The following is a 72089-nucleotide window of genomic DNA, read 5'->3' as shown; positions in this document are numbered from 1 at the left end:
TACTAGGTGCCACCTCCTATTCTATCTAGGCTCAGGTTTATGTCAATGAAATCAATAAAATAGCACTTATGTTCTAGTGGAGAGATATAGGCACACAGCATAAATTAGTAACATATATATTATGTTAGACTGTCATAAGTGCTAAGGATGAAAATAAAATTGGGCCAGGACCGAGCCTGCTGTGGATGGGGTTTGCAATTTGCTTGCTTATTGCCCGAACTCCACTAGAATATAAGTCTCTGAGGGCAGGAACCTTCTCTGTCTTTGTTACCTCGGTTTCCCCAGTGCCTAGAGAGGTGTAGGGAACACGTCACAAATAAATGCTGTGTAGGCTTCCCTGGTGGCGCAGTGGTTGAGAGTCCGCCTGCCGATTCAGGGGACACGGGTTCATACCCTGGTCTGGGAAGATCCCACATGCCGCGGAGCGGCTGGGCCCGTGAGCCATGGCCGCTGAGCCTGCGCGTCCGGAGCCTGTGCTCCGCAGCGGGAGAGGCCACAGCAGTGAGAGGCCCGCGTACCTCAAAAAAAAAAAAAAAAGTGCTGTGTAGACCAATGATGGTCCAATTCTCACAAGGGGCTTGCAGCAGGAGTGTAGGATAGGGAGATTGTTTATAGAGTGATGTCAACTTGCCCACTCATCCAGGAAACTTGTGTCTACAGAGACCCAAGAGATCTTTTTTTTTTAGCTGTGGCAAAATACACAAAATTTAGCCATTTTTAAGTGTACAGTTCAGTGGCATTAAGTACATCCACAATGTTTTGCAAATATCACCTCTATTCATCTCCAGAACTGTTCATCATCCCATGTCAAAACTCTGTGCCTGTTAAATGCTAACTCCCTATCCCCCTGAGAGCCACTATTCTATTCTCTGAATGTGACTACTCTGGGTACCTCATACAAGTGGAATCATGCAACATTTGTCCTTTTGTATCTGGCTTATTTCACTTAGCATAACGTCTTCAAGGTCCATCTGTGTTGTAGCATGTGTCAATTTCCTTCCTTTTAAGTAAAGGAATTTACTTTTTTTTTTTTGCGGTACGTGGGCCCCTCACCGCTGTGGCCTCTCCCGTCGCGGAGCACAGGCTCCGGACGTGCAGGCCCAGCGGCCATGGCTCACGGGCCCAGCCGCTCAGCGGCACGTGGGATCCTCCCGGACCGGGGCACGAACCCATGTCCCCTACACTGGCAGGCGGACTCTCAACCACTATGCCACCAGGGAAGCCCAAAGGAATTTACTTTTTAGGCCAATCATTCTAATAGGTATGTAGTGGCATGTCGTGATTTTAATTTGCATTTCTCAAATGACTTTTTTTTTTTTTTTTTTTTTTTTTTTTGCGGTACGCGGGCCTCTCACCGTTGTGGCCTCTCCCGTTGTGGAGCACAGGCTCCGGACGCGCATGCTCAGCGGCCATGGCTCACGGGCCCAGCCGTTCCGCGGCATGTAGGATCCTCCCGGACCGGGGCACGAACCCCTGTCCCCTGCATCGGCAGGCGGACTCTCAACCACTGCGCCACCAGGGAAGCCCTCAAATGACTTCATAAAGCTGAATAATATTCATCGCATGTATATATCCAAGGAGGCTTCTTGACTGTGTCAATATCCTTGGTCAGGTCTGTGATTAGTAAAGTGAGAACCACTAGATGACCATAAAGTCCTGGAGGATGGAGATCACGCTTACCTTGTCCTCTGCACGACTCCAGTTCCCAGCATCGGAAGAGAGGAGATGGCCAACACATTAAGAGAGAGACATTGTAAAACTCCCTGACCTTCTTTGGACTTCTTAGACATTGTCCACTTCAATAATGGTACGTTTTTCCATGTTTCCTGTTGTGGAGGCCACAGAAGGGGAGGGTCCCCAGGATGGAGGGTCCCTGATGGCATATGACTTTCATATAGAGAGCCATCCTGGTGGATCCTGATTTATTTTTATTCACTCACCGCTCCAAACAGGCTGTAACTGGGACAGATGAATCAGTCTGTTCTCATCATAAAGACAAAAGAAACACTGGGATAGGATGAGAAAGAAATCTGGACCACTGGACTATTGGTATGTGTCTATGAATGCACATCGCCACTGAAGTTTGGAGAACTTTTCCTCGTCTTCATCTTTATTAGAGATAGCTCTTTTCTCTCCTCATCTCCTTCTATTTCCAGCGTTTGCTCTGCATTTCAATTTGCTTCTTTCCAGAGATTCAGGTGAGGAATTATAACCATGGTTGCCCTATTGTGGAACCAAAGAGAATCAGATCAGCAAGCACATCGGAGACATTATTTCAGACCTGGGAAAGCACAGACTCCAAGGCAGGGCCCCGTTCCTCACAGCCAGGAGTGTTGGGTATGGAATCAGCTCGGAGCAACTTCCCCATGTCATGTTTACACTGTCATGCTGTGCAAATTGGAGAGTTTGTTTCCAGGAACATCTGGGAGGACCAGCTGGACACGTGTTTCCCTTCTCATTAATTTAGCCTCCTAATTAATCGTGCAAAACCCAAACCAAATAAGCAGGAACCTGGACTGAAAATAATCATTAAGCTCCCGCCTGCAACCCACAATGCACACATTTTAATGAAAACTTGGCCCAGGTGATTGGGCCTCTCTTGGCTCAGTACCGTGGCTCTGACCAAGGAGTTCATCAGGCAGAAATGCTTGGGGAAGCAGACAGATCTCTACCCTGCATTGGGCAGCACAGAACCTAATGGACCAGGGGGATCTGGGACCCAATTCCTAATCGTTCGTAAGAAATTGATTTCTCCTGAGTCAAGCGTGCTGTGGAGATTAGAGTCAAATGGCCAGCACTAGCTGCTGTTCACCTCTCTGGGCCTCAGTTTTCTCATCTGTAAAATAAGTATAATAATATCCGTCTCACAAGCTTATTGTGGGAACTAAATGAAATCGCTTATTTCAGGTGCTTAGCTCTGGACCTGGTGCGTTGTAAACACAGTGAACTGCAGTCATGACTGTCAATGCTGCTACTGATCATGAGTCTTATTAATAATTTCCTCTGATGATGATGATGATGATTAGTCACATAAAAAAAGAAAATAGGAGAAATGTCAGGGAGGGCAACTCATGGCAATAAAAACTCATTTCTCACCTTTCTTTGTCATCTGTCTTGGTCCATAAGAGCCCAGCTGAGGTCATAATTTTGGTCATCAGTCTCAAGACACATCTTTCTTTGTTGAATCTGATAGCATCCTGGGTTAATGTCCCTCTTAAGCTTTAGAGTATCAGAAAAAGAGTTTATGGGTGCATCTCGGTCAAGGTGGGGCAGGGCACTTGGTGGGATTGGGAGCTCATCATGTCCAATGAGCAGAGTCTGGAAAATGCTGGTTGTGCCACCCGATCACATGCTAATGACAAGGCTTCCTACTTCAAAGGAAAACAGAGTTTAAAAGATTTATTGAAAGTATTCCAAGGGCACCTTGAACGTAAAAAAGTTGTGGAAAAGGGGGCTCCTGATGCAAGTGCCTCTGAAACCCACAGTTTGCTCTTCACTTCTGCACAGGGGTTTTAGAAGAAAATCTGTTCTGGGTTTTATTGACATTGTCCCCCTGCCCTTTATGCCCCCTCTAGAAAGACCTTTGAAAAGTAGTTTAGAGACGTATTTGGAATAAAATGTGAGCAATGGTCCATTAAAAGGCAAATCTGATCATGTCATTCTGTCTGTGAAAAACTGCCCTTGAGCTAAAATGTAGACTTCTTGCCTGGCTGATATGGCCGTGAGACGTTGTCCTGGGATGTGGCCCCTGCTAGCCTCTGCCTCTATACTGCCCATCATGCTCGCCCTCCTGCTCCTCTCCAACTTCACCAGGCCACTTTCTGTTCCTAGAAGCCTGTGTACCCCCTCCTGCCTCCTGACAAATGTTCTTGACCTCTGCTCAAAGCATCTCCCCTCCTGCTCGACCATGGACTAAGGCTTCTCATTCCTCAGGCTTCATTTCCTGCAGGAAGTTGTCCCTGAACTTGAGTTTAGTTGGTTTCTTTCCTTGTATCCTCCCACCACACCTCATACCTTTTCTAGACTGGCAACTTTCATGTTTCATTGCAATTGCTTGTTTAACTGTCTGCTTCACTTGATAGTCCCAAGAAAGATGAGGGCAAGGGCCGTGTGGGGTGCATATGTGTGTCACTCAATGTCTGTGATGGCGGCTGGCCCTCTACACCTTGACATGCAGTGAGCATTTGTGGGATGAGTTGATGTCCAGCCTGATATGGCTGCTCCAAGCCTTGACTCTGAGACAGATAACAGGCCCCTTGTTCAGGGTGACCCAGTGCATGTTCTTCATCTGGGGGTATGGGACCACCCCACACACCTGGTTCTGTCTCTCTGTTCCAAGACCCCTCCCCACTCCTTCTGCCATATGCCTTTCCTTTGCCATCTAGGTTTAAGTCAGTTGTCTTCCTAGCAGCGTCCTTGGATCTTCTCCATCCCGGCCTGTAAACCTTGAGTAACCTCAAGGAACAGTCCACCTGGCTGGCCTCAGGGTCCTCCTACCAGGTTTCTCTAGGGGAAGCAGAGCAGAACTGTGGAGACCGTGTCTCCCCTGAGCCCCCACACACGGTGAAGGATGCTTTCTCTGCTTCTCATTTCCGAGGGCTAGGGCTGCCTCCCATCAGTAGATGCTGGAATGCCATCTCTGTCAGCAGGAAAAGCAATAAATGTGTAAGCTTTAGAAATGATGTATTAGGCAACCTATGGAATGGGAGAAAATATTTGTAAGTCATACACCTGTTAAGGAGTTCATATCCAAAATATATAAAGAGCTCATACAACTCAATAACACACACAGACAAAGCCAAATAATCTGATTAAAAAATGGGCAGAAACTGAATAGATATTTTTCCTAGGGAGACATTCAAATGGCCAACAGATACATTAAAAGGTGCTCAACACCACTAATCATCAAGTAATAATCAACATCACAAATCAAAACCACAATGAGATATCACCCTACCCCGTTAGGATGACTATCAAAAAGACAAGAAATAGCAAGTGCTGGAGAGGATGTGGAGAAAAGGGAACCCTCGTGCACTGTTGCTGGGAATGTAAATTGGTGCAGCCACTGTGAAAAATAGTATGGAGTTTTCTCAAAAAATTAGAAAGAGAACTACCATATGATCCAGCAATTCCACTTTTGGGCATATATCAAAAGCAAATGAAATCACTAGCTCGAAAAGATATCTGCACCTCCAAGTCAATTGCAGCATTATTTACAATAGCCAAGATGTGGAAACAACCTAAGTGTCCACTGACACGTGAATGGATAAAGAAGATGATACATATATATATATATATATATATATATATATATATATATATATACACACACACACACACATACCATGGCATATTATTCAGCAATTAAAAAGGAATTTCTCCCATTTGTGACTACATGGGTTGACCTTGAAGGTATTATGCTATGTAAAATAAGTCAGATAGAGAAAGACAAATACTGTGTGATTTCACATATGTGTAAAAAAACTGAACTCATAGAAACAGAGAGCAGATTGGCGGTTGCCAGAGGTGAGGTGGGTGAAATGGGTGAAGGTTATCAAAAGGTACAAACTTCCAATTATAAGATAAATAAGTTCTGGGAATGTAATGTACAGCCTGGTAACTATAGTTAACAATGTAGTATTGTATATTTGAAAGTTGCTAAGATCTTAAAAGTTCTCATCATGCACACAGAAATTTGTAACTATGTAAGGTGATGAATGTTAACTAAACTGATTGTGGTAACATTTTGCAATATATACATATTTCAAATCATCATGTTGTATACCGAAAATTAATACAATGTTATGTCAATTATACCTCAATAAAACTATTGGGGGGGGTAGGGAAGAAGTGATGTATCAGAACATGAAGGCTGCTCATGTCCAGATAGCGGGGCACAAAAAATCTATAAGGAATTTTCTGTGATAAACCAGGAAGATAAGTTGTGACAACTTTATAAGTTATTATGCTTCTCATCATAATGACAGAAACCCCAATGCTAGGTGACATAAACAATAAAGGGAGTTTACCCCCTCATGTAATTGGAAAATATCAATTTAGGTTTCAGGTAAAGCTTGATCTTGTGGCTCCATGATGTCACTAATGACCCAGTTTCTTCCTTATGGTTGCAAGATGGCTTTTAGTGGCTCATGAGGCTTCAGACTTCATCATTCAGGTTTAAGAGGGATGCTTCTGGTATCTCCAGAAAATGTTCTGTTCTAAGATTGGCTTTAATGGCTTGAGGCATATGTCCAACCCTAAGCCAATCCCTGAGGGAAGATGCTGACTGAAAAGGTTGTAGGTTTCACTCCTGGAAGCAGGGATGAAGTTGGCTTCTTTAGAACAACATGGATTTCCAAGAGGAAGTCATGAAGGGGAAAGTAGGAAAATGAATGTGCAACAGTAGTCCGGTCACAGGGATCAGAAGATGTTGATCTAGACTGCTCCGCTTGGGGTGATAAAGGGTGAAAAACACTTAATTATAGCACTGGTGGCAAACTGGACACACCAGAGTACTATAAGTTGGCTTCTATCTAGAGTGACGTTTTGTTCCTGGGAGAGGTGTATTTGGTTGATAGTTTGCACTCTCTCTCTGCCATTACTTGGGCAGGTACATGTTTGGGCTGAGAATAGATGCTGGCACGTGACTCTGGAATGCCCTAGGTTGGAACAGAGTAGGACTTGGGAGCCAAGAGCTGGCGCCTTATTCAGTCACTCCTATCGCCAGTTCCCCATTGTCCCCATGGCAGGCATGGCAGCATGATCATCTCTCCCATTACATTTCCTTATAATCTGGATGTTAATCCAAGCTCAACAAGTGTAATGCGAACCCACACAATGGACCTATAACAAATCTCAAACCTTCTTGTCGTCACAGGTTACAGGGCATAATCCCATGTAAGAGCTTGTTTACTTATATGCAATACACAGGTTTTCCTTGATTCAGTGGACTGTGTTACAACAACCTAGCAATTTTCATGTTCTTCCTGATTATCTGGTAATTAAACCCAGTAAGTACAAACATACTTTAATTATCGTGTAACCGACCATCTGGACAGAGAGATGGAAATAACTATGTATTTACGCTATAGCTGTATGATAATTATGACGTAATGGAATGATCAGCCATGAACGAGAGGAAAGATTTGCAAGAGACACGATCATGTTTTCACATGGTTCTAGCAGTAATTCTAGCATTAATTTTCTAGAAATAGCGGGAGATGTAAGGCAACTTGGCTGATGAATCCCATTCGGATGGAGGCACTGAAGACATAAAGACCAACCAATAAGAATCGGATGCCTGAGCAGGAAGTAAATGTGCCCACTCATTTATTCGGATCTTGTTTGCACTTCATTGGATAACACTAAGTATTTGTTTGTTTGAATTGCCCTCCATTTGCATTGGAATCATCAGTGCCTGTCAGTAAATGGTAATGTGTTTGAATATGGTTACTATGTTTTACAAATCTTACATTCATGGAGGAAGTCAGGTGTTCAACCACAGGAAAAGTTTGAATATAATAGCATTTGTGCTATTGTAAAATTGCAAAAAGCACTGACTCTTTCGGATAGAACCACGAATAGTATCTTTTCCAGGGAATGAGCTAAACGTGAAGCCTTACTATACTTTGGCTGTGATGCATGCATATGAGAGGAAGAAAAGAAAATAGTGTATGGAATATAGCAGAGTGGCCACTGGCAGCAAAAACAAACTATACTCACAACAATAATGCAGTGGGGTTGCATCATGGGAGCTTTTAGGTTATGAGACTGTCATAGTTCTGTCGAATCCAGGATGCTGTCAAGGTACAGTGATCATTTCACAAACCACTAAGAAGGAAAACAATGCCATCAAATAAATATCAGGCAATGTTTTCTTATCATTACGATTTTGAAATTAAATAAGTTGGAAGAAACTTGTATATGTATTTAGACATGATTTTAGTCACATATTCCTTTTGGGCAAACATAAAGGATGGATAAGTCACTTATCCATGGAGTGTCATGGATAAGGCACTCCTAAAATGCCTTCAACCGGAAAAGTCCAACATTTTTATTGCTCTTTGACTTCCAGAGTTCAGCATCTGTTTTCTTCATACAACATTGTTCTCTGCTGTAGGGGCACATTGGTGATTCAGCATTTTCTAGAAGGGTGGGTGGCTATTGTCTCTGGCATTTTTTCCCAAAGCAGCTACACCCATCCTGCAAATTATGCAGCATCGTCGATGGATTAAGTGTTTGTGATGGTTCTGAAATTTTATTCGCTCTTCTCACTGAGCAAGATTTTGAAAGTTTTCCTCTCTGCAAGTATTTATATGCATACTATGCGAATATGAGAAATCTGGTAAAACAAAATAGTCTTTAAAAAAAAATCACAGTGACTGAAGCTAAGACTCCTTCACTACAAGTCAGGCAACAAAATCTTGATTGAAATGGATTATTATAAGTTAATGAAATATTATGAATTATGTAGGATTTGCATTTTTAATATTGTGAATTAATTCTCATTATTTTACTTAGTATTATTCTTTCAGATCCTGTTCATATCTTATTATTCGTCACAATAAGTCTATTTCTGTTAAATTTTTGTAGAGCTTGACCAAGTTCGACGAAACTTCTATCTCCCTGATGAGTGAGATTTGGCTTCCCCTTGCCTACTTAAACTGGGCAAGGGTATCCCAGGCGCTTCCCAGAAATGACTGAGATAAATGAAAGTAAAAGGTGAAGATTACATGTACCTATTTAGATAGGAATTTTTTGTTGAAAGTTAAAAATTAACTCAAGAAAGAGTAAACAAAAAAGACTCATTTATTAAACATTTAGGATGTCGTTGGTATGTGTTGGTTGTTTTCCTAGCATCTATCCTTTGTCTCCCATCTCCACCAAAAATACCCAGTTGTCCTTTAGGGAATTCTTTCTTCCATATCAATCACATGGTGTGGGAGGGATAGACCCCACCTTTTTCCCCAAGGGACAGTCCTGATTGGTTCAATCCAAAGAGCACATCTTATCTCCTTGTCCATTGGTTCAGAGATAGGCATGTGGCCTCGTCTGGGCCAATGAGCGTGAATCTTAGGATTTGTACAGGGCCAACTGCAAGGGATTCTCTCTTCCTTAGGATAGCATGGTTTATGGTGTGAGGTCCAGAACTACTGCAGCCATTTTGCTACCAACGAAGAAAAGCCTAGAGCTGCAAAGGACCCTAGGGTTCCTGAGAATGAATTCTACATCACAAAAGGCAGAAAAGAGAGAGAGAGAAAAACTGGGCCCTTGGTCATATTATTTCAGCAACCAAACCAGTCCAGAACTACCTCTGGACTTTTTAGCTACATGAGTGACATTCAGTAATACCTTTATCATATAAGGTCACTTGATATAAGTTTTCTTTTATTTACAGCAAAAAACAAAAACTTTTACTCTCTACAGTGCTCTATCATGGAATCCAAGCTCAGGAATGGAGTAGGGGCCCAAGAAGTAACTGGAAACAGGAACTTTTGCCCTTGTCTCTGATGCTTTCTGTGTGCAGGCTTCATCACTCTCCCTCCTCACTCGTGCACCCCACTGGTACCCTCTGGTCAACACATTTAGTCGCTGCCTCTTACTAGCAGTTCTCCATTCCCAGGAGGGAGATGTTAATTGGACCACCTTAGGTCAGAGCTCGGCCTTTGATCCAACAGCTCTGGTCAGAATGTCAGGGTCACAAGGCATGAAGATGACGTACACTCAGCTTCTGAAGGTGCGAAGGCAGTTCTGAGAGGAAGGGGCGGGGGGTCGTGTCGGCGGGTGGCCGTTGGCAGACGCTCAGACATACCAGAAAGTATCCACTCTAGGTGGTCTCTAGGAAATCTCATCAAATCTGAGAGCTACCATTTTCTCCTGTAAAATGGAGATGCTAAACCAAAGTTGTTTTTTTTTTACATCTTTATTGGAGTATAATTGCTGTACAATGGTGTGTTAGTTTCTGCTTTATAACAAAGTGAATCAGTTATACATACAAAGGGGTTTTTAAAAAAATATTTTTATTCTTGAATTATAGTTGATTTAAAGATTATCATACTAAATGACGTAAGCCAGAGAAAGACAAATATCATATGATATTGCTTATATATGGAATGTAAAAAAAAATGATAGAAATGAACTTACATACAAAACAGAAACAGACATAGAAAACAAATTTATGGTTACCAAAGGGGAAAGGGGGATAGGGACAGATTAGGAGTTTGGGATTAACATAGGACAAAGGGCTTTCTTGAGTGTAAAAGGAGCAAGGTAATGGGACGGGCAGCTGCTGGGGGGTGGTAGGGACCATTTCCGCAGTCCCTGCGCTCTCAGCCGTGCTGAGCACAACACAGGGGTTCAATAATGATGTTACTTATGGGCTTCCCTGGTGGCGCAGTGGTTGGGAGTCCGCCTGCCGATGCAGGGGATGCGGGTTCGTGCCCCGGTCCGGGAAGATCCCACATGCCACGGAGCGGCTGGACCCGTGAGCCATGGCCGCTGAGCCTGCGCGTCCGGAGCCTGTGCTCCACAACGGGAGAGGCCACAACAGTGAGAGGCCCGCGTACAGCAAAAAAAAAAAAAAAAAGATGTTACGATTGTGTACCTGTACACTAGCTTCACTCTGGGGACACTTGTAAGCAGTATGATGAACAACTCAGATATAGATGGTGCCATTTAATACACAGCACTTTTACGTCCACGAAGGTAATTGACCCTCAGGACCATCTTGGTGGTGCGTACCTGCTCTCATTTTACAGATGAAGTGACTCATCCTAAGCCAGTGGTTCTCAAAGTGTGAGTGTCCTCTGGGAATTTGCTAGAATGTAAATTCTCAGGCCTCTTCCCAGACCTTTTGAATCAGCTACTCTGAGGTGGGGCCCTGCAATCTGCATTTTAACAGGCTCTCCAGGTGATGGCCACCATTGGCCTCATGGCTAATAAATGAACCCAGTTCTCCCAAGCTTCACCAGGGTGAGTACCCCGCAGCGGTGTTGCCATCTCAAAGGGAAGGATGATGACTAGTAACCGTGGCCTGTGTGGCTCCCAGGCTGGGACCATGACTCCACTGGTTACTGCAAGATGGAGCTTTGAGCTAAAGATATCAGGCTGCTTGATTTTTATTTACCAACAGTATCTCAAAACCTCTTGAAACTGGCTTTGGTTTCTTCTCTGGTGGGCTTTCTTTGGACAGGGCTATACTTGCCAGGTTTTTCTGTGCCCTTATGGTTCCTTGGATTTGACTCTAGCACAGCAAGCATACAGCTCCATGAGCTTCTCTGCTCATGTGGAGCGAGGGGACTTGAAGAGCTATGCGGGGACCCAAGAGTGACCCTCTGAAAAGTAATGGTAATAAAGGCAAGAATAGATAATATTCATGGACTACTTATACTTACGACAACTGAGTTAAAGTCTTTACACTGAATCATCCCCTTTGTCCTGTGAAATAGGACACAACTATTCTCCCCATTTTACAGATGAGGAAACTGAAGCTCAGAGAGGTTAAGGAATTTGACAAATGTGTGATCCATAGAAGACAGAGTTTGAACACTTACCCTTAAAGGCTGATGACTGTTGGTCAAACAAAGCAGGCGTGCACCCTCCAGTTGGCAGACTCTGATTTCACCTGAGTCCCTGTATATGATGCTATTAGAAGGGAGAACTTCTGCCCTGCCCCTACTCACGCCATGGAAAAAGACCTACTTGTTAATGACCACAGACGCCCCTAATCTACCAATCTGCATTTTCCTACTGCACCTAAGCATGGCCTCAGATTCCTTCTTAACACAAGTGTTTTTAGCAGCCACTTCCAACGGACAAGAATTGGCATGGGGGATCCCTGGTCTAAAGGGTTTGTGTGGGTTCCAATTGATATGAGCCAGAGGTGCCTTTCTAGGGAATCAAGGAAGGCTGAGCTGGCAGTAGGGGTGTGAATGTTGGAGACATTTCAAGTCAAATCACTGGGCAGAACAGGAGGAATCGGGGAGGCGAGGATTGGCAGCAACAGACCTATAAGGGGGGAGGATGTAGTGAACTGACAGCCAGCTCTGTTCCTGGGGAAACCTGCAGACGTGATAACGTAAGCTTCCCTACATAAGGCAAACATTTAATAATGTATGTTATCACAATGCTTTTTTTTCCTGAACACCTATAATCCATGGTTATAAAAGAGTATGATCACAGTAGCTATTCTCTCATAGTCTAGTTTACTTAGAATTTATTCCTCACGTATCATAATTTGAGGTTGCTTATAATAAAAAGCACATGGTCTTTAACTGGACGTTTAGAAATCACATTAAACTATGAGAACTGGGAGAAGGAAGGAGAGGACTTTGCCAAGAATTTTATGCAGTACAGTTATAATGCTTTAAAGTTAAACGTATCCTTGAGCCTCCTGGCAGCCAGATAATAAAGGAAGGGTAAGAAGATCTATTGTGCAAGTTCTCCTTGCCTGAAAGAGATTCAGGAAAGAGTCTAAACTGGTGGTTTGTTGGGCTTCAACTTTAACATCAGGAGTGTTCATTTGAAAATGCAGCCTTGCTTTAAGATGACAAGATATGGCTACTCTATGTTCATATCTTTCAAGTCCAGCCAGCAGCACGAGCTGAGTAGTAGTTGCCCCTTTACACCAGCAGGCAGCCTCCTGTTTGCCACTCTTCCCACCATTCCCTATAATTCATTCCCTTTATGACCTGCTTGGCCCCTGTAGGTGCCTGAAATAAGCAGTCTAGGTGAGCATCTTAAGTATACACACGGTCTTTGGTCTATTCTACCCATCGAAGTCACTGTGGTCCTATTGACTTAACCATTAAATCATGTTACTCTGTTCACAGCCCTTCAATGGCCCCCATCACCCTCCAGGTAGACAACAATGCCCTTACAAGGACCTTGTCTTGGACTTTGTCCCTGTTTTCTCACTCCTCCAGCTTAGTTCTTTCTGTGCCTCAAACCCACCAAGTACACTCCTGCCTCCGGGCCTTTGCATGTGCTTTGCCCTCTGCCTGGAACACCCTTCATCCTACATGGCTGCCAGATCAGGAGTTTGCTCAACTGGCACCTTATCAGTGAAGCCATCCCCCTACCCCCAGATATGCTTCATTTTTCTCCATAGCGCTAATTATTACGTGACCTATTTCTATTACATATTCATTTTCTGTTTTCACAGACAGCCATGGAAATTCTGTAGGGCATGAGAGTGGGGGAGATTTCTTGTTTGTTTACTACTGTAAGCCCACCACCAGAGCAGTGCCTGGCACACAGGAGACACTGAATATGGTGTGTGTGTATGGAGAAAAGTCTACGATGGTTCCACATTTATATGTGAGGCACACATACATAATCTTCCAGAATAAAGATATCTTTATATACATATAAAGCTCAGAGATGCAAAGATCCATTGTTTTATCTTTGCCTGTAAAGATACAATGCTATAAAGATAGCGATATTTATATCTATAGCGTTTCCAGATTAAAGGCCAAACAATGACCAGTAGTCACAGGGGCAAGAACAATAGGAGAGCTGTTTACAGTTTCTTTGCCAGGCGCACTGTTTCTGGAAGCTCCATTTTTTTTTTTTTTTTTAAATAAGTGCTATTAACCCTTGTGTGATTGTTTGACTTTTTCTAGAAATAGCCACCATTGGCTAACTTTTCTATGTCTGACAAGTTAGAATCTAAACGTGGGATACTCAGATTTACAAATGGCCCTTAGAAAGGGAGAGGTGGCCGGGACTCAGACCCAAACAACCCTGCTTCTCTCTGCAGCTGTACCTCTGCCCGGGCCGACGGGGTAAGGACCATCTGGGCAGCACAGACCCTGCTTATTCCATCAAGAGTCCACATAGACATGCTGTGCGGCTACCCTGTGAGTCTCTAGGGCCCTAAGCCCATGCCATCCATTCCCCGCTCCCCTGCCAGGCTGATAGAAGCCCTCCTGGGCCCAGAGAAGTCGTATCTAAACTCCCATCAATCCAGACATGCATCCTTCCCCCAGACAGGTCTGACACTTGCACTGTTCTGGGGAAAAAGCCATTGCCGTCAGGACTTGAGCCCACTTTCCTGATCTGGAGAAGGTTTTTCATGACATGCATTCCCACACGGGCTTATCTCAAATGCTTCAGTTCCCCATTGTAGACGAAATGGGTGAGAGGCGGTCTGCAGAGCCAGACGGAGCCAGCTGTGGAGCCTAGTGGGGGCTCCTTTGCTGGTCTTGCTGCTCCCAGAAGCTCATCTTCCTTCTCCCAAGCGCCTCATCCCTTCCCAACCCACTGCCAGAGATCTCCGGGCAGCCTGCTCACTTCTCACTTCCCAGCCCTCAGTCCCTCCAGGTAAAGGATCGAGGGGGTGTTTCTAGCTTCGAGGCCGCCCTCCACTGCGGAGAAATTTGAGGTGTACTTGTGGGTTGGGGGGTCATTTCATTCCCCAACCCCACAAGAACCTTTTGTGGGGGGTGGGGGTGGTGGGAAAGTTTCTTTTCCTCCCTTAAAAAAACCACTTCCGGAGGCAAGCTTCGGGAGAAAAGGAAAAGCAGATGTCAGCCCGTGACATAGAATAATCGCTTCGCTCAGTGCTTGTATTTTCCTACCAATTTTGTATTTTTCAAAAAGGACAATAAAAGAATTGTACTCTCGGCTAATTAATGACAAGCTGGTAAAAGCATCCCCTCATTGTCCCATTTATTTCTCCATTTCTCCCAGTTAGCAGTCCTGTCTCTGAAATGAATCAATGTCGTTTACACAATGCTGTCACCCCATTGTTCCTTTATCATCCTCCATTTTCATAAATCGGGGTGTTAATCCCTTAATGGCTTTTCTCAGTGCTTTAAAAAAAAAAAAAAGAAAAAAAAAAGGAAAGAAAAAAAAAAGCCCAGCCCTGTTCTTCTTAATCCTCCAGTAGACAATGCGTGTTTACACAGGCGGCCCTGTGTTTACTCAAAAAAAGCAGGTCCAGTTGCATGTTTAGCCCCTTCTGTTTGTTGGCTAAACCGGGAGGTCCCTCATCCTTAGGGATCTGCCTTTTCCCCTCGTAGAGTCTGCCTCTGCTCTAGCCCCAGGTTCTCTGCTGGATCTTGGATGAGACCTCTGACCTTTGCCCTGGTGGCCCAGGAAGGCCTTGCCATGTGGGGCACAGGATGGGAGAAATGGGGTAGGGATGTCTGGTCCTTCCTGGGCTTCCCAATTCAGAATCACAGTGACTTCTTACTCTCCTTCTGCTGGGGCAGCAGTTCTTAAAATGGGGTCCCTGGACCAGCAGGGTCAGCATCACCAGGAAACTTGTTAAAAATTCAAATTATCAGACCCACACCAACCTGCTGAATCTGAAACTCTGGGTGAAGGTTCAGCAATCTGTGTTTTAACAAGCTCTCGGGGGATTTCTGATGCACCCATGAAATTTGAGAACTACAACTAGGGAATTTAATTTGAAGGTTAAAAAGTAAATAAGTGAAAATAAAGATCATTGAACAAATATTGGCTGACTTCTGGCTCCTATTTGGTAAGACTCTGGGGTCCAAGCATTGATTGAATCAGAGCTGGTACAAGCCTTCAAGAAGTTCCCAGTCTACTGAGTGAGCTCCCCCTAAGTTAAAGCCCTGTCCAGACCTCCTCCTCAGTTTTCAGGCCCCTGCCCAAAGACTGGCATAAAGTGCTAGATATCATCACCAGCATCACCACCACCAGCATCAACATCATCATCATCATCATCATCATCATCATCATGGGGGTTGGGAGTGAATCAAGAACGTTTTCTCAGCTTTCTCAGCAGGAATTGGGGTTTCATCAGAATCTCATGTTCCATCATTTAGTGAAGGTATCCTGTCTGAGCTCTTGCTCTGATCAAGGCCATGTGCAGGCTGCTGGGGGCTCAGTGTTAAATCAGAGTCTCTGCCCTCAAGGAGCATTCTGTTCAGTGAGGACACAAATAACTTGCACAAAAAACTTGCAAAGCCACCGGCACATGCTGTGAAAGCCCTTCTGAAGTGGCACAAAGGCTGCATGGTCAGCCCGGTGCGGGGGGTCGTGGTGGTGGAGGTGATGATGGTGTTGGAGATGGTGGTGGTGGTGACAATGGTTGTGGAAGTGGTGATGGAGATCGTGGTGGTGGACGTGGTGATGATGGTGATGGAGGTGATGGTGGTGGTGGTGAAGGTGGTGGTGACGGTGGTGAAGGTGGTGGTGGTGACGGTGGTGGTGGTGAAGGTGGTCATGGTGATTAAGATGGCAGTGGTTAGGTGGCAGACTTCACAGAGGATATCCTTAATTTGAACCTTCCAGACTGAGGCAAAATCCTTCAGTTAGACTTGTGGGAATGAACATTCAAATCAGAATGAGCAGTTTATGCAAAATAGAAAGGTTTGAACAGTATAAACTGCTGCTAAAGCAGTTTTCTATGGGTGGCCATGATGGAAGTGTGAGTTACTGAGGATTCCAGGGCTGTATCTCAACTCTCCAGCCTTAGGTATGAGGTCCAAGAGCTTAGAACAACTGGAAACAGCCTGTGGATTTTAGGTTTATGGGCTAGACTCTGACTCATACTAGCTTAAACCATGAAAGGAATTTATTGGCTTCTCTGTCTGCATTGTTCAAAAGAGTTCAAGAAGCTTCAGGCATAGCTAGATCCAGAGGCTCAGGCAACTTATCAGATACTGTATGTTGGCCCTGCTTTCTTCTTTCTGGGCTTCATTTTCAGCCAGATTCTCCCTGACTGATGGTCACTGGCAACTTTAAGCTTATTGAATCTTTATGCTTAAAATTCTGGAGAAAAGTGGACATATTCCCACAGTGGTCTCAGAAAAAGTTCCAGGAAGACTTTCCTTGACCCGACTTCCAAGCATGACTCTCCCAGAATCAATTGCTTTGATTCATGTCCAAGCCAATTGGCCAGACCTGGGTAATTAAAATAAGAAGAAGGTGGGGTGGGATAGTGAACTCCATTTGAATGGCATGGCTGAGAGTGGAAGAGGGAGGGGTGATTTCCAAAAGAACTTGGCAATGTTTTTTTTTCCCCCCACAAAAGCAGCAGTGGATTTGGGCCAGCAAGAAAGAAAAATGTGACTTGAGTAAAGAGCTGGAGACAGTTGAGTAAAAATAATTGAACTATGACGAAAATCATGTATGTTCGTATATGCACAGAAAAAAGACTGAAAGGATGATCACCAAAAGGTTGGAATTGGTTATCGGTGATGGGATCAAGAAATTCCTTTCTTTTGGCTGGGTGGCAACAGAACACGGTCAGAGGCAGACAGATTTACATGTGAATCCTGGTTCTCCTGCTTCAACCTAGAGAACTCGGGCTGAGCATCTTTGCCCCTCTGAACTTGAGTCAAACCTCTGTAAAACTGAACTACCCATCTCCTCCCTAACACTCACTGATTGGCATAGAGTGGTGGATATCATCATCATCATCATCATCATCATCATCATCATTGCTTCTCTTGGCTGTCTTATAACGAACAGGTGTTACTTTTTTTTTTTTTTTTTTTTTTTTTTTTTTTGCGGTATGCGGGCCTCTCACTGTTGTGGCCTCTCCCGTCGCGGAGCACAGGCTCCGGACGCGCAGGCCCAGCGGCCATGGCTCACGGGCCCAGCCGCTCCGCGGCATATGGGATCCTCCCAGACCGGGGCACGAACCCGTATCCCCTGCATCGGCAGGCGGACTCTCAACCACTGCGCCACCAGGGAGGCCCCAGGTGTTACTTTATGAGAACCAAAACCATCTATCCCACATGGCTTAGTGTCTAATAGTAACATGTCTTTACTCTTCGATTGTCTTCATTAGCATAACTTTACCATTCCATGAATACTTTTGCCCAGTCAATTAACTTTGCTGTTCATTACAGGAATAGCCCATCAACTCTTCAATAGCAAGCCTCTAACAACATTTTATCCCCCAAGACTCTTTGAAACCCTCGCGTCAAAATCATCACCTTGCTGTTTCCATCAATCCTCGGCTATCTTAACAGGGTCCTTACTGAATGCTAAGCAACTGCCCCTCCCGCTCTGAAAACCCTCCTTAAATCAGAGTACAGAATCTCAGTAAAAATGACCCTGCCTTTCCCTCTTTAAGATGCTACCCAAGCTCTGTTAAAGTGGCACTTTCCACCGCAGTGACCAATAGACTCAGCTTTGCCCTATCAACAGGTTGTTGGTGATAACTGGGGAGCCAGCATTGGACATCTGTAATAAAAAGCTATAGAGCTATATAACTACTTTTGCATCACCTTATTTAGAGGGCATGTGGAAGTGTCTACCACTGTAGGAAACTTTGCCCTCCTTCCTTTAAGAAATGGAAGCAGCTAGGTTTATTGGGAAACACATTGCCTAAGGCTCTTGAGACCATTTTATAGTTTTTATTATTACAGTTTGAAATGATCTGTTTCTTTGTGATCATTAGTTTAATGTCTTTCTTCCTGCCAAAACTATAACTCCATGAAGGCAAGGGTTGTGTCTTATTCATCATTTGTCTCTAGCATCTAGAAAAGTACTTGGCGTGTGGTAAGTATAGTATTTGTTGAATGAATGGATGAAGGAGTGGATGAGAGGGAAACAGGATCTAGGTTACAGGCTAGATCTGCTACTGATTTGCTGTGTGCCTTTGGGCAAGCCCATTCTCTTTCTGGGCCTCAGTTTCCCCACATGAGCAATACGGGGTAGGTTGACACCTGGAATCCACATCTACTTTTACTGGCAGTTATGGTTCTAAAGGCAGCAGGAGCATCTCAGGCTGGGTAAGAACATTGATGATTGATGACTGTCCTTCAGGAGGCCTGAGGTCGGCCGCCCTGGGATGCATGGTAAATAATTCCAAATTCTCAGGTCTGGTTCTCTTTCCAATCCCTGAGACCAGGCAGGATGAACGGAGGTTGAGATATATCCTATTTATCAGCCACTGTATTCAGTTCAAGTGTGGTTGTCTCCTGGGATGTGTGTAGGTGGGTGCAAACTCTGTAAGTGGGCCTTAGCAATATGGTGTAGAGGGAAACCTTGGTCCCTTTTTCTTGTTTTTCTTCTGGTCATGTCAGCTGTCCCCGATCCCCAGCATAGCCTGTTTCTTGAAGGGAAAAAGCTATCAGCTTTTTATACCTCCCTGGAGATTTAAATGTCTCATCTCCCTGCCAGAAACATTTACAATTATGATCTCTCATTATGAAATACAAGGCTGGACCCAGTTCTAACCTCACAAGTGATTCTTGTACTTACCTACTGTGTGACCTTGGGCAAGCTATGTCACCTCTCTATTGCTTGATTTTCTTGTCTGCAAAATAGACATAATGCTAGTAGCTGCCCCATCGGGTTGTTGAGAGATTAAATGAGTTAATATAATAAAATACGAGGATGGATGTGCTAGGTTTCGTAGCTGCCAGCATTACTGTCATCTCAGAAATGATGGTATAATGATGGTATAACCAGAAATGCCTGATATACCCTGACTCGATGTCCAGTCTGCAGTTGAATATGACTCAGCAAAACAAACAAAAAAAAGACTGTACTAGATACAGGCAACCTCTTGGATGGAACTCAAAGACATTATGCTGTGTGAAAGAAGCCAGTTTCCAAAGGTGGAGTACTATATCATTTCATTTATATGACATTCCCAGAAGACAGAAAAAAAGTGATGGAGAGCAGATCAGTGGTTGATGGGGATTAGGGGTTAGGGGTTGGGAGAAGATTTGACTTTTTAAAAGACCAGCAGGAGGGAGATTTAGGGGTAGTAATTCTGTTCTGTATCCTGATTGTGTTGGTGGCTACAGGACTCTGTATATGTAATAAAATTCTTAAAACTGTGAACCTCCCAAAGTTAATTTTTGTATAATATTTTTTTTGTTGTTTTGGGGTTTTGTTTGTTTGTTTGTTTTGGCCACTCCAAGCAGCATGCAGGATATTAGTTCCCTGACCAGGGATTGAACCCGTGCCCCCTGCAATGGAAGCACGGAGTCTTAACCACTGGGCCGCCAAGGAAGTCCCTGTATGATAATTTTTTTAAATGTTGGGGTTCGATAAATGTTGTTGCCTTTCTGCTACGTCCTTTTTCCTGGTACGATTTAAAAAAAAAAAAAAAGGTAACATGTCTTTAGATGCTTTGGAAAGGAGAAAGCATCGTACACAGTGCCTCACAGTAGAGAAACAAGCTGAGATGTTTGAAACCTGCTCCCACCTGCTCCTGGTCTCTTGCAAGAAGACCCAAGCAAGTGACAGCTCAAGATCAGAACCTGGGCGTAGGCGAGAGCTATTTAGAATGCCTGTAAGCTATTTAAAGAGATCTAAACGTGCCATTTCCTAGTTATTCTGAGGTGCGGCTATAATTGCTGTTCTTTCCAAATAAATCCTTCAGATTAAATGGATATCGAGTGCGTAAGTTCAGCGCTTGTTCGTGGCACGTGAACCTTGTCAAAGTTTGGAGTGAGTCAGTCTAGATGAACAGGAGGAAGTTGGCAAATGTTGTTTTACTTTTAACACTATCATTGGGGGCTGGTGTCCAATGCTTACATTTCTGGGAGAGAAAACTCAGGCCAGATAAGGCAGCTGGGGGCACCACTTGGGAGTCAGAACTCTTGACTTGGCAACAAAGTTGTATAATTTAGAGGGAGTTCCTTCCCTTCTCAGGCTCACTTTTGCCACCTGCTCTCTGGCAGCGGTATGGGTTGAATTTGATCATCGCTAAGGCTTATGGCTGAGACCCCGTCCCTTCTTTCTGCTTCTCGGGGCAGAAACGCCTCCCCTTATCCCGTTAGCACTTGCCTATATGTGGAGTGTTTGGAGGACACTCCATAACTCCACCAAGGCAATTCTAATCAAGTCTGTCCTGTATTGGATGAGCATCCTTTACCCATCTGCCTGTCCAAAAGGGAATCTTTGAGCAAACTGGTGTACAAATGCCAACGGGCTCCGCAGAGCAGCGGAGAAACGTGCCCAGAGGTGCCGTTAGGATGTGGGAATTATGAGGTGAGCAGGAAGAAGCCAAAAAACCAGGGAGCCACTTGAGCAGAGAGTATAAACATAAATATCCCCGAGCAGGCCCCGGCACTGGGTTTTTTATGTTGATGTGCTAATCTGTTATCCGCTAAGGGTTTATTTACGCCGCCGTTTCGGTATTCCCTGCGATTCATTTATCTGCATAAGAAGAGGCACTAACAGGACAGTTCCTCATGAACAAGCGTCCCTGTGTGATCCTCACTGCTGTTTATAATCCTTCATGCCCAGATCTATAATTCATGAGCTGATGGCCTGGTGGCAGTTTCCATAAAGGCCATGCCGGGCACCCAGTCGTTAAGGCTCGCGCTGTCATGCACGGAATCAAAATCAGCCCACTCCCCTTCTATTCATCACGACGCCACCGACGTGTGGGCAATGATATTATCCAAATATTATTAAAACTTTGAACCCTGTCCCCATAAATTATGGCCAAATGGCTCTGTGGCCATTAGGAGAGGGGGATAGATGGGCTTCAGTTGCCGCTGAGTAATTATGTGCTTAAAAGGAAGCGTGGCTGAGCATTCTGCTAGTAAAAAAGAGAGAAGCTGGGATGGTTTGTTACTGCTGGGGTTTTCGAAGCCGGATCGCTCAGGCAGGTCAAGTCAACCTTACAGCAGGACAATTATCTGCCAAGAGAGACCAAACATCTGTTATTAAGTATGTACAGGCATCAAGGCAACATGCTAGAAATCTTGTCCACTTCAAACACTTGGCATATTCCACGCAATACCCCCCTTGCTTTTTGTTACTGCAGCCGTCAGCTTTGAAATATGCCCTATCTTCCCTCCCCCGGCCCCTCGCTTTAATGTACCCTGCAGCTGCTAAAGATGGTGTTGTAACTTTAGAAGGACCTTGCTATCTTTCTCTGACTCTTTAAGTAATAATAATAATTTTCGTTGCATTTTTTTTTCTCCCAAACTTTCTTTTGCATTGATTAGTTATTCAAGGAGTATTGCCAGGGTGGAGATAACATATGGTTTGAAAGTGCAAGGTCAGTCCATGTTTAGATGAGAAGCCCAATTCTCTCTTTGATTCCAGGATCTGCAGCAACTGGCAGGCTGGTACAGGGCATGGGAGAGAGACGTTTCTGTGCTGGGTTTATGAAATGGGAAAGAAGGTTTTTAGGCTATCACGGTTTCCTGGACCATCTGTGTGTCTTGGAATCCTGGGGAAGGAGGGAGAGGCACCCAAAAATCACATAAGTGGGGAGCAGGCTAGAAAACCAGGCTTCAGACCCAGAAAGTGGGCAGAGTTGGGGGTGGGCAAGGTGGCAGGATGAGGGCAATGGCGGTACCCGGGGAGATAACACTGTAATCACTCCAGCTGAGCATTTCCAGACAAGAATAACTGGAGTTGCAATTTTCCTCTCATAAAGAGGCAAAGGATGATATTAAATAAGGAGAGTTGGGCCACGTTTGCGGAGGAGGAAGGGCACTATCTCCTTGGCTAAATGACGTAGTAATAACAGGCCGGTTTCCTTTCTTCTCAAGGAGAATGGAATCTCCAGATCTTCTGGGGCACTTACAGTATGAACATCTTAAGGATATATGAAGTCTGGATTAGCTTCAAAGTAATCCAGGGTGGAAAGGGGATGGGTGGGGCTATAGATGAAACAAAATAGCCCTGAGTTAATAACTGTTGAAACCCAGTCATGAGTACAGGGGGGTTTATTAGATTATTCTCTACATTTTTTATTATATCTGAAATTTTTCCATAATTAAAAAAATGTCAAGTGGCAGAACTCCTTTCTTTTTTTTTTTTTTTTTTTTTTGGTGGTACGTGGGCCTCTCATTGTTGTGGCCTCTCCCGTTGCGGAGCACAGACTCCGGACGCGCAGGCCCAGCAGCCATGGCTCATGGGCCCAGCCGCTCCGCGGCATGTGGGATCCTCCCGGACCTGGGCACAAACCCGTGTCCCCTGCATCGGCAGGCAGACTCTCAACCACTGCGCCACCAGGGAAGCCCAGAACTCCTTTCTGATGTGAGCCAGCGAAGAACTTATCTCCCCAGGATTGAGGTCTATGGGAAGAAACCCAGAGAATGAAGACTAGTTTGGTTGGTTGATTGACTACTTTGTGGGACTCTCTGCTCTAATCCAGCCTGTGAAAACTTCTCCCAGAAAAACCTGCTTAAAACAATGTTTTATCATGCTCCCTCTCAGAGGCCCACAGGGCTTCCTGGCCCACCTGCACCAGCTGAAATTCCTTCAAGATCTGCGATAACAGGGTCTCGCCCTACTTCTCAGGCCCAATGTCTCATTCCTCCACCTCTTCCCACCAGGAGTCTGGCAGGAGAGTCATGTGGCAGTGGTGGAGGAGGACAGGTGGACACAGGAATGGTAGAACCAAGGGTATTCCAGGACTTCCCTTCCCTATGATTTTCCCCCTCCGGTAAATGTATCAGTTGCAGTGGCATGGCCTTTGACCCCTAGCCTCTCTTCCCTAGGTAGGTACTGGAAGAAGGCAGCTCCAGGATAGCTACTTGATGTCACCACAGAGGAAAGGAGGAAAGACACACAGATGACCAGGATCCAGACCCCTTCAGAAGCACAAGCAACTTTTTCCTTCTCATAAAGGACTACACTGACCTTTAAAATGGTTCTGCTAGGAACAGGCCACACAAGGGAATAGAATAAGAGAGAGACCTGAGAACTAAATATATCATTGAATGAGGACAAGTATTTGATATACGGGAGTCACGGTAGATATATGATGTCTTTGTGTCAGAATCCATTCCCACTTCTTCTGAAAAAAATCACCCCAAGTTTCCTTTGGAGAACCAGCCCTTTTCCCCTCCAGGTTCATAGAATGTTAGTGGAATTGACCTCACTCCCAACTCCCCATTCATTTCAGAGGCAGTCATGTAACCCAGGCACAGCCCACTGGGGCATCCCTTGGCCAGAGTGGTTGGTTTAGGGGTGGTCATGTGATGGGTCGATGTAGCCAATGAGATTCAATTCTGAGACTTTTGCTGAAACTCTAGATAAAGAACACGGTTAGCAAACTGGTAACTGATGGGGAGAACCTATGTGAGAATGAGTTACTACAGAAGAAAGCAGAGAGATGGAGAGGGTGAGAAATCTGCTCCGAAATGATTCAGGGATGTGAACTAGTTCTTTCTTCTTTTTTGTTTGCTCATACAGAGCTGGATTTCTGTTACAACCAGCAGAGTTCTTGAAACTGAGGGCTAACCTGATTAGGCTCTCCAGACCTAAACTGCCTCGCTTGCTTTTGAGTTGATTTTAAACTAAACTCCCACTAGCTTCCTTAAAGGCAGCACCTCTGATGGATGGATCACTATAGTAACTGCTGCTTACATTGTTTTTCAGAAACTTGGAGCTAGTTCTTGCCCAGTTTAGACCAACTGAGACCACCAACTGGGCCTGTGTGAGTGTCCAGTGGATGACCTTTTGGCATCAGAGGGCCAAAAACTCCACCTTCAGAACATGCCAGTGCTGCCACTTTCTGAACATGTGTCCTAGAAAGAGCCATGAAGCTCACCTATGCTTGTGTAGAAGCCTGATTACCTCACTTTTCTTACCTCCAATCACTTTTCCCCACGCCTCAGACCACCCTTCCCCTTTATCTGATAAATATTCCTAAACCCTATCTTCAGAGAGGCAGATTTGAAATTTGTTCTCCTGTTTCCTCACTTGTCCGCCTCAGGAATAAACCTTTTCTCTGCTGCAAACCTTGGCAGCTCAGTGTTTGGCTTGCTGAGCATCGGGCAAACAAACCTGATTTGGTAACATCCTGGCTGACATAATGGCTTAACATCCTGTAGGTGACCAGAGGAAGGCATCCGGCCCAGTTGGTCAAAAGAGCAGAGAACTTGGAGACTCAGCCAGGAGGCTGAGTGAGATGCTAGGCCAGTGACAGGAAACCTGTGTTCTGTGCCCATGGGGACATCAGTGACTGACCAGGGTGTCTTTCCTGGTGAGTTCAGGTGTGACCCCAAGTCCTTTTCCACTCAGTGTTGCAGGTATAGCCAATACTGATTGGCCACACTTGGCACGAGGACAGACCTATCTGCTATTCCTGCTTGAGGAAAAGAGCCAGGTAGGGGCATTTTCTGGGAGACTTGAAGTGGATGGCTGCTGTAGACTCAATGATACTTCACAGAATTGAGCCCCAGGCTCAGAGAAGGCATGGTAGTGTTGAGGGGGCTTGCTGGTAAAGTCCTTAAACTGGGCCCCTCGACTCAAAACAGAGGTCAAGGGCAGCCTTGCTTGGGCTCTGGACACCTTCTCAGGGGCAGCCGGTCTGAGCTGGCTCGTATAAATGGATGGGACCGGTAATCAAGGCCCCTCAAGCCCCCAGGCACTGTGTCAGCCTCCTTACTGGAAGAGCAGCATGGTTTCCCAGAGCCAAATGCCTGAGGTCGAAGCCTGGATTTGCTCCCCTTTTAGTTGTGTGACCTTTGACAAGACACTTACCCCTGAGCTTAGGTTCTTCATCTGTGAAATGGGGATAATAATACCACCACCTCCCTGGGTTAGTTAAGGGAATATTAAGTTAGTTTACTTAGGTAAACACTGAGATAAAGCACTGAGAACAATGCCTGATGCATATTAAGTAAACAAACAAATAAGTACAATCTCCTTTACTTTTAGGGGGTCAGTTGAGGGTCTCACTAAGAGGTAAGGGAATCCGTCTTGATTGAATTCTTGTATTTACTCCACTCATTCTCTTGTTTTCCCTCCCATTCTTTCAGCAAACATTTAAGTGCTGACGCTGGTCCAAACTCTGGAGTTTTATCTCCAGATGATTTCTTCAGATTTCTTTGAGTTCTTGGATGACATGAATCTCAACAGAGCGCCTAGATGTAAAACTCAAAATCTCACTTCACACACAGGCAGCTTCAGAACAATGTCCTGGGCCTTTCTGTCCATGTGATTCACACTCTTCCACTTCCCTTGCCTAGCACAACTTCTCAGAAATGAGATCCCTCCTTCTTAGATCTGGGAAACTGGGGCTCCAGGAGGCGAAATAACTTGCCAAAGGTCCATCAAGTAAGAAGTGGTAAAGCTGGGTTTGCAACCTGGGTTTGACTATTCTTTTTTCTTTTAATTGAAGTATAGTTGATTTACAATATTGTGGTAGTTTCAGGTGTACAGCAAAATGATTCAGTTATATGTGTGTGTGTGTATGTATCCACATGTACATATTTTTTTTTCAGATTTTTTCCATTATTGGTTATTATAAGACATTGAATATAGTTCCCTGTGCTATACAGTAGGTCCTTGTTGTTTATCTATTTTATATATAGTAGTTTGTTAGTTGTTAATCCCAAACTCCTAATTTAACTGTCCTCCCCTTCCCCTTTGGTAACCATAAGTTTGTTTCCTATGTCTGTGAGTCTGTTTTTCTTTTGTAAATAAGCTTATTTGTATTATTTTTTATATTCCATATATAAATAATATCATATGATATTTGTCTTTCTCTGACTGAATTCCTTCACTTAGTATGATAATCTCTAGGTCCCTCCATGTTGCTGCAAATAGCAATATTTCAATTCTTTTCTATGGCTGAGTAGTATTCCATATATATATTCCATATATATATATATATATATATATATATATATATATATATATATATGACATCTTCTTTATCCATTCATCTGTCCATGGACCCTTAGCTTGCTTCCAAAGACTGCTTCTTACATCACACTGATGTGGGCTACCTTATCACCAACTGCCTTGCTTGATATTAGGCTTTGTGGTCAACGTTTCTGTCTCTCCCACTACACTGTGGAGCTCTGGAAATCTAGAGCCATATTGCATTCATCTCTGCCTTTCCCCAGAGTAAGCCCTCAGAATGGCTGTAGAGTTGCATTGCTGGGAAGTTTATGTAAATTGCCCAGTGTTGCAAACCACGTTAGCAACTGGACAAGTGCTAGAAATATACCCTCTCTTTGAAAGCCCCTCAAGAGCTTGCCCTGTACACTCCTTGTAGAGTTGCAAAAGGATGTCCATTTCCTGCTGAGATCTTTGTCCATTTCTCTGACCTGCAAGGTCCATGCCTAGGATTGGGCTTCTGGGGACAAGTGGACAGAGAACTAAGTGGAAGACAGCCTTGGAACATCCCCTCTGGGACATATCCCCTCTCCTCCCACAGTGGTTCATGCAGCCAGGCCTGCCAGGCCCCAGTTATCAGCATCTCCATGAAGGGTTACTAATTGCATCACCCAAGAAAGTCCTTCTCTGGCCTGGGAATGGGCCTCTTCCCTTGTGATTTCCTGTTCTCTGGCCTCTCCCTAATTTATTGCTCCTGTTTATGATTCGAGGTTAAATGCTTTCAACTCCATTTTCTTCAAAACATAGATTTCACTCTCCGCTTCAGGTGACCAACTTCACGTTGTCTCTGAAAACAACTGTGTCATTGCTGTGTCATTTTAGACACACCCATAGGTAAGTGACACTGACAGTGGGTTGAAGGGGAATGCATCTGGGCCCAGCACGGTGGGAGGGCCTGGAAGAGCTGAGTGGACGTAGGGAGAGTGGGAGGAATCTGGGGACAGAGCTGGCTCAGACTGGCACCTGGAGGGAGCCCAGGGCCCACCTGGAGTAGCCATTTCTCAAAGAACACAGTCTGTTGGCAAATATGCCCATTTCTGGATCCCAAATTCAAGGTCTACCTCTAGCCATGATCTGCCTCTAGCCAGGGGCAACCACTCACCTGTTTTACAAGGCCCCTGGGGATGCCTGGTCCTCTGAAACCACACCATTCTTGTCAGGAAGCCTACATGGGGATGCTGGCTGGCCTCTCGTTTGGATTCACCTTGTGAATTGTTGGAGCTTCTCTAAACCTCTAGTCTAGGTTGCTTACAGTTCCTGGCCATCCATCTGCTTTCTTTACCTGGATTCACAATATGCTCATTCATTTATTTGTTCAACAGGCTGATATTTATACCTACTCTGGGGTCAGGCACTGGATTGGGCCATGACATGAAGAGCGATGAATTGGATGCTACCCTATGAAAGCACTGAGGAGGGTGGGTGAGGGAGGTCATTGTCAGAAATGTGACAGTTTCATGTATAAAAGTAACATGAAACCATCTGTATACTTTTGCCACTTCAAGAGTGCTGTGTAAATGGAATGCTTTAGTATGTAACATTTTTGAGATTGGCTTTTTTTACACATAGCATAATTCCCTTGTTCTAAGGCCATAAAGTATAAGATGGGGGTCAGTGTGGGATAAATGGTTCCCTTATTCTACATCCTAGGAAGCAAAATCCTGGTTCCTAATTGCTGCTAATATGACAATTCCCTCTGCCTGCGATCTACCGTTTCCTTCAATTGCCCTGGCTCTTTGCCAGTCTCTGCATTAGGCAAAGGTGAACAGGACAGACACCCTCATGGAGCTTAGAGTAAATAATAATACCTAGTGTACAGTACTTTCTATGCACCAGGCACTGATCTAGGGACTGCATTAGCCCTGTACCCTTTCCCAAGGCAGCATCCCCCAGCCCCCAAATGGATGGGGCACCATTTTGTCTGCATGGCAATGATGGGGGCGGGATGAGACCATATTCTCCCACAGAGGGGCCTTTCTAATGCACCCAAAGGTCACCACAGGTTAGTGGACTCTGTCCACAGCACATGTAGAGGCTTTCACCCAAGGTAGGAGGGCACTGGTAAAATCATATCTTGGGCATTGTCCACGGGAATTTGGCAAATGCTTTTAAAATGATGACTCCAGTCATGGAAACAATTCCCCAGTGCCACCCCCTAATGCCATATTGTGTTTAGAGTCTGTGTATGCTGAAAGCTCCTCGCCAGTGTTTCAGTTAGGGGGTGTTCTTGGCTGCTTTTTCCACAGGGGCCATGGAGGAGACCACTCCGGACAGTTCCTCCTGGAAGATGATCGGGACATGGGGTTCAGGGAGGGGTGAGGCTCCCGTTGTCTCTCCAGTTGTGATGAACTGGGTTTGTTAATAAACCGGGGGCTCCCTCTACTCCTCTCCATTCTCACCTCTCCACGTCTGCTTCAGCCCTCCCTCCGGGTTTTGTAAATTCAGGTTATTCAGTTTGATGGGGCACAGGGCCTGGCATGACTCCACCCTGTCTGTTTGGAATTCCATAATATTTTGTGCATCCTTTGTTGAGCTTGTCTTGGGCGATAATTCAAGGAAATCAAATAAGGAGAGTTTCAGAGAAGAGTCCATCAGAAGGACTGATGGTTGCTATTCACTGAGCTAATTAATTGGTGCAGTTTAGCCCAACTCAGAAGATAATTTGTGCCAATATTGGATGTGATAGCAATATTTTCCAGGGCTCATCTCCTGCACTTAGAGGGATGCTTTAAATTTGCTCTAATTCCCGCTGTAAAGAGAAAATATAATATCTTGAGGAATGTGAAAGCCTCTAATATGTCAAGATTTAGAGAGTGCAGGGGGGAACAGAGAGAAGAATGAGAAGCAATGTAAATCCAGGTAGATCCCAATGGACCGAAAAATTTGTCAGATGACATATAAACTCACTGCATTTCTCTGAATCTGTTTTCTCCCCTGTTGTGTCCACAAAATTCATATTTTGAAGTTCTAACCCCCAGTACTTCAGGATGTGCCTGTATTTAGAGCTAGGTCCTTTAAAGGGGTAATTTAGTTGAAGTAAGCTCATGGGGTGGGCTCTAATCCAATCTGACAGGTGTCCTTAAAAGAAAAGAAAATTAAGACACAGACACAATGAAGGTAAGGCCATGTGAAGACACAGGGAGAAGACAGCATCTACAAGCCAAGGAGAGAGGCTTCAGAAGAAACCAAGCTTGCTGACATCTTGATCTTGGACTCCCAGCCTCCAGAGCTGTGAGAAATAAGTTTGTTTAAGTCATCCAGCCTGTGGTATTTTGTATGGCAGCCTGAGTAGATTAATACATCTGCCTTGGATGGGAAGTGTGTGGTTTTCCAGGGCAACCAGTGGTTAGAACAATGGACATGGCTTTGAAAGTGAACCTGGCTTTGGATGGGATGCTTTTGGGAGAGGGAGGGAGTGGGCTGGGACAGGGTAGAGTGGAGCTGAAGTAGATCCTCAGCCTGTGAAATGACGAAGGGTAATTCCTTCCTGTGGGACCTTATTGCTCATTAATATCCTCAGGGGCAAGGGGAGGGAATGGACAAGTGGGTTGTGTTTTAACAGCACAGTTCTCTTCTCTGCCAGGAAAGCTGCCATCTCCTCTCCCATCTGCTCCTTTTTCTACCCATTGGATGCTTCCAATTCCACTATTAGGACTTTCCATATAGCCCAAGACCTGTGTGCCAAATCTGTAAGTGCATCAGGTTGCCTCAGGGTGCTCTATTTCCATCTCTGGGTCATTGACGCAGAACATTCCAAGGTTCCAAGGTAGAAAAAGAGGTTTCCAGATCAGACGGTGAAGCACCGTGGATGTGGAAGTTACTAGGCTTCCAGTGTGTGTTGGGGTGTGTGGCTTGTTGCTCTCTGTTGCTTGTTCCCCAAGGGCCAGCAAGTAGGAGTGGCTGGTGCATGGGAGCTCCCAGAGACCACAGGGGTTGGGCTTCGCTCGGTGGGAATGTGTTAGGTCTTTCTAGGCTTCTGGTTTCTCCTAATGACCATGCCCTTCCTCATCTCCAAGGATTCGTAAGGTTGTGAAAAGCCTTTTGGGTTCTGGGGAAAGTTGTGTAACTACCCTGGGTTCCTGTACTAGAGGTTGGGCTTTGGAGACCTTGGCCTCTGGGCCTTGTGTGGTCAGACATAGCTGTTCTGGGTGTGCCACCCCTGCCCAGCGTGCTTTGGGAGGCAGTGGAACCATGTCTACCTCCCCAGGTGGAAATCAATGAGGTATCATTGACATGCCAATGGTGCCGCAAAGGAGAGATAGCACATTGGTGGGAGTCCACTTTGGGGGACTTTGGGTTGTTTACTTATCTGTCTCTGCCTCAGTTTCCTCTACTGGAACTTGCGGACATTAATAGCACTTTTCTTGTAAAGCTATTGCCAGGGGTAAATGAAAAACTTGCTGATGGAACTCTTAGCACAGTTCCTGGCTTAGAGTAGTATGTGATGATGATGATGATGATGAAGAAGAAGAGGAAGACGAATGTAGTATTGGCTGGGTCTTCTTTTAAGGATTCAAGGGGAGATAATCATCATGTTTCATCACGGTCCCAGGTACACAAACCTTCCACATTATCCTCTCTTCTAGGGTATTTTTACAGCACAGGATCAATGTCTCCTGTGGCTGCCTGAAGTGCCTCCACCCCATCCTCAGGCCAGCTTTTAGGGGACTGGTCCACGAGCCCCTCTCTTGTCTAATTCTTGCCTGGAGAGGCTGGATGGGGGGGAACAGGGAGGAGGAGATAAGCTCCCATCCTCCTGACTGATGATTGATAGAACATCTGGTGAGCTGCAGGTGCCTCTTAGGTCTCTCTTTTGCCTACTTGATAATAGATGACCTCATCAGTCTCTCTACAGCACTTCCTTCTCCGTGCAGGTGACAGAGATGGAGCGATCCCATTCTTCACCTGGAGGAAACATGACTTCCCAGGGAATGCACACTGCGTTGCAGCGGGCCGAGTGGGGCATTCTGGGAGGTTGCCACACTTACTGCTTGCAGGCATCGCTGTGTGCTGGCTGGACCACCCGCCAATGACAGGGCACCTCTGGCCAAGCAATGGGAAATTAGAAGATTTTCCTAGTTTCATGTAGAGTCTGGCCACCTCTCACCTTCACTGTAACCCAGTGTCATTTTTTGTAGAAAGGAAAACACTGACTCCCCCTTTTAAAATTATATTATACTGAAACATTTAGGCATGCGAAAATGCCACAGGGAAATATTTTCATAAACATTGGGGTACACAACACTCAGCTTAAAAAAGGAAGCATTGCAAATGCAGTCAAAGCCTCTTGTTTATACTATTTTTGTTTATACTATTTCCCTCCTTTGCTATAGTGTTAATCACTGCTCTGAATTTCCCCATACCTGTTTTTATAATTTTACTACGTTTGTATGTGTTCATAAGGTTTTAAACTTAAAACAAAAAATCATATCACTGTTGATAGTCTCTGGCAGCTATTTTTCCCCCAATATTGTTTTGTTAGTTCTCCATACTGTGTCTTGGGGTTCTTTCTCTCTCTCTCTCTCTCTTTTTTTTTTTTTTTGCGGTATGCGGGCCTCTCACTGTTGTGGCCTCTCCTGTTGCGGAGCACAAGCTCCGGATGCGCAGGCTCAGCGGCCATGGCTCACGGGCCCAGCCGCTCCATGGCATGTGGGATCTTCGTGGACCGGGGCAGGAACCCGTGTCCCCTGCATCGGCAGGCGGACTCTCAACCACTGCTCCACCAGGGAAGCCCTTTTTAATTTTGCATTTTAAGCTCTATAGCAATGAATATTCTTGTATATGTCTCCTTATGCAAAAGGGCAAAAATTTCTCTAGCATATACACGCAGGTGAGGAAATCCTTCAGCTCTTCTAGATGTCAGCAAATTGCACTCGTGAATGATTTTACCAACTTATATTTGCACCAGAGACATAAGAAAGTTCCCACTGCTCCACTACCTCCCACATTGATTTGTCGAACTTTTAAAATGTTTTCCAACTGATCTCATTGGAAATGACGTTTCTCATTATGGTTTACATGGCATTTCACACACACACACACACACACAGAGAGAGAGAGAGAGAGAGAGAGAGAGAGAGAAGCATTTAAGTCTTTTGCCATAGGGTTTGGAAATGGTGTCTGATTGTGATGGGGGGAGGATGTGCCTTCCAGTCCGACGTGGTCTGGATTTGACACCCTGCATGTGTGGTCTTGCAACTTTGAGTAGGTGGCTTTACCTCTCTGAACTTCAGTTTTACTCATCTGTAAAATGGAAAAAATAACACTATCTCAGAGTTGCTGGAGAATTAAGAGATGTGGTGTGTAGAGCATTTAGCCCAATGAAAGGTACACTAATCCTCAGGCAAATGGCAGCTGCAGATCCCTCTCTCTCTTTCCCTTCTGTTGTTCCTCCCTGCCTCCTTCCCTCCTTTTTGTTCACTCTAATCTAATGGAAAGGTAGTTGTAGTTGTGTTACATTTAAACGCAGGCAGACAAACCCTAATAAGGCTCCCAGCATTACGTAGCATGGCTATCCTTCGGAGTCCCCTATTTCAACGAATAGTGAATAGTGCTTTGTAATTAGTATATTAACTGCATGCAAATAGATTGCTCTATGTTGCTACAGAGCCCCTCAGTTTCCCAGATAATTGACCTGCATCCTTGAAAATTCATGATTTTGGTTCATTTGCTCAGAAAACTTTCCTTTCAGAGGATCTAGAGTACACTTTGACCTGGTTGAGTTGAGTAATCATGAATTCCCAACTAATGGAATTCTAGAAGCCAGGTTTCACTGAGCAAACAAATCATAGCAGACAACCCACAGGAGAGGTTTCAACAAATTAATGACAGAAATATGCCCAAAACATAGGGAGAAGAAGTTGTGCCTGGTTCTAGACCTTTGCTAAGTGATGTTTGCATTTCATAAATGTACTTGAATTTCATGTCTTTCATTTCAAACTGGGAAGCCACTGCTCATCAAATCTCTCCCTGTGCTAACATCTCTGACCAAGGTGGTAAGCTTTCATCAAATAACCAATTAACTTTCAGAATTAAAGTGTACAGGAGTACAGTTAATTACTTTGCTACATTTTATCTTCCTTGGACGTTAATTCCCTATCAGTCTTTAGCTATAACACACACACACCTATACACACATATCAATTAATCCAATAAATTTCCATTGGATTCCCATTATGTGCTAAGCTTCACCAAGTGATAGACAAAAAGAGCCAGACCTAGCCTCTCAGAGCTCATGATTTAATGGGGGAGACAAATATTAAGCAGATAATCTTATAAGTAAAAAATCTCAAATTGCAATAAATGTTATGAAGTACAGAGTAAGGTGTACTGAGCGAGAAAAACAGAGTGAACATTAGAAAGGATGGTGGGGAAAACCTCTATGGGCAGTGACTTTTTTTTTTTTTGTGGTACGTGGGCCTCTCATTGTTGTGGCCTCTCCCATTGCGGAGCACAGGCTCCGGACACGCAGGCTCAGCGGCCATGGCTCACGGGCCTAGCCACTCCATGGCATGTGGGATCTTCCCGGACCGGGGCACAAACGCTTGTCCCCTGTTTCGGCAGGCAGACTCTCAACCACTGTGCCACCAGGGAAGCCCATGGGCAGTGACTTTTGATCTGAGACAGAAAGGATGAGAAAGGGTCAGCCAGGTAAAGGGTGGAGGAAATGATCCTCCAGACAAAAGGAAGGGGTGAACCAAGGCCCTGAGGTGTGGAACAATAGATTCATTGTCTATTGGAGACACAACTAGAAGGCCCATGTGACTTTTATCCAAAACCTTCCAAAATGGTTGCTGAGGCTCCAGCTATCACATCCAGATTCCAGATAAGAAAAGGGAGCAAGATGAGTATTTTAGAAAGCAACATAGTACAAATGTTGTGGTTAATATTAAAAAGGATCAAAATATTTCAAGGGATGAATTTTTATAAACAAATTCTACAATGAAAGGTATTGTGTTACACGAAAGTTTTGTTAAAAGATTTTTAAATTTTAAAATCAGAAAATGTTAAAGACTAAATTCTTTCAAAGATTCAAACAACAATGTGACCTGTATAATCTCCATAAAAAATGTGTCCTTGTATACCTCTCCTGGGTATTTTCATATGTTAACATTTTAAAAGTTTGAGTGATAGAGACAGCACTTAAAAGCTTCATGAAAATTCTTCCAAAAAGGTATACTTTCAGTAAAGCATTTTACCATTTTATCTAAGTAGTAAAGAGCCAGAGTAAATTGGAGGAGACTGGGGTGATGGGCAGGGACTGGTCATGGGGAACCTGGTACCGATTTTCTGGATTACTTCCCGCTGCCCAGGTCTTACTCCTGCTGTTGTTCATCTCTGGGTACATACATGTTGCAACCTTTATGTCTTTGTCTGAGCTGTTCTTTCCACCTGAAATGTATTCTCTACAACAATTGTCCCTAGTTGGCAAAATTTTATCTATTCATCAAAGCTTCCTCCTGGGTCCCCCCAGCCACTTCTAGGAAAAAGAGTCTCTCCCAACACCTACAGCATTTAGCTGCCCCTCATCTCAGTTGCTTGCTAATTCTGGCTCTGGTCTTAACTTCTTCTTATCAGCCTGTGCTCTAGTTGAATATGAGCATCTTGGATGTGAAGACCAGTTTCCATTATCTTCATATTCATGCCTCTCCTTCCCTGTCCAGTATCCAGCCTAGGAGGTCAATATGCCTTAAATACCTTCTCCATGAGTGAGTGAAGTCATAAGTGAAGTGAATAAATGGATTCTTCTTCCAAGTCATTAGCCCCTGTGTCTGAGACTGCTGGTTGCCTATCCAATATCCAATCTCCCTTTTTTCTTCATCAGTGGAATCACAATTTTATTTGGCTGGCAATTTGTCTAGTTAAAACATTATATTATCCAGTGGGCATGGCCAATGAGATGTAAACACAACTTATTGGGTGGGACTTCTGGGACAGCTCCTTAAAAGTGGCTTATTCATCTGGATAGTATATCATTTACCCTCTTGCTCCCTTTTCTTGCCTGGGATCTGGATGTGATAGCTGGAGCCTTAACAACCTTTTTGGACCTTGAAGCAACCTTGAAGATTGAAGCCACTCATAAAATTGGTGGAGTACAAATATTGGAGCTTGGTTTCTGATAACCACGGAGCACCGTGTCACCCTTGGATGCCTACCTCAGAACTTCCTATCTTTTTTAAACCATTGTTATTTTCTCTGACATGCAGCCAAACCAAATTTTTTTAAATGAATTAATTAACGTATTTATTTTTGGCTGCATTGGGTCTTCCTTGCTGCGAATAGGCTCTCTCTAGTTGTGGCGAACACGATGGACACTGCTGGCACACCTAGCTCTGCTGACCGGGAGACTGCACTATTGGGCCCCACAGGACACCTTCTACATAAAGCCACTCCTTCAGGACCAGGAGAAATAGCTGATCTACCTAATACATAGACACAAACACAGAGAATTAGGCAAACCGAGGAGACAGAGGCATATGTTCCGGACAAAAGCAGAAGACAAAACCTCAGAAAAATAACCAAATGAAGTGGACCTAAGCAACCTACCAGATAAAGAGTTCAAAGTAATGGTCATAGAGGTGCTTCCCAAACTCAAGAGAAGAATGGAGGAACACAATGAGAACTGCCATGAAGAGGCAGAAAATAAAAGAAAGAATCAATCAGAGCTGAAGTATACAATAACAAAAATGAAGAATACGCTAGAGGGAACTTACAGCAGATTAGAAGATGCAGAAGAATGGATTGGTTATCTGGAAGACAAGGTAGTAGAAATCACCCAATCAGGACAGGAAAAAGAAAGAAGAATTGTTAAAAAGGAGGATAATTTAAGGGACCTCTAGAACAACATGAATTGTGCTAACATTTACATTATAGGGGTCCCAGAAGGAAAAGAGAGAGGGAAAGGGACAGAAAACTTATTTGAAGAAAAAATGGCTCAAAACTTCCCTAACCTGGAGAAGGAAACAGATATCTAAGCTCAGGAAGCAGAGAGTTCCAAACAAGATGTACCCAAACAGACCCATATGAAGACATAGTTCAATTAAAATGTCAAAACTTAAAGAGAGAATATTAAAAGCAGCAAGAGAAAAACAACTAGTTACATATAGGGGAGCCCCCACAAGACTACTAGCTGACTTTTCAGTAGAAACTTTACAGGTCACAGGGGAGTGTCATGACATATTCCAAGTGTTGAAAGGAAAAACACCTTAAAACCAAGAATACTCTATCTGGCAAGGATAATATTCAGATTGAAGGAAAGATAAAAAGTTTCCCAAGTAAGATAAAAGGCTACAAATTTTATGATTACATTTGTATGAAATATGCAGAACAGGCAAATCTATAGAGACAGAAAGCAGATCAGTGATTACCATGAGCTAGGGAGGCTTGAAGGGAAATGGAGAGTGACTGCTATAGGGTATATGGGGCTTCTCTTTGGGATGATGAAAAATCAATTATAAAAATCTGAATCTAAAATCAATTTTAAAATTGATTGTAGAGATGTTTGCCCAACTCTGTGAATATACTAAATACCACTGGACTATAAACTTTAAGTGGATGAGTTGTGTGACATGTGAATTATATCAATAAAGCTGTTAAAAAATGGAAAAAAAAATTTTTCCCAAACAGGCAAAAGCTAAAAGAGTTCATCACTACTAAACGGACTTTACAAGAAATGTTACAGGGATTTCTTTAGACAAACAAACAAACAAAAATACCATAGCTAAAGATATAAAAATTATGAAAGAAAAAATCTATATCTACAATAATTAGTTAAGGGATACACAAAACAAAAACTGTAAAATATGACATTAAAAATATAAAACATGATGAGGGAGTAAAAAATGTAGTGTTTTTAGTATGAGCTCAAAATTAATGACATAGATTTAAAATAGACTGCTATATACATAAGTTGTTGTATAAGAACCTCATTGTAACCACAAACCAAAAACGGATAATAAATACACAACAAAGAGAAAGGAATACAATGGGGATTACTACTTGATCATAAAAAGAATGAAATAATGCCACTTGCAGCAACATGGATGGACCTAGAGATTATCTTTCTAAGTGCAGTAAGTCAGACAGAGAAAGACAAATGCCATATGATATCACTTATATGTGGAAAGTAAAATATGATACAAATGAACTTATTTACAAAACAAACAAATTCACAGACATAGAAAACAAACTTATGGTTACCAAGAGGGAAAAGTGATGGGGAGGGATAAATTAGGAGTTTGGGATTAGCAGATAAAAAAGAATATGAAAAAGAATATATATATATGTATAACTGAATCTCTTTGCTGTACACCAGAAACTAACACAACATTGTAAATCAACTATACTGAAAAACAAGAAAAAGAGAGAGAGAAAGTAATACAAACATAACATTAAAGGAAAGTCATCAAATCACAAGGGAAGAGAACAAGAAAAGAAGAAAGAAACAGAGAGGAACTACAAAAACAGAGAGAAAACAATTAGCAAAATGGCAATAAGTAAATAAGTACATACTTATCAATAATTACTTTAAATGTAAATAGATTAAATGTTCCAATCAAAAGACATAGGGTAGGTGAATGGTTAAAATTACAAGATCCAACTATATGCTGCCTATGAGACTCACTTCATATCTAAAGACACACATAGACTGAAATTGAGGGGATGGAAAAAAGTATTTCACATAAATGGAAATGAAAAGAAAACTGGGTTAACAATACTTATATCAGACAAAATAGAATTTAAAACAAAGGCTGTGTGAAGAGACAAAGAACATTATGCAATGATAAAGGATCAATCCAACAAGAAGATATAACACTTATAACTACATGTTCACCCAACATAGGAGCACCTAAATACATAAAGCAAATATTAGCAGACATGAAGGAAGAAACAGACAGTAATATAATAATAGCAGGAGATGTTAACACCCTACTTTCATCAATGGATAAATCATCCAGACAGAAAATCAGTAAAGAATCATTGACCTTAAATGACACATTACATCATATGGCCTTAATAGTTATATATAGAATATTCCATTCAAAAACAGCAAAATACACATTCTTTTCAAGTGCACATGAAAAATTCTCCAGGATAAATCACATATTAAGCCACAAAACAAGTCTTAATAAATATAAGAAGAATGACAGCATATCCAGCATCTTTTCCAACCTCAAAGGTATGAGACTAGAAATCAACTACAAGAAAAAAACTGGAAAAAGCACAAGCACATGGAGCCTTTCTTTCCTTCAGTGAATTGGATGAAAATGTCCCTCTTTCCCCACTTATTATAGAGGTCTCCTTCCTGACTTGGGCTCTAGTTTGTTTTTATTATCATCAACTCTTTCTGTAAAGTGTTTTGAGAGTAGGAGAAATTAGCCTTCAATGATATAAGCCTATGAATTTAGCATAAATGGCACTGTGTGGCAAATTTTTGAGTTTACAGAGGATAAGAATACAGTTTATGGTGCTCCAGGGAACTTTCAGAACACTCTGAAAATAGCTCCAGAAAGTCAACAGAGGTGAAATAAAAAAATTTTTTTAAAGATCTTTCTTATTTTATTGTATTTTTTGGCTGCACCACGTGGCTTGTGGGATCTTAGTTCCCTGACCAGGGATGGAACCTGGGACCCTGGCAGTGAGAGCGCCAAGTCCTAACAACTGGACCTCCAGGGAATTCCCCAAAAGATTTACTTATTATTTTTAAAAATTTATTATTTATTTATTTATTTATTTGACCACGCCGTGTCTCATTTGGGATCTTAGTTCCCTGACCAGGGATCGAACCCGTGCCACCTGCAGTGGAAGCTCAGAGTCCTAACCACTGGACCACCAGGGAAGTTCCAGATCTTTGTTTAAAAAAGGATAACCTCCATTAATTGTCAGGCTCTGGTTTACATGTGCTATGTCATTTAATCCTCAAACAACAATGTGAGGGGGGCTATAGTTATCCTTATTTTACTGGTGAAGAAACTGAGGTTCAGAGAACTTAGGCATTTGTCCAAGGTCACGCAACTGGGAAAGTGGTGACACAGGAGCTAGAATATAGGGCATGCCCCTCTAATGGCCATCCTTTCTAGGACACTTCCCATATCACTTGGGGGCCTCTTCAGCCTTGGAAGTTCCTCCTTGCACACAGGGAAGCCACTGACATGAGTCCCCTGGTGTGTTAGTTCCCTGTGGCTGCTATAACAAATTTCCACAGACTTGGTTGCTAAAACAATAGAAATTTATTCTCTCACAGTTCTGGACGCCAGAGCCCCAGATCAGTCTTACTAGACCAAAGTCAAGGTGTCGGCAGGGCTATGGTCCTTCCAGAGGCTCTAGGGGAGAATCTGTTCCTTGCCTCTTCTGGCTTTTGGTGGCTGACAGCATTCCTTGGCTTGTGGCCTCATCACACCAATCCCTCTGTCTTTCTTTTATAAGGATACTTGTGATTTCATTTAGAGGCCATTTGAATAATCCAGGATAAGGTCCTTAGTTATATCTAGAAAGACTCTTTTCCAAATAGGGTAACATTTACTGTTTTCAGGAATTAGAATCCGGTGCCTCTGGGGGCTATTATCCAGCCTGCTACATATGGTTCTATGTCCTATTGTATGAGGGGGTGTGCCCTGGTTCACAATTCATGTAAGTAGCCAGAATCCATAATGGGAATCCCCCCTCTGTCCCCCAGCATCCCTCTGGGTCAACCAGAGCATAACTGGGCTGAGGACCAGGTATGCATTTAAACCCAACGTGACATAATGTTTATCTGAAGGTAATTCTGCCTCTGAATTATTTGCAAATGTTCCTCACATTTTCCCCCCTCTCTTTTTAGGATTCAGAGCCAATTTGTAATAAGCAAGAGCAGTCTGACCCAGATTAAAAGATACAATTAGTCTGTCTGCATGGTAAACCTAAAAAGTACTACTTACAACAAGTTATTGTTTTTTTTTGACAAAGGGAGATGTCCTGGCAGAATAATAAAGCCCCCAGCACTGATAAGAACCTTGTAATTTCCTCAAAACACTGTGGTGCAGAGAGCTAGAACAGCCCCTCAGGACCTGCGAGGTTCCAATATGTCCTGCTCTTGCAGGCAGAAGACGGGACCCCCAGGAGAGGAGGTGAACTCCATCGTTGCATAGAAGAGAAGGGACTGCCAGGCAAGGCTGGGGAAGTCCCTGATCTGCCTTTCCCTTGGAACTGCTAAAGGCTGCCTCCCTGGAAACACGTGCCCAGTGGGGCTGCCAAGTATTTGGGGGCCGCCCTGAATTGCAGACAAAAGTCCCACTGACTCAGGCGACCAGCTGCCCTCAACTGGCAGTGGGAGGGGGCAATCTTGGAACATGAGTGCCAGCTAGTGAGTTCTTGAGTCATGTCTGCCTCACAAGCTTTGGGCTGGAAATCTGGAAATCTTGGCTATCATCTTGAGGATACTGGCACACTGGATGGGGCTGGATATCAGCCGTCTCCTCAGCCCCCCCTTCCTTCCTTTTATAGGACCTGGCCTCAGCCTCAGCCACAGAGTGGAGCTAGGAAGCCACCCCCATAGCAGCTGTGTATTCTGGGCCAGCTCCTTCTGGGGATCAACCCATTTAAGTCCCATGCCACAGTGTGGGTAGGAATTCTATAAAAAGAGTAGTACTCTTTTATAAATGAGGAAACTGGAGTGTGATGGGCTGAATTGTGTCTCCCCTCAAATTCATGTGTTGAAGTCCTAGCCCCCAGGACCACAAAATGTGACCTCATTTAGAAATAGGGTATTTATAGAGGTAATCAAGTTAAAATGAAATCATTAGGGTGGGCCCTAATCCAGTAAGACTGGTGTTCTTATAAAAATGAGAAATTTGGAGACAGAAGTGCACACAGGGAGAACAAACATCATGTGAAGATGAAGGGAGAGAACGGGGAGATGCTTCTACAAGTGAAGGAACATCAAAGATGGCCAGCAACCCATCAGAAGCTAGGGGAGAGGCATGGAACAGGTCCTTCCTCAGCCCTCAGAAGGAACCTTGATCTTGGAGTTCTGGTCTCTAGAACTTTGAGGCGGTAAATTCCTGCTTTTAAAGCCATCCAGTTTGTGGAACTTTGTTATGGCAGCCCTAGCAAACTAATACACAGAGCTTAGAGAAGTAACGTTCTGGCGCAGACATGGCTAATTGTCTGACCTCCAGTTGTTCTCAACACTTTTTTATTTGTTGCTTCCACCATAAGGACCAGAGAAGCAAAACACCTGTTTTGCCAGGCTCTCTTGAGTTAGAAGCATCCACAGCCTTTGGTCTGACCAAGGAGACCTAAATATTTTTGGCGTTTCTGGGGAAGGTTTTGCTCTCCTGATAAAAGAGACAGACAAGACTTATCCCATCCCTCCTTTCCTCACTTCATCTGCTCACAGGTGTGCTGCCCAGCACTGCAGTGGCCAGCTTGCAGAATGAAGACAAGGCTCAAAGAGCCTCAGAATTCCTGGGTCTTTTATGGTTGAACCACAAGAGCTGGATTTCTTGTTATGAAGGAAAAATGAACCCCAGTTTCTTCAAGCCACTGCAGGCGTATTTTATGCTGCTTCCTGCCTAGCTCATTCCCAGCTGCTCCAACATCCCAGGTTATCCTGCTGGTGGGTTTCAGGACTCTGGTTTGATCCAGTTCATCCTGGCTGCAGTGTCTGCAGTGTGAAGACTCCGACTCTGGACAAAGTTAGGCCATGTATCCTAGAGCTGAATGGCTTCATCTCTGTCTCCTTGAGGGTACCCAGGGAAGGTGAGGGTGGGGGGATGCAGCAGCTGCCCAGCACTATACACAGAAGAGGAGACCGAAACCACAAGCACACAGTGCATGGGAGGAGAGCAGAGTTGAGAGAACTACAAGATGCCTTACAGAGCCCCATTCATTCTCATCCAACTTTGCTTTAAGGCCCAGGATCAAGCTGCATTGCCTTTTAACTCTTTGGGTCGGGAGGGGAGGAGGGACAGCCAGCTGCTGGGAGGGCACTAGGGCTTTCTGGGAGGAAGGCCATATTCCAGACAGGGCAGAGTATCACGGTGAATGTCCATACAGTGAAGCTAGACAGGATCTAGGCTGTAGCTTTTTCTTGCTTCTGCTTCCTCAAACCCTCAAACTCCTCCGTTTATGTTTCCTATATCCCTCTGTGGTGCCAAGTACAAAGTCTTCTATACAGTAGGTACTCAGTATGTGATTGTCTAAACATATAAAAATGGGGAGCCTGCCTGTCGCAATTACTATGACCTCTGATCATCCTATAACATAGGACCAAGTTTTGGCTAGTTCTTTCAGCTGGATCTTACCCAGAGACCACGGTGATTGGTTCAAGGGCAGACATGTGACTCCCACCAAGCCAATAGGAAGTCTTCCCTAGGATTTTAAAAATTAGAGCAGGGAAGGAAGTACTTCACTTCTCTGGCAATGAGGTATTAAGAATGTGAGACCCTGGCCACTCACGCCCATGATGCCTGGAGTATGAAGAAAGGGCCTGGGCAGTATGATATGCTCTGGTCCAACCTGCCTACAAGCCATTCCCCAAACATGAATTGGACTAGAATCATAGCATGATCATAATAGTAGTTACCATTTATTGAGTATTTAGGGTGGGTCAGTCTGTGCTTAAGACACCCTCATTCTCGACTTGAAGGTGGGCTATCTTTTCACTGACCTCTCAGGACACCATGCTTGTCCTTCTTTGACAGCAATCCCCAAACCCTGTGTTGAATCATTGGTACAAAATCATTTGCTGAGTACTTGTCAGGATGGAAGACACTGCACTTGGCACTGAAGAGGGACATAGAAAATCACACATAGTTTCATATTAGGTTAGAGTGTAAGTGGGCTTATTGCTGTATTAGGCCAGTTTATGCTGAAACAACTTGAAGCAAACAACCTGACATTTTTAGGGTATTATAACCACAAGTGTTTATTTCTTGCTCACATTTCACATCCATGGTGAGGGGGTCTAGGACTCTGCCTCACACGGCCTTCACTCTGGCTAATGAAGCACCAGTGTGGGAGAAGAAAAAGAAAGCATGACATACAGACTCTTGAATTTTCTACCTGGGAGTGGCCAATCACCCATGCTCACATTTCATTGGCTAAAACAAGCCATATGGCCATGCCTGAGTTCAGCAGAAGAGGAAAGGAAACTCCTTCCAAGGGATGGATACCAAATCTATATGATCAGTGCATTGTCTACCAGCCCTCCATGATGGCCAGCCTGGAGATTTGCACCTAGTAAGTACTCAAGGATTGCTTGCACTGTTTCCTTCCTGCCATTTAGCACACTTGTAATAAATACTCAAGAATTATCTGTTTAATGTCTGTTTCACCCACTGGACTAGAAATGGCCTTGGGTAGAGTCTGCTCTGTGTCTGCTTAATTGTTGTAACCCAGCACTTAGTCAAATACCTGATACATATGGTACGATGAATGCTTGGTCATGAATACATGAATGAATAAGGAAAGTAACCATGATGGAATTGACACCTGCTTCCTTTATGTGCTATTCCAATGCTCAGTGTATATCAGGCCCTCTGCTAGGGTCGGGGCTGGCGAGGTAGACTGAACCTCATTGCCCTGACCGCCTCCTGCAGCTGGTGGCTGGAGCAGAATCTCATCCAGTCTGTCCCACATCTGAAAGTCAGGAGGCTGGACTACACCCAATACACTTAACCTCAGAATGTTTGGGTCAAATGATAACTTACATGAAACACCAATAAAATATATCGAACCATATGAAATTATCAATGAACTGCTTCTGACCATCAAAATTGACAGTGTCATATGATTCAACCTAATATGAAACAGACGAAACTAGCTCTGTTTGAAGCTGGAATCCCACCTCTTCAGTGTTTCCCCATCCTTACAGCACTCACATTCACAGAGTCCTTGTGTGAAAGTCTCTGGAGGAAATGATGTCCACTTCCTAAAATTCCAAGTCTAATTCCAAGCGCTCGTGTAGGACTCTCAGGCACTGAAACACATGGGCCAGGTGCATCTGAGGGCAAGTCCCCCTCCACCAAAGCTGACCCTGGCATCTGCCACATCTGGGAGTCCTAAAGGCAGTCCCAGGCCCTGAGCTACTGCCTGCATGCAGTGTCTTCTACATGGCCTGTGTGCTGTGGCACTGATTCCTTGGCTAATTGGATGAGAAATTGTGGCACGTTTCTTTACACGGCTCTTCCATGCATCTCTGTCAATGTCGGTTTACATTCTGGGATTGAACTAATTTGTTTCCCGTTTGCTCCTGGCTGCAAACTTCAGGCAGTTCAGTTTTGCTGCCCTGTGTTTGCAACTTGGCCAACCCCCCCCCCCGCCCTTGGCCAGCCCCATCCCCAGCTAACCACATCTGAGAGCCAGGAGGATTAGCAGGCTCCGTGTGATGTGATTCTGGCACTGTAGCCTGGACACTCCTGTTACCGTTGAGAGGTAGGGTGTGGAGAGTGAAGGCTCCGAGGATGCATGAAAAAAGAGGGGGGAAGACTGTGTCTTCAGGGCACAGCTTGAGTGCTGCCCAGCTCTGAACACTCTGACTCTGACAGCTAGCAAGTAAAAATAATCATGGTGGTGATGCTGACTGCAGTTAATGTTTACTGAGAATTAAGACCCCAGAACTGTGCTACTCTGGTTCATGCATTTCCTGGTTCATGAATATCCTTTTTACTACCCTAGGACCCTATGAGATATCATTATTATGCCCATTTCACAGATGGAGACATCAAGACCCAAGGTGTGAAATAATGAGCCCAATGTTACCCATTAGGACTAAAGCTTCAAAACCTGTGTCTGACTCAAGAACTTATGTCCTCAATAACTCCTTCATATGGCCTCCCCAAATCTTGATGCTTCTAGGTGGCTACTTAAAAACAAATGTTTTCCCAAGTGTAAACAGCACCATAGCCTGAAAATGGTGGGGATGAGGTGTGGATTTCTAGAAACTCGAGCTGGGAGGCACCTTTGGGAGGGGGACTTGCAGTTTTCTGGGTGTACCTACATGGTATGTTTCAATTTTAAAGTGACAAAATAGGAAGATGTTTCCTTGGGGCTTCCCCAAGTGCCTAGATATTGGCTGACAAGGGGGCCAGTTTTCTCACTGACATTCTTCTCCTCAGTAGAGTAAGTAATTTCAACTGTAAGAATATTTATTTTTAACTGCCCATGGGGCTCTCTACAAATGATTTTCACGTTGAGTAAGAAAAATTGGAACCTCTAACCATTTTTATTTTTCCAGAATTGGCCTGCAAAACATCTGGCTAATATCTTCTAAAGCTGAACGTATGCATATTCTGTGACCCAACAATTCCACTCATGGGTAAATATCGGATAGAAATGAGCACATATCAAAGATGAATGCTCAGAGCGGTACTTACAGTCCCAAACCGGAGACAATCCAAGGCTCAGAGCTGATAAGTCAAATTATGGTCTAGTCACACAGTGACCAGTACATGGCAACGAGAAGGAGCAAATTTCAGCAAATTTCAACAAATTTCATACCCAGGGACATGGAAGAACCATTAGGTTCACTGCACAGAAGTCAGACATAGAAAAGTCTCTCCTATATGACTTGATACTTACAAAATTCTAAAACAGGTGAAACTAACATCTGGTGTTAGGAGTCTGGATTTTTTGGGAGGGTAGTGACTGGGATGGGGTGCAAGCAAGCCTCTGGGGTACTGGCTTCACTGGGGCAATCACAGTATGTTTGCATCCTTTTCCATATATGTTATACTTTAATAAAAATCTTGCCTTAAGAAAGGCTGTTGCTTTCAGCTGAACTTGAACCTCATCTTTCTGGACAGCTCACCAGAGATACAGTGGGGTGGGATCCAGGCAAGCTTCATTATCTCCACCCAGAGTTGCTATTTTGGTACCAAGTCCCTTATATGCTACCTCAGTGTTATCAAATTGAGGGGTGCCACCAATCTGGAAGCAGAAAGTGGGTTGTACAATTAATTTAGTGAGTCTTGACCAGCATTTTAAAAGACAAAATATAATATCATATGACATAATATAACAGCAATATCAGGCTGAAACAGGTAGTAAGGATAAGTATTATGTGATGACATGAAACTACTTTTTTAAAGTTATATACATGTGTATATGCTGGATTGACACATTAAAAAATTGTTTTTCTTACTATGAGTTTAGGTTCAAAAGTTGAAAGTTTGCAAATTTCTCCCAAAAGCAGTAGGTCATGGGTTTGCTGCTGGGAATCATATTATGTGGAATTTTATTCTCTAGAGCCCAGGGGTAGGAGCCAAGGGCCCTCTCATCTGGCTTTCCTCTTACCTGTCTGGGGAACCCAGGTGAGAGAGGTGCTCATCCCTGAGAGGATTAGAGAGGTGTGACCCGTACCCTAAGCCATCCTGAAGAGGGAAATGATTTTCTCCTCTCTGTGGTGCTCTGGATCTTGATAATGCCCAGTGCCCACTCTGAGGTCCCAGATTTGTCCCACATTTCTGAAACCCTCTGGAGGCCCCTGGCTGCGGGAGTCCAGGCATGACCCCAAAGGACACCCCATGGGACTGGCCCTCAGATTCTCTACTCCCTTGGCTGTGGCTTTGTTGAACCTGAAGGGAGAGCTGCTATCCTCACACGGCCATACGGCTGCCCAGGCTGGCCATGTATTTCCTCCACTGGTGGCCCTTTAAGAAGACGGGGCCATGCAATGAACCCTGGAGGGTGTAGCTCTGCCTTGCACGGTCCTGCTTGGACTTTGGGCTAGCCGTGTGCACCATCTCTTTCTCCCACAGGCAGGGAACAGATGCTCTTGACACCCGTGATCATGGCCCTGAGCTCCCCGCAGCGCACACTCTCTCTTCAGCCACCTGGACCTCTTTTCTTTACTGCCGAGGGCATCTATGGTAGCACAGAGCTTGCTCTGCCCTACAAGCAGGGGCAACCCAGAAGGATGGGGGAGTCACCAACTGGGGGACAACTACCAACAAATTGGGGATGGTTGCCAATGGATAAATGCCCCAGCCTCCTGTTCTCCAGGGGGACAATTCTGTGGTGGGCTCGGCACAGCCTCTCAGAAGGTCTCCACTAGAATGCGCCCCAGTCGCCCATAGTGGTCACTTGCTAATTGATGCACCTTTAATTATCTTTCTTCCCTTCTCTGCCTTGCCTCTTCCTCTTCCCCTCCTTTCCTGTGTTTCTTGGGATCGCCAGGTCTCTCTCCTCCACCGAGTCCTTTGATGGTTGGCCATGATCCCAGTACTAATAATTGACTCTCACCTGGCACTTACATTTTTAAAGTCTCTGCATGTTCAGGGTTATAATTGTCCAGACGATTTTTGCATTGTCTGACCTGGAAAAACTGGAGCAGTGGAAGCAGCTAAAGAGAAGGAGAAGAATGTCACAGTTTTGGAGCCCTACTCTGTGTCAAGGCCATTGTTAAGGTTTTCTTTTAATCCTCATGATGACCCAGTGGGGTGGGCATTGGCAGAATCCTCATCTTACAGATGAGAAGATGAGTTTCAGAGAGGCGATGCCACTTGCCTAAGGACACCTAAGTTAAGCCAGGATCTGAACGCAGATCCAATTAGCATCAAGGCCCCTGGAAATCTCTGCTGCTGCAGGGCTTTAGGGTCAGTGGTTGATGACAACAGATGGAGTCATTACACATGCTTTGTGACAGCAAAGGGGACACACACTTTGTCCTATGACATAGTTTCCCTATGTTAGCTTTCTCCCACTGAGATCGAAAACTTGTCAATAGCTCAGTAAAATGTGTCTGATATTTGACATCTAAGTCATGGTGACATAGTGTGAGACCCAGATAAAAATATGCAGCTAATTAAAAAACAAATCTGAGAGTGCCATTTCTCTGCCCAGAGCTTTCAATAGCTTCTCATATGCATTCATTTCCCATTGCTGCTGTAACAAATGATCCCATACTTAGTTTAAAACAAGACAAATTTATCATTTTACAGTTCTGGAGCCAGAAGTCCGACATGATCTTGGCTAGAAGCAAGATGTTGGCAGTGCTGCGTCTCTTTGTGGAGGCTCTAGAGGAGAATTCTGCTTCCTTGTCTCTTCCAGCTTCTAGAGGTCACCTGCATTCTTTGGTCCCTTTCCTTCCCCATCAAAGCCAGCTAGGTTGCATCTCCCTGATGACTTCTTCTATGAACACATTTCTCTGTGACCACAGCTGGAGAAAGTCTTCGGCTTTTTTTTTTTTTTGCGGTACGTAGGCCTCTCACTGTTGTGGCCTCTCCCGCTGCGGAGCACAGGACGTGCAGGCCCAGCGGCCATGGCTCACGGGCCCAGCCGCTCCGCAGCATGTGGGATCTTCCTGGACGAGGGCACGAACCCGTGTCCCCTGCATCGGCAGGCGGACTCTCAACCACTGTGCCACCAGGGAAGCCCAAGTCTTCTGCTTTTAAGGACTCATGATTAGATTGCCTCACCTGGATAATCCAGGCTCATCTTCCCATATCAAGGTCTGTACCATTAATCCCATCTGCAATGTCCTTTTTGCCATATAAGGTAACATACTCACAGGTTCCGAAGATTAGGGCAAGGACACTTTGGGGTCATTAATCTGCCTACCACAAATAAAACCCCCCAAAGCATGAACCTACCCGTCCCTAACTTTGTTGTACTATCTCTCCAGTAATTGCTGTACTGTACAGAACCCATTTGGGTCCTGGGGCAGGTTCATAACCACTGTCCCTCTGCCTGCCACCTGCCTTTCTCTCCGCTCTGACCACCCTACAGTAACATAATTCTAGCTCATCTTCAAATTTCAGCTCACATGTCCCTTCCTCCGAGATGTCCTTTCCCCACTACACCCATATGACCAGGTTGGGCTCTTTATAAGACCCTTAAACTTATCCATCATACTATTAACCACAATTTGTAATTGGTTCTCATGCGATTATGCAATGAATGGATGTTGTAGTAGTTAAGCAGAGTGATTCTGGAGTCTAGCTTGAGATCCTGTTTCCTCTGTAAAATGCATTTATCATACTATTTTTTTTTTTTTTTTTTTTTTTTTTTTGCGGTACACGGGCCTCTCACTGCCATGGCCTCTCCCGTTGTGGAGCACAGGCTCCGTATGCTCAGGCCCAGCAGCCATGGCTCACGGGCCCAGCCGCTCCGCGGCATGTAGGATCCTCCCGGACCGGGGCACGAACCTGTGTCCCCTGCATCGGCAGGCGGACTCCCAACCACTGAGCCACCAGGGAAGCCCCCAACTATATTTTTATAATATTGAAAAGTTCTTACGTGTAAAGTTCTTAGAACAGGGCCTGTCAAATAATACTCATTGTTGCATACATGTATATATATATATTTATTTAGAATTTATTTATATATAAATTCTTATCTATTTTATACCCTTATTATCAGAGGATTTTTAAAAATCTTATCTCCGGTGCCTGGGATATGGAGAGCTCTGCTCTCTGTAGGAGTTTTCTGACATCTCCTTAATCAATATTATGCAAGCAAAGAAGGCATAAGAATGGCAGAAGTAACATAACAGGTCATTTGTGAGGTTTAAAGGTCTGTCTTAATAAATTCAGGCCAGTGACATCACCGCTGAACACAGCTGCCTGATAAGCAAAATCGAATAGCTGAGCGTCGTAGATGATATAAGCTACCTTGGCTGGCATGAGCAAATTCTAACAGGCATAAGAATGTTGCCACAAAGCTTACTAAGTTTTCTCTGAACTTGGACTTGGGCAAAGAAATTTGCAAGGATAAAAGAATATGTTGAAACATAGCTCCTCTGGAATATGCAGAATCACCAAAACAGCTCACCAGTGTAGATATCGTGTTATCTGATAAAGCTAACAAAACAGTGTACCTTAATTGATATAGCTGTTATCCTCAGAAGAAGCATCACAGAATTCTTTCCAGATGAAACAAAGGAGTATGTTGCTCTGGCAGAAGAGCTGAAGGTCAGAGTAGAAACTGAGGACCACAGACGTTAAGGCAGTTATCATCTTGGCAACAGGGATCGTGTCCTCTGCATAGAGCACACATCTGGGGGGTGAGGCGCTAGGGATGCAACTGTATAAGAGGAAGTGCTTGCTTTCATCTGCCCTGCATCCATTGCCCACTTGGGAGATAGCACCCCAATTTTTCATGGATGGCTGACCCTCTACTACTCATAGTAAGTAGCAATGGGAAATGACTCCACCCCTGGCTGAAGGAGTTAGCCTTTGACTCAAGACTGTCCAGTGAAAATAATTCATCTTCCTGGCCTTGAGTAACTGGTCTATAAATGAGCATGTGGCATAACTGGGGCCAATGAGGCTCTTTCTCTTGGAATTTCATGGAAACTAATGAGAAAGAGATACTGTCTTTCCAGAAAGACTGAAGTCATAATTGTGTCTTTGAAGATATCACTGACCATCTTTGTCATCACTTGGGGAGAAACTTGGCTGAATAAACAAAGCCAATAATGAGGAAAGAACAGCCAAGAGGTGGAGGAAGGGTCCTGACTGCAGCAATGAAGCCATGATATTCTCTGGATTTCCCAGGAGCACAAGCCCATCAATTCTCAGAGAGGAAGTACCATATGCAACCTAAAAAGTGCTGCCTGACACAGGAAGCCCTGGAATGCAGGTGACCTCCAGGGACTCCAAACCCAGGTGCTCCCCTGTACCTCGGATTGGAAAATGGAGCTTTGGCTCAGGAATTCCTTGGCCTTGGTCTTCCAGATGTCTCTGTGACCACTGTTTCACTGAACTCATGTCCCAGGCAGTTCTGAAGCTCTGTGCCTCATTCAACCTGGTCCCGCTGCTTGGACAGTCTTTCTTCCTCTCCTCCACTTAGCAAATTGCTTCTCAGCCTTCAAGCGTAATGGAGGGTCTTCTGTTTGAAGCCTTCCCTCCCCCTGGCCAGTGAACTGATCACCCCTTTCTTCTTGTCACCTGAGAACTCTCACAAAACTCCCTAGGCAACTCTGCAAATTATTTCACACCGTCTGTCTCCCCCACGGACCGTGAGCTCTTTGAGGGAAGGCACCATGAATGGTTCATCTCTGATCCCCCAGAGCTTGCATGTGTAGTACTTTGATGCGAGGGAAAAGGGAAGTGATTAAAAATTGGGAAGCTGTACAAGGAGAAAAAAAAATCCACAAATATTAATAGTGGTGAGGTATGAGGTAGAAAAAGGATGGAATTACTTTTGAAAGTTTATCTCCTCAAAGGAACTTTTTTTCTATTAAACGTAATTTTTATTTCATCCAAGGCAAAGCTAAATAAAAGTCTACAATGCAAAGCATGTTGTCAAGGCAAGACAGTCTGATAACAACCACCGAAGCTGGCTACCTGGAACCCACCATGAACTGAAGTCAAAGGGAAACTCACTGGTTTGGCTTCCTGTTGAATCTGAGTCAAGTGCATGGAGCTTCCATAAATGGGCCAAAGTGTGACTGGAGGTTGGGGAGAAACTCTTCTGCTGTAAAAATTGAGAACCTTCATTATAAAAACCTGAAATTAGGGCTTCCCTGGTGGCGCAGTGGTTGAGAGTCTGCCTGCTGATGCACGGGACACGGGTTCGTGCCCCGGTCTGGGAAGGTCCCACATGCCGCGGAGCGGCTGGGCCCGTGAGCCATGGCCGCTGAGCCTGCGCATCTGGAGCCTGTGCTCCGCAATGAGAGAGGCCACAACAGTGAGAGGCCCGCGTCCCGACAAAAAACAAACAAACAAAAAACCCCCTGAAATTAAAAAGAATAAAAAGAGCAGTACTTTCTCAAATCTTTGGGAGTCCCTCTGTTAGATTTAAGGAAGAAATTAAACAGAATGGAAGGCTGTTGCTTAATTTGTTGTTTGCCGTCCTTTAGAAAAGACCCAGAATAATGTCAAAATCTAGGATTCAAAAACTCAACTCTCCACAGGGACCAGGAAGCTGACATGAAAGAAGAAAGCAGGGTCTGGTGGGGACCTGAAGAAACTGGGGACAACAGATCTATCTAAAAGGGGCAGCTGCTACCAGCTTCTGCTAGGGCTGCCGTATGTGGATACCAGAATTTCTGATTTTTAAAAGAAATGGGAATTCCTGTTTTTGTCTTTATTTAAAATACCTTGAATTTAAAATCCTGGTTAAACAAGTAAAAAAGCAAAAACCCAGTCCACTCAACTGGCATCCATTCCATGCCATTTATAAGTGGAAGGATGGTTGTAAAATATCTTGGGTTTGTTTTTTTCCCATAAGCAGACCTTGAGACAAGGATATGAGTGCAAAGAATTTATTTGGACAGTGATCTCAGGAATTACAGGCAGGGCTGTGGGGAGTGAGATGGGGAAGGGAAGGCAGCCACTACAGCGTGTGCTAGGAAGAGGGTATGGCCGTGACCGTGAGGCTCATCCTTCTGGGGATCTCCGGGATGGGGACCTCCAGGAGACCCATAAGTTACATGTCAGTGTCCTTCCATTTGAGGGGTGAGGAAGCTAGGGCATTTCTCCACCTGCTCCCCTACTTCCGTGGTTGAGAGCTGCTCCCAAATTGTTCACTCGGTGGCATTTCTGTGCATTCTCCTTCTGTCTGCAAGTGCCCTGGGGTAGAGTCCCAGGTGCTGGGATGGACCAGAACAGTGGGTGCTGAGCTGCTCTGCATGGAGCACTAATAACATCCTTGTATCACAGACCGGTAGCAGAAGTTTGATGGACCAGGACTGATGCCAAAATAACACATTTCTCCCCCTGCCCGTAGGCACTTGGAGAAGGACTATCACCTCGAGATCCCTTAAAAGAAGCCCTTTCTTTTGGTAGTGTTCACAGTTGGTGACGCACCCTGGTCATGGCTGGGGGCATCGGTGGGAGCCATTCCTCCTGTGACATTTTGAACTGAAATTTCACCTCCAAACGGCAAGATTTGCCAGGGTATCAGTGTCTCCGGGGATTGCAGATCGGAATATGGGGTTAGTGGCTTCACTGTGTCACCACTTGCTGTGTGATGTCAGGCAAGTTGCTGTCTGTCTCAGCCTCAATTTCTCTATCTGTAAGAAGCAGCAAATAGCATCTCTAATGGACTCCAGGGCTTCGGATTTTGTTCCACTTTCCCAGGAAGATGCTCGCAGTGGCCTGTAAGCTACATTGGCCCATAACGTCATAAAAGCAGTCGGCAGCACGTATCCCATGGTCTGTCATATCTTGGGCTTTGAACAGGGGTCTGTAATGAATAAGGGGGCCCCTCACTCACTCTTATTCACAGACCAATGTCAGGGCACGGTACCCACCCTGCCAGAGGGTTTCATTTTCCTCACACTTCTGCTTCTGCCCTTTAATCAGGGCCTCTCGGAGGTAATTGCTCTGTGGACAAACAGCTTGTGGCCTAGTGTGCAACTAACAATTAGTTTAAAGACTGTGATCTATAAATTTTGAGGAGAGGGAAAGAGGATTTGGTGCACTTGGGCCATCGTTTCTAATGAAGAGAAATAACACACCGGAAGGGATCCCGAGTGTTATCCAAGCAACTTAATATCTTCTGGTGGTGATTTGTAGGCCTCGATAATGCCTTGTGATCTCAGGGAAAGAAAGAAAACGGGGTGGGGAGCGAGTTGTTGTTGTTTGTGTTTCTGAAAAAAAACCCACCAACCCTCCATCGTGTTTATGAGATTTACGACATGCAGGCCACCATCTGTATAAACCCCACCAACTCTCCATCACTGTCCCCCGGCTCTGTAAACTAGGCCGGCCAGAGTGGGACACCATAGGAATGTCGTCCTATTTATTGTTTATAAAAATAAACCGGCTGGCCGGAGATGTATGTGGGGAATTTATATCGAGCAGCTGCACAAGCAAGTGTCCGAAGGGCGAGGGAGCTGAGGAAGTCGGGAGGGGGAGGCAGTGTGACCCCCAGCCTAGCACAAGCCCTCTCCCATGAGCCAGGAGGGGACCACTTTGGGAGATGAAAGGAAAGGAGGGAGGGAGGGAGCCAGATTCAATATCCAAGCAGGTCAAACCCCTTTTCTCTTTGGTTTTAGCGTCAACCGAATGCAATAAGTTATAGCACTTGAAATGCTGGCCGAGGAGCATCTCTCCCCTCCCAGAGGAGACACTGGGATGAGCCAGGAGGGGCGCCCATGTGTTCTTTGAGCAGACATGCAAAGAGCAAAGCAAGAAATAGACCCTATCAAAGGCTCGCTGATGAGTTGCTGTTTTAAAAGCTGGGTGCCGTCTCTCTTTTGACTAAGAAGCAGAATCAAGTGGGCGTCGTGCCCCTCTGATGGAGACAGTGAAAGCCGGTGGGAAGGACACGACTGGGCTCCAGGAGCCTGCCCCAGCCGCAGGACACTGTAAAGCTGGCCTGAGTGTTGTCACCTGCATGTTGGGTGGGCAGTCTCAGGGCTGCTCAGGCGGGCAGGGGGCTGACCTGCAGTCTTTAGATTTATCTCTGAACCCAAATGACAAGGACAAGACTGAGATGCAGAAGTTTCCAGAATGTCACCGTTGAAGTGGTCCTGAAAGATGGCTCCATGATCCTCTTATTTTAGGTGTGGGAAAACAGAGGCCTGGGCAGACAGCGACTCACCCATTCCACACTGTGGTTGGGGCAGGCATAGGGCTCAACTGGGATTTGACCTTAGGTCTCCTGTCTCCAGGCAGCCATCCTTCTCTGCTGCCCTTTCATCCAGTCCTCCGTCTACTTGTCCATTTGTCCACTCCCTGGTGCTTCTCGGTCCCCTATAGTCCATTCTCTGGACAGAAGCCAGGGTGATCTTTTTTTTTTCCTAATTTATTTTATTGAAGTATAGTTGATTGACAATGTTGTGTTAGTTTCTGTGTTAGCAGAATGATTCTGTTATGCATATATATAATAGTTTGCATCTGCTAATCCCAAACTCCCAGTCCATCCTTCCCCCACCCCTCCTCCTTTGGCAACCGCAAGTCTGTTCTATATGTCTGTGAGTCTGTGTGTGTTTTTGTTTCATAGGTAAGTTCATTTGTGTCATATTTGAGACTCCACATGTAAGTGATATCATACGGTATTTGCCTTTCTCTGTCTGACTTACTTCACTTAATATGATAATCTCTAGGTCCATTCATGTTTCTGTAAATGGCATTATTTCATTCTTTCCTATGGCTGAGTAGTATGCCATTGTGTATATATGTATCCCACATTTCCTTTATGACAGACGCCAGGGTGATCTTTTAAATATATTAGGTCACTCTCCTATTTAAACCATTCCATGGCTTCCAATAGCACCAGAGTAACACCCAGAGTGCTTACACTACATGATCTGGCGCCTGCCTGTGTCTCCTCTCTTCTGAACTTGAGCTGGCACCCACACATCTAGACACAGTGACCTTCTTTCTGCTTCTTGACCACAACAAACTCCTACCTCAGGGCCTTTGCACATGCTGTTCCTCCATCTGGAATCCTCTTCCCTGGAATCTTACTATTGCTACATTCTTCTCATGATTCTATCTTTGCTTAAATGTTGCTTCCTCAGAGAGGGCTCCCCTAACTCCCCACCTCCTGCCACAAGTCATTCTCAAGCTCATTAACTGGCCTTCTGTTTTTTCTTTAGAGGAATGATCATCATCTGAAATAAAATATTTACCTATTCACTTATGGCCTTTTTTGGGTCTACCTTAAGAGAGCAAGGGCCTTCTTATCTTGTTCTCTTCTGTATTGCCAGTGCCTAGAATTGTAACTGGCATGGAATAGGCACTCATTCATTCATTCATTCACTTATCCAACTCTATTTACAGCACTCACTTGTAACTGATGGTCCCACCAAACCTAAATTCTAACGAAGAAAGTAAAATAATAAATAAATGGGCAAATACGTGCTAGGGTACATCTCTTAGGACTGTGATGAGTACTAAATTTTAGAAAATTAAGATAGTTTATTGATGTAAAGTTCTGAGCCCAGTGCCTTAGTATCTGTTTCATCAATGTTGAAGTGATTTGCAGGTAAATCTGTCTTAATGAATTTATAGTGAAGTACAGGAGACTGACACATTTAAAGGTAATTGTGTGAGGTGGGACTAATATCACTTTGGAGAGGTTAACCAAGGCCGGGAGGGCAGTTGATAAGATCGTTGAGCAGCTGAGTTTGTTCAGAAGGGCAGTCATGCTCGGCAAGGGGTTAGAGTAGGTGACCCCTTTGATCTTCCTGCCCGCTCAGCCCTGTTTCCCCTGTTCCATGAGGAAACACCCATTTAGCCATATTTTTTTAATGTATTTATTTGTAGTGAAGTATAGTTGATTTACAATGTTGTGTTAGTCAGGTGTACAGCAAAGTGATTCAGTTTTATATATATATTTAAAACACACATGTATTTATATATATCTACACACACATCACACATATGTATATATATATTCTTTTTTAGCTCCTTTTCCATTATAGGTTATTACAAAATATTGAATATAGTTCCCTGTGCTATACAGTAGTTCTTTGTTGATTATCCGTTTTATATATAGTAGTGTGTATCTGCTAATCTCAAACTCCTAATTTATCCGTCCCCCTCTTTCCCTTTGATAACCATAAGTTTGTTTTCTCTGTCTGTAGGTCTGTTTCTGTTTTATATATAAGTTTATTTGTATCTTTTTTTTTTTTTTTTTTTTAGATTCCCCATATAAGCAATGTCACGATGGTGTTTGTCTTTCTCTATCTGACTTACTTTACTTACCATGGTCATCTCTAGATCCATCCATGTTGCTGCAAATGGCATTATTTCCTTCCTTTCTATGGCTGAGGAATATTCCATTGTATAAATATACCACATCTTCTTTATCCATTCCTCTGTCCTGGCTATTGTAAATAGTACTGCAATGAACACTGGGGTGCATGTCTCTTCTTGAATTATGATTTTCTCCAGATATATGCCCAGGCATGGGATTGCAAGATCACATGGTAGCTCTGTGTTTAGTCTTTTAAGGAAGCTCCATACTGCTCTAGGCAGACTTTAAATGGTGTTAAACATCAAGGGAAAAGAAAAAATAAGGCTTTCAGTTACTCCAGTCTTTAAAGTAGGTCTCCTCAACTTGGGGAAGAAATCTTGGAATTGTATGCACCATACTCTGTGTCTATACAAGCACTTCTTTTCCCCTGGGGAGAAGAACCACAGCTTTCAATGCCCAGGAGAGCCAGGGCATTCTGTGTCTCAGTATAAGTTAATTATCACTTAACGAAGTTGTCAACATTTAGAACTATTTCAAAATTGTGACTCTATCTCCTAATTTCATTAAAAATAAAGAGCATTCACTCTAATTTGGGGTTGCATTCTTAAACATGACAAATTTCGATGCTATTCCAGTGTTTGCTTATTCAGCAAATATTTCTTGAGCACTTACTAGGGCCAAGAACTGTTCTAGATGCTACAAAGATAGCAGGGCCAAGACAAAGAAAGTTCCTGCTCTAGGAAGGTTACCTTCTAGGGGGACAAGGAGAGTAGATAACAAGCAAGTAAGGTAACATATTCACAGGCTCTGAGATTTAAGACATGGACAACTTTAGGGACCATTCCTTAGCCCACTCTACCTCCATCCCCTTTGCCTCCCACCCTCTTCTTGTAATAACCAAAATGTGCCTATTGAGTCACATGGAATCCCTGGGATGAGTGGACACCTCAACAAAATGGGAGTTCTTTTGGGAAAGAGTAAGAATGGAATGGATGCTCAGTAGGTAAGCACAAACATCCACAATATTATCATATGTTTATTTTCAAAGCACTTTTTCTTATCCTCTGATTGCTTTATTTTCAGAGTGGCCTGTTCTTTTTCATGGATCTTAAATATCTCTGAGCATACTTAATAGATTTTTTTTTTTTTTTTTTGGAACTTCTCTGCTGTTTCCTGAATTTTCTGTTTTCTGAAGGGTCAGTTTTTGTGTTTGTTTTGGGCTGAAAGTTACCTGCAGTGGATCCTCCACCTTCTCCTGATCTTTGGTTCCCCATTTATGTGTGTCAGTTATGGACTTGGGTGACATACAGTAGGTGGCATGGATTTTCATTTCAGTTACACAGTTCTGCTTCTCCAACACACCCTTCCTTGAATGGTATGGCAGAGTGACTTGAACCTTGACCTATGGGGTGGGAAGTTAGAAAAGGCAGGTTGACCAGCAGGTTATCCCTTCCTCCGTGTTGAAAGAGGCTCTGACAGCCATATCAGGAGCCATAGTCCAGGTCTTGGGTGAAACCATCACTTACTCAGTTATAATACTAGTAGGGAATGGTAGAGGGGAGCCTTGACAGAACTTCAATTCATCACCTTGATTTTTGCCTCTCTGCCACTTCTGCTCTGTTTACCCACAGACACATAGCTGATATTCTCTCCAGGGCTCTGCCAAGAGGACCGCCGACCACCTTTGTGGGTGCTTTCCCTAAATGCTCTGGATTCCAGCTACCACTTTTAGCATACGCTCAGTAGGAGCCCATACACTTTCCATATTCCAGAAAATTCTTGGATGTTCTGGTCTCATGAAGGATTCCCTCCTCCTATTCCCAGCACTCTTTGAATTTATTAGTGTTTTATTTACTAAGACTAATAAATAAATACTTTCGTTATTTACTAGTATTTTGAACTAGAAATCTGTTGGCAGCTTAAAAACTGCATCATATCCTCGGTTCTTAGCTCTCAAGATTTCAGAAGTCCAGTCTCAGCTCAAATACCCTGTTATGATTTTATCCAAAGATATTTGAGAGACTGAAACTACAGCAGGCTAAGAGTGAAATAGGCATTTGAGCATATATTAGGGGTAAGAGAGGCTCTGCAACCCCCTCGTCTAGCTCATGATGGCTTCCTGGTAGAGGTGGACTCATTTCCTTCTCTCAAGAGTCACCACATGACTACCAGAAAACAGGGTGTCACTGTAGGGCAAAAAGAACTGGCAAGCAGCAGGGAGCTGACCTGCAGGGAGTGACTCCAAGGGCAGACACTACAATTTTCCTACAACCTTCACAACCAGCCCAGAGACTGGCTGCCCTTTCAAATTCTGGAACTTCTTAGAGCTGATCCATCCAATTGTCCCCAGGGAATTTTGCTCACATTCCATTTGAGAGAGCAAGAGTCTTGCTGTCTCCCTGTATTCTTCAGGAGAGACGTGGCTGAGTGAGCATTTCCTGTCCTCATGTGCCCCTTGCCCATTGCCTTGTCTGTGCAGCAATGGAAAGCAGGATCTGGGATGTCAGTCCTGAGAACCATGCACCTGGCCATCTATTCAGCTCTTCTCTGGCCATTAGAAGGTGGAGACATTGCAGGCCCAAGGATCCAGGGGACAAGAGGAGTGAGCCTGTGGACTCTGGAGTTTTAGCCAGGTGGGGTGACAAGTGAAGGTAGAATGGTGGATGAGCCTCAGATGGGGGCTAGGTGGCCTGCCATTGATTCCTCAACACTTTATATTTTTTCTTTCTGGTGACTATTCTTTTTCAGTGGATTTTATTTCAACTCTCTTTAAATTGCACAAGCAAGTGATCAACATACACTTCCTATGTCCCCTTCTCCACTTATCCAAGCCCCTCACATTTTGATAAAGATATAACTTCATTCTTAGGAAAGAACATGCCTTATTTAGCTTTTAAAACTCTTAGTAGCAGTAATATTAAGTACTCAGAATACTCCGAAATAGCTATTATTATTCATCAGTGTTTTCATCAAGTTATCCACGTTCAAAAGGAGGGTCTCCTTTTGTGTCATATCCAAATTACCCCGTGGCCTTCACTGTTTTCAGATATCAGTCATTGACCTATGTTGTGGGAACCACTGTGGGATTTCCAATCCACTTAAATGAAACTGGGGATTCTTGGGCTCTTATCTGATTTTTCCAAGTCATCTTCCTGAGAGAAATGTGTTTTATAAAACATTGTATAAATAATAACAAAGGAGATGACCCAGGTGTCTTGGGAGATAGGGTAGCCACTCGTTGAAAGAAGCATGTAATACAAGGAGGCCATGTAGCCTCGTGGAGACTGTGTGATGACAGCTTTCTACGGGTGGACAGTGATATAATGGTCTTGTTGAGCTAATATTTCTTCAGTAAAATCTTGTTGATGATGCTAAAAAAAAAAAAAAGGACAACATTTCGTTTCAATGCCTAAACTTTCTGGGCGAGTATTCTAATCATAAGACGATGTAATAGACTGCCAAAAAAAAAACCCCACAAGTTCCTTCTTTACTTATATTTACACCCCTTTAAATATTATTTTCCTGCTCCTACAATGAATAGGTAGAACTTACTTTTCTACTCCCTTGAGTCTGGACTAGTGACTTGCTACACTCTCTGGAAAGTGGAAGTTGTTAACATAGGCCTCAGGAGACATTACAGCTTGTGCTCTTGCTCTACTAAGGCTTAGATGAAGAATCCTCAGTTAACCTGCTGAAGACTGAGAATACATGGAACATAGATGGGCCACCCTTGTTGAAATCCCCTGGACAAACAAGTTGCCACACCATATACCCATGTTTGCAGGTATAGAAGAGACTCAGGTGGAATAAGCAGAAGAACCAGCCAGCTGAGAGCAACACAAATTGCTGGCCCACAGAACCATAAGCAAATAGAATAATGGTTGTTTTAAGTCATTAGGTTTTGGAATGTTTTTTCATAGGTATAGGCTGTAGGTAAGTTGATGTAAATATTCTCTACTTTTCTAATTTGCTTTAATTGACAGGCTAGGTTATGCTAGAGTCACAAACAATTCTAAAATTTCAGTGGCTTAGAACATCAAAGTTAAGGTCTTGTGTGTATCCATTTGGGGTCAGCTGGGGGCTTTGTTCCCTTTGTCCATACTTTGGGATGTAAGCTAATACCGGAAGTGTCACTAGGTGCCATGGCAGAGAAAACATATCTCTGAGGATACTTTTGTTAGCTGTTAAATTTTCTATATTCAATACATAAAAGGAACCAATAAATTAACTCTATTATATCTGGGAAAAAAATTTCTAGATTCAAAGTGATACACATCATTTTTCCTCACAACTCTTTGGGGGGAACTGGTCCTATGGCTTCATACCACCCCAGAAGGCCAGGAAGCACAGTTCTACAATGTGAAGAGCCAGATATATTTGGTAAGCACCATTCATGACTCATTATAATTCCACCCACTAAGAGAGGGAAATGGTGGAACGACCCAGTACTCAAAAGGAATGGGACAAAGTAGAGGCATTGTACTCTCAGTGGTAGGTGGTCAATATATTAAACATAGCTTAATCTTTTCTCCACTTAAGAATCTCCAAGCAACGGCAGCCCCAGGCTCAACTTTTCCCTTTCTCAATTTGTGTCCAAAATGGGTGATCTCTTAGTACTCAATAATGTTGGGTCTTATAGTTAAACTGAGTTTGGGTAGAACCAGGTGGCAGTTCAAAGTTGAAGGTCATCTCCTCTTGGAGGAAGGAGATGGAGTCCTTCTTCAGAGCTTATAAGGGGAGATGGTCCCCTTGAAGATTTCATTTCAAAAAAGAGTGATTTTCACATCCTAATGAAAACAACCAGAATCTACAGTAAGATGGGTCCATACTTTATGAAAACATTTTTCTCTTTCTTATTTTATTTTATTAAAAAATGGTTTTTAAATCTTCAAATTCTTTAATGCCATAATTTCACCTTGGTACACTATCAAGATGGATCAGTGGTTGATAAATGTGGATCAACCATTATATTATGAAAGCATTTTTACATCTTCTATATATCACTGCATGGTACCTAAGTGGACAGAAGAGCATTCTCAGAAAGCTCCTTTTGTTTGGTAGAAAGTTTGTGTGTATATAACACTTCTAACTTTTGCTCCTCCCCCAAATTATGAATCCACTAACCCTCATACCAACTCAAGGAGAGAGTTCAGGTAATATCATCATCATCTCTGGGAGGGGCAGGAGTCCAAGTTTACACAATTGCAATGGCATGGACATAACCTGTACCCAAGTCTCTAGAAGCTCATTATTGTTCTCTTTCTAGAAGACCGAGGTGCCTCAATTCATTCTTCTAAGGAACAGGTGAGTATTCACTCTTTAATTGTTTGTTTTCTATAATTAGAGGGAAGAGTTCTGAGGAGTCCTTTTGCAGGTTGATAGATCTATCCTTGATCATTGATAGATCTAGTTCCTCATTTGTATTGGATCAAAGCGTTATGAGGCAGCCATGGTTTGGCTGAAAAAGCATTGTACCGAGATTTATTCATTTAGTCATTCAGGTATTTATTGAGTACCTAGTAAATGCTAGACACTGGGTCTACAGTGCTGTATTAGAAAGACATAGACCTTGCCATTCCTTTAGGAAGCTTACAATCACATTGTGTCTGTACGAGTGTGTGTCTGTTGTGAGAGGGAGTGTGTGCACATGCCTGCATGTTTTAGGAAAGTAGGAAACAAATTCATAGCAAACGTGCATATGTGTATGTAGTAAGTACATATTAGGATATAGACTGTGGTTTAGAGCTATTGAAATAAATGGTTTCTGGTCCTAGATAACCAACTGCCTTGATATAGAACGTGGGACCAAGTCATGATTCTCTCTCCCTTGGCCTGTTTTCTCACCTGAAAGCAGAGGTTATCTTTTACAGGTTGTATTAGACATGTCTAAATTGTCTTCTCTGAGCATGTGTTACTTTAATAATCAGAAAAGAAGACAATAAAGGTGAAGGAAACAAAGACATAAAGGAGGTTGTACAGTAGATGGTAGAATTCCCACTTGGATCTTCTGTGATTTGTGTGTCTGATATTCTGCTGATAGTATCACCACCCAGTTGGTTTTTTGTGTGTCATGTACTTTATTCTTTTGAGGTCTAGGTAACTAAGAGTATGTTCTCTTTTCTAATAATTTTAATTTTCGACACAACCAATGGCGATCCCCATATCTGTGGGGGAAACTGAGTCCAAGAGAGACACAAGTACTCATATCTTAATACGTGAGCGACAGTTTAGACGTTGGACTCAGTTCATCTTTGTCCTGGTTCAGGGTCCTCCTTTACCCCTTTCTTCTGCTTCCTCAGAACTGTTTTTATCTTGGTGTTAACCCCCTTGAATTCAAATATTTTATTCTGACTTTTCTGGCTTTTGTGTTTCAGGTAAGTTGTTTGAACATCTTTTTTTGGTTTAAAATTCTTTAAAAATGCCATGTGATTTCACTGATCTTACCAGAATCCAATAAAAACACATTACTTTAAAAATAACTCCCATAAAACCTCTTACTTGTGAAAAGCTTTCGTTCTAATAAAATTGGAGCTAACCAAAACCTTTTAAAACTGCTCACAGGCATACGTGAGACTTGGCGTGTCCAGATTGTACTACCTCTTGTGGTGATGAAGATACCAGATCTCTACTCTGTCTGGAGGAATGTGGGTCCAAGATAAATTAACTCACCTACTTTAGAAAAGAAAAATCCAATATGAGAATGGTAACACCCCACAGAACTCAACTCATTCTGCATTTTGCCAACATAGCCATTGGGAACCTACAATCTTTTCCATCACGTGTGAGGTTGTGGTTGGCTTTTCTTTTTTTTTTTTTTTTTGTCCTTCTTTCCTTTTAGTTTCCTAAATATAGAATTAATGGGTTTTAGGGAAAGTCAGTGATTGCTCTTACTTGAGTCTGGAGAGAGGAAAGAAAGTATCCCTTTCTCTGCAGGCCTCAAAATTCCCTTTGGGTTGGCACCATCACCTGCCATTTCACTTTTAGATAAGACCCATGGCAACAGCTTGAAGTCTGTGATGACAAGAAGTTGAAAGATTGTGTCAATGTTACAGGGTAGAGGATTGACTCTTGAGTGTCAGGCCTTGGTTAAATGTGCCAGGTTGGCTGCCCCAGACTCCCCAGTGAAGGATTTTGAAAGTACAGACCCATGAGCTGCCATCTCTGGGGATCTAGGATGGGGCTCCAGAATTTAAGCTGTTGTTGATGCTTTTTTTAAGATGCTTAAATGACTAAGGTGTGCAGTCACTTTGGGAACTAGAGGTGTAAATCAATAAACAACAATAAAAGATAGTCAAAAATTTTCACTCAAAATCCAAGAGGAAAAAAAAAAATCCAAGAGAAGAATCATGGCATTGCTTATACCAGCCCTCTCTGAGTTGTATTCTTGGGATCATGTGGTCCTTGACATGCTCCCCCCACAAAAGGGATCGGTGATCAAGTAAATATGGGAAAAGATCCAAGTTGCACTCCCCTCTGCAAGATTCTTAGGTTCTTTAAAGCATATATAAATTGCACTAGGATGATCTCTACTAAAGAAACATGTTTCACAAGTTTAACAGAGTGTTTCTCAAACAAACTTGATGACAGAACTTACTTCTTATTAACTAAGTATTAATATCTCTAAAGACCTAAGGAACATATCTTAAGAAATGCAGCTTTAGAAGATGCACTGAGTAATTCCTCTGAAATAATCCACCCTTGTTTGCTGGAAGAATTTTACAGACACCAGTGGCCTTGACTTTCCAGGTTGCTTTTCTGGGGGAAGCACCGCTCTTGGTTGGGATGGCCTAGCCAATTCTGCAAGGAAAGACCAGGGTGCACCTTGAGAATGTTTCATTCCCAGCAAGGCCCAACCCTTTCCATGTTTTGGGTGGGTGATCTAGAGGAGGGTTCGCTGTATTCCTTAATGAGACAGAGGTTACTTTTTATTTTATTTTTATGGCTGAAGGTGTCAATCAAGTCATTTTAGAGATGTCACTCCACCTCCACAGAATTGTCGCTGTGCAGGAGGCCCACGCTGCTCTGCTGAGACTCCAGGAACATTAAGAAGTCTCCTTCCAGCTTTTCTGATCAGCAGACAGATGGGAACCAAATTTTTTTTTTTTTTTTGCAGTACGCGGGCCTCTCACTGTTGTGGCCTCTCCCATTGCGGAGCACAGGCTCCGGACGCGCAGGCTCAGCGGCCATGGCTCGTGGGCCCAGCTGCTCCGCGGCATGTGGGATCTTCCCGGATCGGGGCACAAACCCGTGTCCCCTGCATCGGCAGGCGGACTCTCAACCACTGCGCCACCAGGGAAGCCCAAAATACATTGTTTTTATGGAGCTGCACTTCACTTTCACGTTTTCTGCCTACTAATTAAAAACGATGTTAGCAAACAGCTTGCAAGTACCGATTACCTGCTATGTGCCAGGCACATCACCTACATCACTTCTCATCTTCACATTGCCCTGCACATCAGCCCCCATTTTATAGAAGAGAAAATTGAGGCTCAGAAAAGGTAATTAGCTTGTTCACCTAGTAAGTGAGAGACTGAGCTGGTTGCCTCTAAAATTGAGGCTCTTTTCTTTCAAAGAAGCTTCAAAAAGACTGTTTTTCTTTCCCTTTCCACAGAAGAGTTTCCCCTCCCATTTTCTCCCCCAAATCTTTGTTTGCATTGACTTTCTTTGATTATCTTGAACACAGAGAGAATGTGGTACAAAGCCATATTTTCCCTCTGAGTTTTTATTTCAGCTACAATCAGGTGTTTTAATGACTCGAGAAGTTCTAGATATTAAAGAGGACTGAAACAACTTGGGCCCAAAAGCCCAAAGACCATATTCTTTGAATTCCATAAGGCCTTACGTCCACAACAATAGAACAGCAGTCAGCAAAAGAATCACAAATACACCTTCATGCTGCTTGGGGGTGTGGGTCTCTTTATAAGAACGTGCTCTTTGGTTCTTTGTACCCACGCCCAGGCCTGGCCCATCTTCACAACTAGAAAACCCAATATTCTGTATATCCTCCAAAGCGGTGTCTATTCGTAGGTCCAGGTGCTTGGCTTGCACTTGGCCCTTTGTGGAAATAGGGTGGAGTCAACAGTGGCCATGAAGGTATCTGGTCTCCTGAAGGTCACTCGTTGGAAGAGCAGCAGTGGGAAGGAGTGAGGCCCCAGGTCGTGATTAAAGAGCCTTTTGTTCTTTTTGCAAAGAGTAGTGGGTATCTCAGGTTCCTTCTCAGGAAAAACAAAGCCAATTTCAAGGTCAAGTGTTATTCACAGAATATTCACAAGGTCAAGTGTTATGCACAGGACTTCACAGAAAGTCCTGCTCCGCCTTCCACAGAACCCTCTCCTCTGGCTGGATGGCTGTTCCGCTGGCAACAAGGAGTTGGGGCCTCTGTGGTCCTTTTTTGTTGACACATGTCATTTTTGCCACCCAGAAGCTGGAAACGACAGCTGAATCCCTTCGGCTTGTAAGGTCTGTCAACCTCCGGAATCCCAACACATCTTCCTTGTTTCTCAACTCTCTTGCTAACACAGATTGTGAGGGACTTTAAAAAAACATCAAATCCATTGCGTGTTGTCCACAAACAGTTTTTCAAGCGACTGTATTATTTATTCATTAGTATTACATTTCCGGCACCATGCCTTGGGTTACTTGGAGAAATAAATGAAAGAAAAGCAGTATTTCTTTAAATTCCCCATTTACAGCTCTCAGGGAGCCTGGCTCGGCTCTAAAGCTTGGTCCTGTGCTGGCCCAACGTGTGTCCCCCCACTGTTGATCTGTTTCCTCAACACTCTCTGTCTAGGATGGACCAGCCCAGTCATTTTGAGGGCTCAACAAATATCTTGATGCATTCTGTGAATGTTTTCAGTTTGGCTAAAACTTAAAACACATTTTCCCCAAGCATTTTTTCCTCTTAATTTTTAAACTCGTATGTTTTAAGGAAAATTTAGCCCATGTGTTTCTCATAATTCCTGATTCATTTGCACTTAACTCATCAAAATGTTGCATTGCAAAAGCTGTTTGTTTTCCAAGAAGACTCCTGAGGTCCTTTTTTGTTCATTCGGTGCCCCCCTACCCTTTTCTCTCCTTTCCTCTTTTTTTTTTTCCTTCACAGTGGCACACTTTTCTTAGAAACAGGGATGTTTGCCCCCAGCAGCAGATATGTCGGCTTATTATAGGAAAAGCTGACAGAGGTGTGGAGTCAAGCTTCTAGTCGAAGTACTTGCATCCAAGAGAAATGTGTGGCTCAGCGTGGAAGGATCATTTTCTATTTTCTTGACTAGATAAATAAATGTTAGACATGACAGAAGAGCAATTTAAGATGAAAGCTCTGGAGTCAGTCATTTAAGGTTTAATCCCATGTTAACCTCTTTTCTCTGTGAGATGCTCAGGATCTCTTAGGTTACCCCAGAAATAAATCCTGAGACCAGGATTCAAATACGAATAATTTGTTTGAGAAGGTTAAATTCCCATATAAGAGTGGGGAGGTATATTAGTCAGTGTTCTCCAGAGAAACAGAACCAATAGGATGTGTATACAAAGAAAGAGATTTATTTTAAGGAATTGGTTCCCACTATTCTAGAGGCTTGGCAAATCCAAAATCTGATGAGGGAAGCTGGCAGGCTGGAGACTCAGGAAAGAGTTGCAGTTTAAGTCCAAAGACCATCTGCTAGAGAACCAGGAAGAGCTGATGTTGCAGATAAAGTCCAAAAAGTCAATGTTGCAGTTGAAGTCTGAAGGCAGTCTGCTGGAGAATTCCCTCTTGCTCAGAAAAAGTCAGCCTTTTGTTCTATTCAGACCTTCAACTGATTGGACGAGGCCCACCCACCTTATGGAGGGCAATCTGCTTTACTCAAAGTCCACAGACACATCCCTCATCCGTAACTCATTGCTCACAGAAACATCCAGAATGATGTTTGGCCAAATATCCATGGTCCTGACAAGTTGAATATAAAATTATTCATCATGGGAAGCAAGACAGGGAAAGATGAGAAGCCATAAAGATTTGATATTGCTACTGGAACTCCATCCCACTGGGGACCTGAGAAGTGTCGCTCATACCCCAGAGTTATCACACATGGAGGCATTGGCTGAGGGTTGCTCCCACGATTTATTGACCCTGTTCTTGTGGCCTGCTACACAGAGGCAGAGTGGCTGTGGCAGCTAGAGAAAGTCCTTAGAGAAAGAAAGCAGGTGCTGGTAGTGGAAAGTTGGGTAGGTGTGCAAGGAAATGATATGCAATCCGAAAATTGTGCAAGATGCAGACAGCATCCTTCACAGGGTCCCTTCATCTTGAAAGATGGCTCTAACTGATACAGCCAGGACTTCCTTCTTGTCTCCCGCTTGTGCTTCTCAGAACCTAAGATAGAAAAGCACCTGAATTCTGCTTTCAGTTTGTACAGGCAAATAAAACACTTCTGTGGATGACATTCAGCGGCAGCCACCAGTTCATAACCCCTGGACTAGAAGTTTTCCACCTGTAACAGTGCTTTTGATGGAAACCTCCCTCAAAACCCAATATTTTCAACACTGATTTGATCTTTGCTGCCATAGACAGGGGCCCCCCACCATGTTTTGGAGAGTCCCACATGGGAGGAGTGGGTATTTACCTCAGTAAGATAGAAAATAAGCTCAATTTAAGCAGAAATAGGTCCTTAGAGAGACTCTCTGGGTCTGCTGCATATATTAAATTTAAATTTATGCAGAGAGAGAACAGACACAACTCTTTAGGCAGTTAGTGTTGGCTAGAAGCATGCTTTATTAATGATGCAGGGTTTGAGTCCAATGACTCAAGTTCAAATCCTGACTCTTCCATGTACTTATGTGACCCAGGGGAGGTCACTTCATTTCCTGGGGCTTCCACCTTCCTTCCTATGAGAAGGTCACATTGTTGCCTGTCTTGCTTCTCTCATGGGGTCAAATGAGGTCACAAATGGGCAAGTATGTGGTCACTGGCACTTCCTTTGCTCTTTGCACTTTGCATTTTGACACAACTCTGGAATATCTCTCACCCACTAGTGGACCTTAGAAGGTTCCAGATAGCCTCTGAAAATTGCTTTTTGGATGAACCACCATGCAAAGTGACAGTCTAAGAAATGAGGTGACATGGTGATTCTGAGAAAGAGGACCTTTACAACCCAGAATACCTAAATGTGTTTGTCAAGGTTTTGAGCCCTTAAACTATTGATATTGAGGTTTAATTTTTTCCAATATTTTATTATGAATATTTCCAAGCATGTAGCGAAACTGAAAGAATTTTACAATAAACACCTGCATATCCACTACCTAGATTCTATATTAACATTTTATAATACTTGCTGTTTTACATATCTATCCTTCTATCTACGCATTCATTAAGGATTTACATTTTGAAGTCAGATCTGGGAAGCTGCCTTTCAGATGTAATGATTATCCATCTTGGGTTTTCTAGGTAATCCCAGTTCTACATATTCCATACAGTGGCCTCCATAGACCATTGGAATGTATTAGGAACTCTATTAGGTTTCATTCAAAAGAATTTCCTGGTTTTCTTTAAGATTCAGAAGTGACCTAAAAAATTCTTATTTAGATCCAGTGGTTTGATTGCAACACGTAGTTGGCATAGTTAAATCATCTGGTCCAACCTCGTTAATTTAGCTTGAGGACAGTGAGGCTTAGGAAAAGGAATTAGTCTTTGGTTTCATAATTTATGATACATTCAAAACCAGAACTGAGATATTCTGACCCCAATATGATTCTATGATCAAATTTCCTCCCAGTCCATTCTCTAGTCTCTTTAAGGTTTTGGTGCTTTTAATTTGTTTGAAGAGAAAATTTTTTGACTCAAGGAACTTTTCCTGAAAAACAATACTGGTTTTATACTTCAAAGTTAAAATGTTCCTCAGCTATCCTTAATTTTCCCTTTGCAGAAGGAGAACTGGGGAGAATGCATTCTCATTTTACACACAGGGAATCTGAGGCATTTAGGATGTAAACAACCTGTTTAAACTTGGGAGCTGGGCTTTCTTGAACCACCTTACATGGGAGTCGTTCATTTATTCATTAATTCATCAAACACTTATAATGCACCTACTATGTGCATTGTTCTAGGCACTGAATATAATGCTGAACAAGACAGACCAGATCTTTTCCTTTTCTTAGAGTCTAGAGAGGGAAGTAACAATAATAAACAAATAACTTTTTCATAGAGGCTATGAAAAAAGCAAAATGGATTAATGAGATGAAAAGTGAATGATTGGAAATAAGTGACTAATTTATGTAGGGGTTGAAACATTTTTTTACAGGGTAACATTTGAATTTATATTCAAATGATGAGAAAATAATCATTTATAACGTGTGTGGAGGGAACCACAACTGCAAAGGCTGACAATCTGAGCCAGCATCTGGGGTTGATTATGTGAGAAGAAATGGCAGGAGTTTGGTAAATGATGCCAGGGGGCAGCCTTCTAACATGGATCTCAGTGACACCCCCATCTCCTAATACTCATACCCTCTCCTTGATGTGGGCTGGATTTAGTGACTCACTTCTAATGCATAGAACACAGCTAACACAGTGTGATGCCACTTCTGAGATTAGATTATAAAAGATTGTCACTTCTATCTTGCTGGCATTCTCCCTCTGGCTCTTTTTGTCCACTTGTCCAGATGGAGAAGGCTATCTGGCAAGGAAATGAGGGCAGCTTTTGGTCAACAGCCCACAGGAACTGGATCCTGCTGACAACCATGCAAGTGAGCTTGGAAATGGATCCTTCCCCTGTCAAGCCTTCAGATGAGACCTCACCCCTGACTGACACCTCAACTGCCACCTTGTGAGAGACCCTGAGACAGAAGACTCAGCTAAAGTGGGTTCCCAATTCATGGAAACTGTGAGATAATAAATGTTACTGTTTTAAGTCACTAAGTTTTGGAGTAATTTTTTATACAGCAACAGAAAATGAAATCAGCTCTAATGAAGCATTAATAAGATGTACATGAGATTTACTGTTCTATGAAGTAGGAAAACTCACCCAGGAAGGATGCCAGACTGGTACTTGGAAGTACCTGAAATCTGGGGCTCAAGGCATTTACTTCCAAACAGCTAGAATCATTACTTAGGAGCCACCTCAGCATCTCCCCACACCTCTGCATTTTAGTTCTTATAAGCTGGGTGAGAGGGGAGACCTATGAATCCCTGCCCCACCCCCAAAGTAAAATCACAATGAAGTATTATGTTGAATATATCCCTTCAAAACACTAAGGAACATTTTAAGAGGAAAAATATTTGTAGGAACAGAAAATCCTGATCATGTGTGTGTGTGGTATCTGTGTGTGCCTGAGAAGAAGAATTGGGTCTGTAGATTCCCATGGTTTTCAAACACATTTATCCTGCCTTTCCAACTGTCCTCCCTGCCAGATGTTGACATGTAAATTCTGGCTTCAGAAATGAGAAGATCAATGTGATACAAACAAATTTAGCTCAACAAGGCAGACTCAAATTATCCCAAAGTCAGAAGTGACTTCTTACCCAAAGATCCAAGCAGCACACTACCATTTGCTGCGGAGCTGCCCAGGGAGCTAGTTTAGCTCGACATCTAACAAGCATTTCTGGCATTGGTATTGTTTCAATTACTAGACCATTCACATCTCAGCTGACACATGCAATGAAGCTTGCTCCTTGCCTGGTACATAATTTAAGGTAAAAAGAAAAGAGGGTGTGTTTCATCATGGTCTATCATATCTTTGTCTTTTGTTCTGGGAGGTATTTGCATACCTAAAGGGAAATGGCCTCTTTAATTTCTTTCCCTTCTCCTAATCAGCTGAGGCCTATTAAGAAGCGCTCTGTATCCTGTAATCAGACAATTTATACAGCATGCACCCTTAGGCAACAGCTATTATAAACAAGCTGGAGAAATCCTTTACAACAAATGATTAGCATGGGAAGACACCATTCATAATTAATTTTTTTTTTTCCGTTTTTGTTGGCAGATGGTCTGAGGCATCCAAGC

This window comes from Mesoplodon mirus (assembly GCF_964341445.2).
Source record: "Mesoplodon mirus genome assembly, chromosome: 19".
Taxonomy (NCBI): domain Eukaryota; kingdom Metazoa; phylum Chordata; class Mammalia; order Artiodactyla; family Ziphiidae; genus Mesoplodon; species Mesoplodon mirus.
This window is presented reverse-complemented; position numbering follows the sequence as displayed.